At 35.1% G+C, this 60314-nt stretch overlaps 4 protein-coding genes and 1 long non-coding RNA gene across 8 annotated transcripts; 2 read left to right on the plus strand and 3 right to left on the minus strand.

Annotated features, from left to right (window-relative positions):
- Positions 1-347: 347 nt before the first annotated feature.
- LOC138317793 (solute carrier family 25 member 35-like) lies at positions 348-9736 on the minus strand. Of its 4 annotated transcripts, none has more exons than XM_069259698.1 (4): positions 9591-9736; positions 6068-6608; positions 3730-3948; positions 348-1235 (listed from the first exon to the last, which is right to left on the minus strand). In XM_069259698.1, the coding sequence occupies exons 2-4, from the start codon at positions 6452-6454 to the stop codon at positions 918-920; spliced, it is 924 nt and encodes a 307-aa protein (XP_069115799.1). In that variant the 5' UTR covers positions 6455-6608; positions 9591-9736; the 3' UTR covers positions 348-917. The 4 variants fall into 4 exon arrangements, with proteins under 4 accessions (XP_069115799.1, XP_069115790.1, XP_069115816.1 ...); XM_069259689.1 differs by having other exon boundaries at positions 9556-9650; XM_069259715.1 differs by lacking the exon at positions 9591-9736 and adding an exon at positions 6748-6944.
- Positions 9737-22563: 12827 nt separating this feature from the next.
- On the minus strand, positions 22564-30639 carry LOC138317813 (putative leucine-rich repeat-containing protein DDB_G0290503). Its single transcript, XM_069259727.1, has 4 exons — positions 30538-30639; positions 27318-27532; positions 26323-26504; positions 22564-24434 (listed from the first exon to the last, which is right to left on the minus strand). Exons 2-4 carry the CDS (start codon positions 27494-27496, stop codon positions 22564-22566), a joined length of 2232 nt encoding a protein of 743 aa, XP_069115828.1. The 5' UTR covers positions 27497-27532; positions 30538-30639.
- An 858-nt stretch (positions 30640-31497) lies between these two features.
- On the plus strand, positions 31498-43026 carry LOC138317821 (centrosomal protein 15-like). Its single transcript, XM_069259739.1, has 4 exons — positions 31498-31652; positions 39073-39196; positions 39626-39700; positions 40712-43026. Exons 1-4 carry the CDS (start codon positions 31546-31548, stop codon positions 40883-40885), a joined length of 480 nt encoding a protein of 159 aa, XP_069115840.1. The 5' UTR covers positions 31498-31545; the 3' UTR covers positions 40886-43026.
- An 8675-nt stretch (positions 43027-51701) lies between these two features.
- On the plus strand, positions 51702-53575 carry LOC138309563 (uncharacterized). Its single transcript, XR_011206299.1, has 2 exons — positions 51702-51996; positions 53201-53575. It is a non-coding gene; the product is annotated as an uncharacterized lncRNA (long non-coding RNA).
- Positions 53576-54557: 982 nt separating this feature from the next.
- On the minus strand, positions 54558-56474 carry LOC138309572 (uncharacterized). The gene is made up of 2 exons (XM_069250802.1): positions 56201-56474; positions 54558-54870 (listed from the first exon to the last, which is right to left on the minus strand). The coding sequence occupies exons 1-2, from the start codon at positions 56418-56420 to the stop codon at positions 54779-54781; spliced, it is 312 nt and encodes a 103-aa protein (XP_069106903.1). The 5' UTR covers positions 56421-56474; the 3' UTR covers positions 54558-54778.
- Positions 56475-60314: the final 3840 nt, after the last annotated feature.

Consider the following 60314-nt stretch of genomic DNA (forward strand, 5'->3'; position numbering starts at 1 on the left):
GTATTGTCTCTCTGTCATCAATGTGACCTCGTATTGTCTCTCACTGACAGTCATCAATATGACCTTGTATTTTCTCTCACTGACAGTCATCAATGTGACCTTGTATTGTCTCTCTCAGTCATCAATGTGACCTTGTATTGTCTCTCTCTTTCATCAATGTGACCTCGTATTGTCTCACTCTCACAATGTGACCAGTGATCAATGTGACCTTGTATTGTCTCTTACTGACAGTCATCAATGTGACCTTGTATTGTCTCTCTCTCCTTTCCAATCTGGCATGTCCCTTAAATGAACCCTGGCAAATTGGACATTGTTTCTTTTATTGAAATTACATGTGCATGGTTCACTGCATTAGTCTGAACAATTTAATAAGTGTAATTTCTGGGCATTTAGCTTAAAGTATTCTATCTATGCATGATCATGATCAATGTCGATTAATTTTCAGACATATATCAAAATAAAACTTCCAAAAATACATACTGATTGATGGGAGATATTAATTTTATCTTTAAAATCATATCAAAACAAGAAACAGAAAAAATCAATTTCTGAAAGTATTGGAATGTTGAAGAAATAGTGAAATTGGCTAACAAAATATGTGGAGAAAGAGCTGTCTGGCTTTCTCTTATCAACACTAGCACTAGTAAAACTAGTATCTCATAATCGTGTACTCATGCACAATACTTGTACAGTAATATATATATACAATTTTACATAGTAAAAATATTCATTTAAAATAATCAACAAATATTGTTGTCAAATATCAAAGATTTTAAAGTTTCTTAATGATTAAATTCAGTATACTGTATTTTCAAAACAATTATTCACTGATCACAAAAATATAAATTATAAATCTGAATTTATTATATGAACTGAATATCAATACTTTAATTCATACACTGTTACCTCCCCTTACATCACACTCTCCTTGATTTAAATTTCCCATAGAATTCTCTAAGTTGATCCCAGAACAATAGACTAAGCATTGTGTGGGGCACCAGACGAAGAAAAGATGGTCCCCAGCCCTTGTAGAACCCCCACAGCCCCTCCTCCCTGAAGATCTTAAGGTAACAGTCCATTACTCCTCTGTAAAGCAGACCGTTTCCCTGAGAATCAAGTCCCTGGTTGTAAATTCGAGTAGACACAACGTCAAACGGGGTCATAAACAACGTCACCACTACCCCACTTGTGGTGCTGGCACTTAGTGAAACTAAGGCACTGCCTTCAGCAAACACCTGAAAATATTTATAAAAGTGAGTATAAAGTTCAACCAAACCTAATATTGTTTTGAGCAAATCGAAACATGGAAATCTTTAAATATTTCTGATAGCTCACACACTTTAAGTATTTAAATTACATGACTCTATAATGGAAATTTAAAAAGGTTTACTGTTAAAGCAATTCCTATTACATGTAAACAGAATTATCTTCATAGTTAGGCATAAAACTAGTGTTTAAAATTAGTGAATCCAATTTTACATTCCTAATAAAAAATCAGGCATTAGAAATTTGTGAAATAACTTAAATGTGGGTCATCATAAACACTCCTTACATTTAATTATATTTTAAGTATTCCAGATACCCTTGATATTTAATTTTTATGAGAAAAATTTGTTTCCTTACAAAATGACTAATGAAATCATAGTGAAATTAAAGTAGTTCATCTTTGAAGACAGATCATATAAACCTGTATATTTATGAGGAAACACCAGCAGAAAGGTTGTTTGTATTTCTTATCAAGAACTCAGGTGAAAAAAGTTTTAAAATTTAATAAATCAAATTTGGCCTTTCACAGAACCAGCATTTGCTGCTATCTGCAATGGATGCTGAGTTTCTGCACTGCAGCATTTACTGCCGTCAGCAATGTAAGGGGTATGTATACTTACGGACACCTAGCTGTGCTATCTATAACATTATGATCATTATTACTTCATTTCAACCAACAAGTCAGATAATTAAGGACAGAGATGGGACTTATTCCATACTACATCATACCTGATCATGTTTGTGTGGGACTATTATACATGTATCTATTGGTGATAGAATGATGATAAAAGACGATATCCTACATAAATGTAAACATCATTTCAGCGGGAAGATTACAAAAAGTTAGGTTCCATCACTACTGCAGATACTATATATTCTCTCATACCTACAAGTGTAATACTGGCTGGTCCAGGGCAATACACCTATGTCGCCTGAAGCTGTTTTGCATGGCTACCCATGCAATAAAGACTAGTTACGTCACAGCGTCAACAAAATTACCATTTTTTAGACACAATCTTCTTAAGGATGTACTCCTCTGAGAAGTCAAAATTTTCTTGTATTAAACTTTTTTTCTCATATAGATTTTTGGAAAGAGGAGTTCATACCATGAAAGAAAATGGAAGAAAAAACATATGTTCGTGTGCTCGTTTTTGAGTTATTGTCACTCAAAGATACCAAAATGACAAAATAGTGGATTTTATTGGAATTTCGCCGTTTTGACCACATACACTAGAATTTAAAGCCATAATTTCCTAATGAGGTGTTTGATATGTATGGATGTTTGTAGAATTTATTTTCTAGTAGTCTTCATAAAGATATATCAGTTATGATTAATAAGAGTCATATTTTTTCTCAAAATAACAACATATGCTACCCCTACCCCTTAATTTTGAGCTCCAAAATGCACCATTTTCAGCCATTTTTGTCAAATTTAATACTTTATAGAAAAAGTTCTGGTATTAAACTTTTGTCAATAGTTTGCATATCAATAGGAAAAGGGTTGTTCTTTCTAAATCAGGCAGAAAAATGGGGGGTCCGTGTGCTTACTTTTTTGCCCCATTTAAATATATGTTATTTTTCAATATTTTTGACTAAACAATAAAAGTGCTCAAATTACCATTAAATGTTAAAATAAAGTGACAAAAGTGTATCATTTCACACATTAATGTTCAATATTTTAATTAACATGATCACAGTGAAGATTTACAGCAAAAATTAACTCGTTACAACTGAAAATGCTGACGCGGTGATGATTTAAGTAAAAACAATTTAAGTAAAAAATGGGAAAACGATGGCTCTTCTCAAAGCCAAAAAAGACACAATTTCAAAATGGCCGCCAAAATGGGCCATTTCTAAAAATCGCTGTGTAAAAAAATCTACTAAAAATAGAAATGTAATTTTTTGACAAAATTTGCTACAGACCACATGCTACAGATATTGATAAATCGTATTTGAAAATCTCATAACGTTTATGATCTATGTTGAAAGGAGACTTTAATGGGACTGAAACCACAGAAGAATACATTCCTTAACAATTTCTTCTTGAAATTAAGCGGGATTTACTTTAAAAGTTACAAACAACTGGATCTGCGTTGAAAATATCAAAGGATGTTTTATTTATGGAGATTTGACTTGCAGTCACGGTTTTTTTCCTAATTTATTTCCAAAATGGCAGAAATTAAATATTAAAGTAAAAGTGCAAGAAAAAGTCGAGGTTTGAGAGAAAAATACTCTTTCATACGCAGATATGAAGGATAGGGATATTCTATCCTGAGGATCAGAAAATGTTGTAAAACCCTCTGCAAGCCTCGGATTTTACAACATTTTGTGACCCTCGGTTAGAATATCCCTATCCTTCATATTCACGTATGAAAGAGTCTTTTAGTACAAGTCCTGCACAAATGTCATTGGGTATCATGTTCTATATGAATTAGTCCTATGGTATACAGAAACTTAGCTAACCTTTTTCTTGGCCAATGCTTCTTTGATTTTGGAGAAGGTGGTAAGTTGAACTGCTGATCCAATGGTCACCCTGGTCATAGCGGCAAACGCACCCCTCCAGAGCCCCAGAACTCCGCCCTCGCTATATACACTACGAAAAGCTCCCCTCATACTCTGATGGTCGTGTTGGTATCCCACTGCTATCTGCTGTACAGATTTCGACTGGAGATGTGTTTTCACCTACAAGAGAATTGTATATTATGTGAAGTTATTAATTGTAATGGTGTACATGTCAACAAACCTTAAAACAATGTAAGCAAGTCAAAATCTCACAATTCTAGTCAACAAACATCTCTAATTAAGAATGAGAAGCTTTTGTCTTGGATACTTTTTGCAGTCAAAATGATTTATATTAATTATTGTAACTTCATTCTTATATTTTGATTACCAGTTCCTTAATTTATATCATAAAAGAGAAATAATGTAAATAATACTGTGAACTTCATTAATACACCGCATAATTAATGTTCAGAGATGTCTGGAACACTAAATAAACTTTAAAGTAACTCCCTGCTGAAAGCTCATTTCTCTTAATTAATTGATCATTGACTCTAAATAAGTTATTGTTTTATTTCTAGGGGCTGCTGTGGCTCGATATATGACTGCGAGTTTGAATCCCATGTAGGGCAGTTGGCAAGTACTGATCGCTGGTCGGTGGTTTTTCTTTGGGTACTCCGGCTTCCTCTACCAACAAACCTGGCATGCCCTTAAATGACCCTGACTGTTAATATGATGTTAAACTAACCAAACCAAATCAAACCAATATGGAATCTTTAACTACCATATATGGACTGCCCTTATACTACCATATAAAATGGACTGCCCATATACTTACCATATACAAGAGGCCCAGAGGGCCTGTATCACTCACCTGGTTTGTAATGTCAAGTCATGTTCTGAATACAGGTTCATTGTTTCTTTTCTGAAGGAATTTGAATATTTACCTCTTATTTCCCTATTGGGCCCCGCCCCTCCTGCCCCCCGGGGGGGTCAGAGCCAAAATTTATACAAGTTCTGTTCCCCTTCCCTCAAATTTGGTTACAATCCATGCAGAACTCTATGACTAGTAGCGTTTTAAAGGAAAATGTTGACGGACGGACAGACGACATTCATGCAGAACTCTAGGACAAGTAGCGTTTTATAGGATTTACCTCTATTTCCCCTATTGGGCCCCGCCCCTCCTGCCCCGGGGGGTCAGAGCCAAAATTTATACAAGTTCTTTCCCCCTTCCCCCAAGGATGTTTGTGGCCAAATTTGGTTACAATCCATGCAGAACTCTAGGACAAGTAGCGTTTTATAGGATTTACCTCTATTTCCCCTATTGGGCCCCGTCCCTCCTGCCTCCAGGGGGTCAGAGCCAAAATTTATACAAGTTCTTTCCCCCTTCCCCCAAGGATGTTTGTGGCCAAATTTGGTTACAATCCATGCAGAACTCTAGGACAAGTAGCGTTTTATACGATTTACCTCTATTTCCCCTATTGGGCCCCGCCCCTCCTGCCCCCAGGGGGTCAGAGCCAAAATTTATACAAGTTCTTTCCCCCTTCCCCCAAGGATGTTTGTGGCCAAATTTGGTTACAATCCATGCAGAACTCTAGGACAAGTAGCGATTTATAGAATTTACCTCTATTTCCCCTATTGGGCCCTGCCCCTCCTGCCCTCGGGGGGTCAGAGCCAAAATTTATACAAGTTCTGTTCCCCTTCCCTCAAGGATGTTTCTGGCCAAATTTGGTTACAATCCATGCAGAACTCTAGGACAAGTAGCGTTTTATAGAATTTACCTTTATTTTCCCTATTGGGCCGCGCCCCTCCTGCCCCCGGGGGGTCAGAGCCAAAATTTATACAAGTTCTGTTCCCCTTCCCTCAAGGATGTTTGTGGCCAAATTTGGTTACAATCCATGCAGAACTCTATGACTAGTAGCGATTTAAAGGAAATGTTGACGGACGGATGGACGACGGACGCCGCGCCATGACATAAGCTCACCGGCCCTTCGGGCCAGGTGAGCTAAAAATGGACTGCCCATATACTTACCATATAAAATGGACTGCCCATACTTACCATATAAAATGGACTGCCCATACTTACCATATAAAATGGACTGCCCATACTTACCATATAAAATAGACTGCCCATACTTACCATATAAAATAGACTGCCCATACTTACCATATAAAATGGACTGCCCATACTTACCATATAAAATGGACTGCCCATACTTACCATATAAAATAGACTGCCCATACTTACCATATAAAATAGACTGCCCATACTTACCATATGAAATGGACTGCCCATACTTACCATATAAAATGGACTGCCCACACATGCTCCAACACTGCCTGCCAGTGCTCCAGCAGCGATACTTTTATAAATCACCACATCTCCGTTCCTATCTTTGGTGAGTCCGTAGTTCACGAAGACTTGATATGTACCCAGACGGAATCCATTCATTGTCATCTGATACCACAGCGCTGGCACAAGACCATTTTGAAGCTTGATAAGTCCATCCTTTTTAGCAATGGTGTAAAACGCATGCAAGGCATTACGGTAATGGACTGTATACTTTCCCCGAGCTTTGAGCTCTCCCTGGAGTTGCATGCGCGTTTTAACAACTTCCAAAGGATTCGTGAAGAATCCGGCACAACTGGTACTGAGAGCACCAATAAGAAATTCCTCAATCTGCGCCATTCTGGGTGGTTAGACTTTGGCTAGGATGATATTATTGTTAAATGAAACATGTGTAATGGATGTAAATTCTGACCCCTCTCCTTTCCTATACTCAGCATGTTGTGAAATATCTATATTGTCCTCAAAAGTGTTTTGATTTTACATCTTTGCATGCCTAAAAATAAAATAGAACAAAGTAATGATATAAATTGTTTACAAAAACAAATCTATCTTATTAATCCCATCTAATTTATGCATTGTCATTTCTTTGTTACTGATAACTTACATATGTACTTATCCTCAGATATACGTACATGTACCAATTTGTGAAAAGTCTATGATATTTGTTTCTTCCATCTGCATTTTTTCCAGTCAATATTACATGGGACTCATTCACATATCACATGATACTCAATAATGTTTGTGTGGGACTAATGTTTCTATTGGTGATGGAATGATGTCATCAAAAGATGATATCCTGCGCTAACGTCATTTCAGCAGGAAGATTACAAAATAGATCCATCACCACTGGAGATACTAGCTAGCCCCCCCCCCCCCCCCCCCCCCCCCCCCCCACCCAAACATTATCGCGAATCACATGGTACATTGTACATGAATTTGTCTCATTAAAACTAAATGCATAATAAAACACTACTTATAGTTACAAAAAGAATGTTTATATAATTATATAGACCAGCTGCAGCTATATCGTATATTTAATGCCACACAATATGGCTGATCAATGTTATTGTTTGAACATATGTTCAAAACATTGTGTGTGTGTGTGTGTGTGTGTACAGTATGCTTTGTTTTGTATTCACAAAATATTGTCAATAACGTTACTTTAATGATTTTTATTTCTGTCTCTGGTTGGAGGCAAATCATAAGCTTCTTATTAATTCAGTGCATGTAAAACATGAATAAAACGTGAGGCAACATAAACATATGTGTCATTCTCATGCATAATTTATTCATGTTTGATACTCACTTAAATAGTCATAACTTATAATTTTGTGTTCCATTCAGGTTTTAACCTCTTACTAAAAGTTAATAAAAAGTCTAATTTAAAGTCAAATAAAAATGTATATATATACTGCACATCAAAAACATATATACATAGAGATTGGCAACTCCGCTACTTTTATGATTGGCAGACGTTCCTCTGTATTTGCTTAGGGGTTTTTAGATAAACTTTTGAATAGTTAAAAAGTTGGATGGGGGGGGGGGGGAGTCTTTGATAATGAAGGCAGACCAGTAGAGGTTGTACATTTCTGATACATAATTTGAATTTGACCGTTATGACTTTAAAAGAAGAGTCAAGGTCATTCATTTTAACAAACTTGGTTGCTCTTCATTCCAGCATATGCTACAGGCTCGCCCGAGATACTCTGGTCATAGCTGACACCAGACTTAGACATTATAACAGATAGATGTCTGGTACCAAACAGTGTATGCGAGTTCCACCTTTTGATATAGCACTGCGCTCTGGTCCTACGCCAAAATCTATCTGTCATAATATCTAAGTCTGGTGTCAGCACCAGAATATGTCGGGCTAGCTACAGGCTTAATATCAAGTGATAGTCTTTGACCTTGAAAACAGGTCAAAGTCATTTATTTGAACAAACTTAGTAGCCCTTATCCCATCATATGATACAGGTAATACAATATTGTATCTAGGCCTCTTCCTGACTCAAAAGTAGGCATTTTAAGATTTCAAGCAAATCTCTGACTTCCTATTAGTCTGAGTAAGGTTCAAGGTCATCCATTTGAACAAAGTTGATAGTCCACTTCACCAGTATGCTACATGTACATGTGCAGGCCCAATAGCAGGTCACTAGGCCTTTTATATTTATTTTTGACCAGAAGTTGTTAAAGATTTTATCAGGTCTTTTTCTGTGACTTATAATGATGTCATGGTCAAGGTAATTCATTTGAACACACTTGGTAGTCAATAGGACAACAAATTGATTATTAGAGTCTGGTATCAAATAAATAATAGCGCAGCTCTCTGCGGGGCCAAAGCCGCTTAAACCAAAGCTCTACTAACCATAAAATGTGTGTGAGCATATAGATTCCAAATACATTCCAGTACCCCTAGCTTGCACTTTGAAACCGTGTCCTGCGGGAAAGGTCCCGCATCTCCATGCAGGCAGACATGTTTTAATTCTATTTATCAGCACAACGAGACTTGAAATTTTTTCTACAGACAAAAGTGTCATCAGATACACTTTAAAATCACTTTGAATTTTAATCAATTTTTAATAACTACACAAAGAGAAGAACCGAATGACACAACAAATGTACTGGTAAAAATGATGTAGATATAATCTGTGTGTTTTCAGCACATGGCACCATCAGCTGTGACCTCATGGTGCCAAAGATGACTGCACATATTCCTGCACATTTTTGATTCTAAGTTTTCCACCTTGAGAGAAATAAGATATAAAGGAAATTGAACTATTCTGTAATATGACGACTTTCAATATGTTGATAGACACAAAACATCCATCAATAGTGTTGAAAAACTGCAAATTGATGACCGGTGCTGAAGTTATAATCCTAACTATATATACCTTATTTTACATGTAGCTGTGCTCTTCGGAGGCTTAGTTTGCCTTAAATTCATTTAACACTAGCGGAGATTTAGATAGAACAGCCCTAATTACTTATCCCAATTAAATTATCTATGTCTCTGACACTAGGTCACACATGTACAACGCAATAAACATAATTCTGAATATGACCAGTTACTTCAAATTATCCTCTTCAAACATTGGCCTAATATATATAAATGTTATTCTAGCTGTCTACATGTCCTAAAACGTACATGCCATACTGCTAAAATATCTGTTTATCTTATACATATGTATTTCCACAGTTTGAATACAGAAGTTACATCAAATAGGTATATAATCAGGCGCCTAGGGCTTAAGGCAACAGGTCAAATTGGGGTCATGATCAGCTGATGACAGTCTACAATGTATACACATATTGACCTGTGTTGGTGACAATAGTTGAAACATCCACTGTAGGTCTGTTGTGAAGGAATCAAAATCATCTTTCGTTTAAACCAATGTTTTTCGAAATAATGATTAACCGATTGTATAAAATAAAGTTCATACTTAGTTGATCCAGGTTTGTTTGTTGTTTTGTTTACCTTTTGTCCTTCAGCACGTGTAATGGTGTATTATGAAACCATTCGGAAGATTATGGGTCGAAGTGGATAAAATCCGAGAGGTCACTGAAAGAGGGGAGATAACAACTTACATGTATAATTTATGGTAGGTTGCATGCTACAATTTAACAGCGCTAAAATGTATTTGCAGAGATTAAGATGAATAAATCTCTGATATTAGAAACAGTTTCTGTCACCTGTTAAGGATATATAGACGACATCCTTACTTTTTTATAAGAAATAATTTGTTCAACTAAATCAATATGATTAACTAAAAAACTAAAAAATAAACAAACAGTTATTATTTTTCAAAGTTTTATCTTATCAGAATAGCCTATCAACTGGCATCATTGTAGCCAAAGGAAATTCGAGAAAGAGACATACGATTTGGTACAAACAACTACCATCTCTAGTGTTTTCCTTCATAAATCGGATAGGTTCTAAGTGCTTAATTTGACCGACAAGATTTTTTTTTTCAATCGTTGTTTGAAAATTGTCGTCAAACTAGTCCAACCTATCCCGTCACTTTTTTAACAACTGGACCTTTCATTGGTACACTGTAGCTATTTTGAGTATTTGTTTATTTTTGTTTAATTAACTAGAGTCTTGGTCATTCATATATGTGACGGCGACTGACAAAATGGGCCCAGATGAGGAAAAATCACATTTTCATTTTTTCATATTTTTATTTACTTCATGGTGTGTAGATCATGTTTACAAAATGTTAAAGCCGTAGGATAAAGCATTTAAGAGATATGCGACTTTGAATGAGGCAACATGTAGATTCATTAATGACAAAATTAGCGACGTCAAATCATCACGTCATGAACATTGACGTCATGTCACAAGGCTGCCAATGACGTTGCATAGAAACATACAGGTGCATATGACTATGCTTCGGACTGGTCTTTAACACCTGTAATTTATTTTAAAAAGTTTAGCTCGATCAGTGTTACATGAAACTACACCGGTACATTGTCAGTTCTATCAAAATACAAGATAATCTGTGACACGTACATGTAACAACCGAATTCTACGATGTGACGGGGTGAAACACTGCGTGCTACATGTATGTGTAACAAAATATTTTCGCGTGTGATTTAGTTTCATGGTTTGGAATTTTAAAATGTTTTCGTTGGTAGAGATATTCATGGATCGACAATGACACCGTTAATGAATCAAATATGATATTTAAAAAAAAAAAAAATTTATGGTTCCACAGCAACCCCCAAAAGAACAACTTCATGAGGAAAATTTCATGTAACGATATTGATTTGTATGTTCGTATTTAAAAAGTCAAAGATCTGTGCATTTGATTAAAGTGTACATGTATATGCTTCCAGATTCTTTTAACTAGAATGTTGGCATATGAATAGCATTAATGGAGTGACCGATGAGATATATACCGAAGAAGTCAAATAATATTACATTTACACATGCATGCGTATGCGCTCATGTGCTAAGAATTGACGAAGTCCGAATAGATGATGTAAATAAAATCGTCAAAACTAAATTGAATGTGGATTCAATGATCAAATAAAAAGACTAATGTATGAAACATCCTATTCGGGTTAGATGAGGTTTTCAAAGTACTAGTGAATCGAGCCCGAACCCTCCGATCTCTTTGCGTTCACCCTTAGAAACCACAGTGTACATGTCTAAACAACCGTCGTGTAGGCTGATTACATTGGTAACCAGGAATATATAGTAAGACCGGAATAATGTCGTTCTATCTCATCCACAATACTGCATATAATATATACAATTATACGGATTTATATATATATTGTTATATCTATACATTCAAGATCCATCTTGTTTTTTTATCAGTTGTTCTTAATCTGATTATAGTGTGCTTGTTTGTTTAATGTTTTTTTTTAAACGATATGACGTGGACAGTTCATACATGCACTCGGGATCGAGCAAAGTGGTCACAATATATAGCACTAGGAAATTGTGGTGGGGAAGGAGGTTATTATGTTAAACAAAGGCAATTCAGTTTAATAACTGTTGTGTTTTTTAATCAGATCAACATTTAAAACACTAAAACGATGTATGTCTTTTACCGGTTTTTTTTCTGTTAAATGTGTGTTTTAAGTCAACTATTTAGATTTCTTAAACTGTGAATCAGGAAGTGTTCGTAGTTCTCCGATTCACACATTTTAAATTTTATATCATGTAGATATACTACTGGATTTAGCATACTGACCCATTATGGCACATAAAACAAAAACCTGTGGATGGAGTGATCAAATTTAAGAAACGATTGATCGCATTTACATTTCAGACTCTTTCCTTTCAATATATCTTATAGACAACTCAAGAACTAAACCTATTTTTTAGAGTTCTACTTTATATATATTTCGGATAAAAAACGTTAAGAGTAATTGCAATACACATGATTGAAAAAAGAGACGAAAAAAACGTAACGTAAACGTAAGAAAATACATATCGATGGCCTAAGATGAGGTTACAACACCAAACATATGCCAATCTGATTAAAACCAGCTCTTCAATACGCTTACGCTATGAAGAAGCGTATTGAAGAGCTAGTTTTAATCAGATTGAACATAAGCAAGATTTCCTGCGTAATATATGAAAATTGTGGAGATTCATTTCGCTGTTTTGCCGTCTGGCGCAGTAGTATTCAGCTACCGCGCGGTAATTAGGACGACGGCGGGAAACATAAGACGACCCGCGTTGTGAAAATTAACATATTATTTATTTTCATTATTTTGTTCAGGAGATGATGATGAGTGTAGTATTAACGGTAAGTTAATAACTTTTGCGACTCTACACAATTATCGATCTTGTTTTAGATTCCCATTTTAAAAATTAAAAGCCGTTTCGGAAAGGTAGTGAGTGATGAGTGATTTGACTAGACTGGGTGGGGTTGGTGTGCGGGATCCTCACAAAACTGTACAAAGTATATAAATCATCTTCGTCCCTTGACCACTCCCTGCATCATGTACTGTATAATGTCATCAAAATTAATGCTATGGTCATAATGATCGGTCAGTATCCGGAAATAGGGGGTAATCATTTTCCGATACTGGACAACACCGGTCAAAAATTTGTCCGACATAATTTACATTAAAAGGAGGCCGTGCGGTAATCGTACGACGTCTGTTTCCAAAGAATTTTTTGGGGGGGCCAGTGAGGCAGTGAATATCGACCAAACATATCTAATGCTAAATCGACCGATTATCATATGATGTCCGGGCGATAACTGGCCTATTCACTGGACATCGTAAGAATATCGCCTTAGTTGATTACGGACAACGAAGGACACTTACACCCCAGGCCCGGCCAAATGTCGGGCGATGTGATTGCCGCTCGATTAAACGATATGTGAAGGATATGTGGCCGAATATGAAATTCTACGGGACACCGGGAATATTCTAACTTCGAATTAAAAATCTTCGTTTTCGATTATACGGTTTGTCTGGTTGGACCTAGTTGTTCGTTTATTAATTAAAAACGGACCTGGTGATTTTATATTGTTTTCAGACGAGCCTTGACAAAGCCCTCACAGGCCTGTATGGAAATCTACAGGTCCGTCAGGATTTATACTTGACATAATGACTTTAAAGCCGCATAAACGAAAACGGCCCAGGCAAAAATGGCTAAAATGCATGCCGGGAATACATCTTAAGCCTAATCGGAAGGTGATGTGACCAAAGCATAAGTACTGAACTCTACCGACGTCCACTATAAATACCACATTCCTTGGTATCATCGTCGCATAGTTCTACAAGAAAATAGACATCATTTGCACTGATCAGAAACTTAACTTATTCTCATACAAAATTAAAGATCATCCACTGGTGTTTGGTTCTAGATATTTTTGTTCAATCTCTATCTATTCGAATTACGTATGTATACATGTAATGAGAAAACAATATGTATAAAGCCAAACACCTGCGGTTCATCTACAGAATTCAATTCTCGGCTGATGAAATCTGCTTCATTGTCCTCTTACAATTCAGACGACATATTTCTAACACAATTTTCTTGCCTTTATTTTGTCTTTAAAACAACATCCCGTTGTTTGCATTTTAAGTTTCCGTACTCGTGATATGTTTGCTACATGTATATCAATGTATTCGGTATAATTTCAGTGACTTTTACGACTTTGATTTTCGATATCTTATTTTAAATATGTTACGACGTATTGCAAAATATTATCAATTTGTGAAAGAGCAAAGCCTGTGGAATTTCCAGAATATCCGTGAAGAAACAATATTGCTTGATAAGATTTGAAAATGTTAAAACTGTATTAAATCTATTTACAAATATATTTTGTCCGGATCCCCTGACATGTGGCATATTGGAATTTCAGTCGAAACTGATGGAGATAAATAATAATTTGTTTCACTCTTATCTTTGATTGCTTTGCAATGAATATATTAATTGTTATCTCTACCAACGAAGAGAAAAACAATCTCAATATTTTTTCTAATGCGCTGTTTGCAGCTATATTTATTGTTTAGTTGTATTTTTGTTATGTTTGTTTTTGTATATACTGATCACCTGATACTCACCAGTCTACCCTTCATATTATGTATTGATACTGTACAGGTAGTTAAATTTATTTAAGCATTGATGTCACTATTTTTAATTTTATCGGGGTATGAAAAAAAATTATTTGCAAACTGTGTGAATCCGCGTAGCGGATTCTCACAAAAGTTTGCAAACAATTTTTCTTTTCATAACCCGATAAAATTAAAAAATAGTGACATCAATACTTATAATTAATTTTATACTCTATTTGATAAAATGAAGTATGTTTAAATGTAACATTACAGTGTTTTTTCAAGGGACTCTTTTTCCCGAATCAATACGCAACGTCAATGTCTCTATTGTGACGTCACGATAACGTCGGGGTTTCGCGCCATTCTCGGATTTTTTTTTTCATAGTGGTATGCAAAAAAAATATTGGCCAATCAGAAAGCCAGATTTGGTATGAAAACAAAGAAAAATTAATTATACATTTATAAAATGCGGGCTTTATGAAACGTAGTTTATTGGGAGTTTCCGCAAATAAACGTGGTGACGTCGGCAAAAAATGTGCGTAACTTTATAACGTCATTTATTCCGACGTCATAATCGCCGCATCTGGGCCCATTTTGTCAGTCTTGGTCATTCATATATATGTGAACTTTTAAACTATATATATCGTGAAGTCATTGGAATAAAACTGACCACAGGTTTACGACGCACAAAAAAATATATATATAGATCTACTATCAGTATTTTTAGTATTTTTGCGCGCGTCGTAAACCTGTGAACTGGCTGCCAATATAATTTTACATTTATATATGTATGTACAAGGGGCGACAACGGTTGTAGAGTATGCGTATCCGGACATTAAAATATTCCTTCACCAGCTACCAATCAACCGACTTCGCTAGCCAAGGGTATTAGTCCGATCCTCTTAATACAGAGATGATCGGACTTAATACCCTAGTCTAGCGAAGTTGTCAATTAACGTACAGTCAAACCTCCATGTATCGAAGTTCAAGGGACCGACAGAAAAACTTCGAAACATCGAGACTTCGAATTATTCATGGTTGGAATTAAACCGATGTTTTTTTTTTACCATGACCAACTGTGGATGTTGTGTACATGTCGTCTCATGAATCATAGAGGTTTGACTGTACTTCTTATTTGTGTGTTCAAAACTTAACACATATGCTGGTGTCTCTGCGTTTTAAAACCCTAAATGACACAGAATGGCATAAGTGTTGAGCAAAATAAAATTAAAATCGATTGAAACCAGTTTAATGAAAAGTGGGAAAGGTGTAAATTATTTATTAAACAAGAATGAGCATAGTGCACGTATAGTAGACCATTCGATTGCAAAGTCTGCAACAGGAAATAAAGAGTAACGCTTACGATCATATATCAAGGCAGACAAAGGACACAATTTCCACCGCGGATATTAGGTATATGTATCTACATGTAGTTGTATACTTAAGTACTGAAAACCATTTTAGTTTTGCGGCCACATGGTATGAATTTAAAGGAAATCTTTAACAAGAGGCCAAAAGGGCCTGTATCGCCACCTAGTTTATAATGCAAAGTAAAGTTTTGAATGCATGTTCATTGTTGCTTTTCTAAACAATTTTAAAAACTGCTCCAGAGAGTCAGAGCCAAAACTGATACAAAATCTGTTCCACTTCCCCCAAGGATGTTTCTGGCCAAATTTGGTTACATTCAATACATAACTCTATGACTTATCGTAGCGATTGAAAAAATAAACGATTTACCTCTATTTCCCCTATTGGGCCCGCCCCTCCTGCCCCCGGGGGTTAGAGCCAAAATTTATACAAACTCTGTTCCCCTTCCCCCAAGGATGTTTTTGGCCAAATTTGGTTACATTCAATACATAACTCTATGACTAGTAGCGATTTGAAGGAAATGTTGACGGACGGACAGACGACGACGCCGCGCCATGACATAAGCTCACCGGCCATTCGGGCCAAGTAAGCTGAAAATGATTCAATCGCAATACTATGGCGTGATATTTTTTTTAATTAAATCGCGAAGAACGTATCGCTAAACACCATCGATACGGAAAATTACATGTACATGTACTAGTAAGTGGCCGCAAAAATAAAACGGGTTTTCGTTATAGTCACATAGTGGGGCCTAAATAATATCGTAAAAATATAAAGAATGTCTGATTGTGGCGTGAACTTTGTTTTATTTCAATACTGCATATGGTACAATCACTGTCAATCAGTCGACATACTTATACAGATGTTATATTAATGGCAAATGGGCGTGTGTTTTATTACATGGTTAAAATACACCCATCCCATCACGATTTTGATATATCAAATCACAAATACATTAACACTGCCTTGACAACTAAGTCATATATACAATGTAAGCTATACTAATAATATGTTTTCGCAAATGTCAATATCAAATGTTTGAGATATTCAATTTCTAGCATCACATCTATGCAAAGTGTTGCAAAGCAATTTACACAGCTAAAGATGATACAATAGCTATGTCAAAACGTTTTACATAGGAACAGTGTGTATCTGTATATTACGAAAACAAAACACAGAATTCAGTAATACAAACTAAAACGAAATACAATCATGCTGATTGTAAATTAATTCAAGTCACAAAATACCATACCCTAGTTCACGTATTTGGTATTGATACATCCCTTACACCTAGAACAAAACACTGTAAGCTTTCATGAAATGTATTTTTTCCCCTTAACCATGTAGTGAAATTGTTCTTTGCCAATGGAATTTCAATAACAAAAAACTAATTCATAATTTCATATTTCAGAATGAAGCAGTAGCATCATATCATCATAATGAACTTATTAAAGTCTTAACGATAATGTATATACTCTGTTGTTTAACTACTTAGCATCTGGCAGATCATCCTCGATACTCCAGGGGTTCCGATCACTTTCGATCTCTACACCCCTGGACTATCTCATAGTGAAATTGAAGGCAGTTCAGCAGAAAACATTTGACCAATCACCGACTAGCAAAGATTTCCTTTGAAGACTACAGAGAGAGCGACGTCCAACTTCAAAGACACACAGTCAACCACAGTGTACCGTTATACGGCTCTTTTGATGTACATCAAAGGACTAAATTACCTGTTCTGTTCTTTTGCCTCCAGTTTTGCTATGAGATAGTCCAGGGGTGTAGAGATCGTAAGTGATCGGAACCCCTGGAGTATCGAGGATGCTGGCAGAGCTAACAATAAAACTGTTTACAAGACTTCATATGTTGGTCAACTGTATCTATATTTTACACATAGCATTAATCTTAGTGCCCCCTGTTGTAAAAAAATATATATATTTGTACAATGTACGTAATTGTTTTCCACATTTTGAAAATTTACGATATTGATACTTTACACAAATGTACATTTATACAGTATTTTAAAAGGTTTGTCAATCACTTTTCAAAATTTCAAAATGAAAAATACTACATATCAGTAACATCAACATATGCATTAAAACTAAGTAACATAACTTATATTACAATTATGATACTTTGGGATATTCCTTTATACAACTTTTGTACATGACCTTATTTTGGGCTATTCCTTTACACAAAGATTTTTACGACCCTTGGACGCCAAGATAAAGATTCAAAACTCATCCCTCTGATTCAACATCATGCATGCTAGTGTCGATGATATCCTTACACAGGGAGTTATAAGATGGGATAGGCATTTTTCTGGAATACTACAGTAACACGCGCTTACAACGAATTAATAATTAAAACGTAGTAATTTTTGTTCCTCATCAATATTTCTTTAAGAGGTCTGTATTATGTGTATAACGAACTATGTTTATCACAAAGTGATTTCGTTGGACCCGAGGTTCATTATAACCATGTTTTACTGTACAAACAAAACGCACGACTATTACTATAGGTTTCAAATTGTTGTCTGGCATAATGCAAACAGCAAAATAAATTAATTATAAAATGATTTTTTTAATCAAGAAAAATATGCCCAAAACATTTAAGAAATATTTGCTTAAGTCTAACAAGTTGATTTTCAAAATCAAGTATTATTTACAAAGCTGTAAAAGTTCAATGACGTTCAAATTTTGATCCAGCTTGTAAAACATGTACGCATAAGAAAAATCAGTTTATGTGTTAAAAGTCAGTTCTGTGCACGTGCATGTATAGAAGTTTTAGTTCCAACGAAGAGTCACTTATCCTGGTGAGAAAGACATCCACGTATCATTTTAATTTGGATATGCTTGAAAGACTGCACAAGTTTTATCCATAACTATGCCCACTCATTGATCTTAAGATACATTTGTTACCAAAGCATAATTCGAGTGAAACTAATTCGTCATAGGAATAATGACATTGACAAGTTCTTGTCCCTCACCAACTTGCAGCTGTATTTGATTAAAAAGCTGGGCGGCTTGACCGTTCTCCAGTGTAATGACAGTGCCTTCCTCGAGCACATTCGTTACGTCTTGTTCAATAGGAACCTCCTCAGTCGTATTCAGATCGCCCAACATGGACTCGTCGTGATCGGTGGAAACATGTATTTTGAATTCCTCCAGTTCACCAAATATTCTTTCGCAAATTCCACATTTATACAATGTATGCGACATATCTTGGCTCTCATCTACGATACTTGATGTTTCAGCAATAACATTATCTGTTGTTTCAGCAATAACATTATCAGTAGCAACTTCGCTTTGAGCTGCTTTCTCTACAGGACATCTATGTCTGCTGAGAGATTCCTTGTAAAAGTACCCCTTGCCACATGTTGGGCAGTTATACTGTATGCATCCGGGAAGTCTGTCGTGCCTCTCTACCTCATGTTTCCTATCTATATGCATATGAAACGACTTCTTTGCCTTAAACATGCGCTGGCAAACATCACATTCATATTGGAACTCGGTCTTGATCCCACCAGTTGGGCAGACACTTTTGTGCTCAATCAAATCCTTTTCTTCTCTAAACAGTGCTTCACATCCAGCGCATTTGTACGCTTGGTACTCTGGGTGAATATTGATATGGGCTTTGAATGATGTCTTATATCGAAAGCTCTTGTTGCAAACTTCACAACGGAATGGTTTCTCTCCGGTGTGGACTACTTTATGTCTCTCCATCTCGTGTGGCTGTCTGAAGACTTTGCCGCAATAATTGCACGTACTACTTTTCTTGGGCGGCCTTTTGGATACCTTCAATTCCCCAGAGTGAGCTCTCTTTAAATGCCACTTCATATGCCGCAAGCGTTTACCACAAATGTGGCATACTGATTTACCATCGCCTGCAGAATGATGATACTTTTGGTGGCGTCGCAATCCAGCGAATGTACTGAACTGTAAGCCGCAATCTGGACAACAAAAGAGTTCTGGATGTTCGTGGTATCTCAAATGTCTCAGAAAGTTTGCCCGAGATGTAAACTTCTTTGCACAGTATGGACAAAGCGCAGCTTCAAAACTGTGGTTTTTCATATGCTCAGCCAAAACCGTCCTTGACTTCAAAATCTTGTTGCAGATTTCACACTGAAGTACTTTATGATGTTCATCAAAATGGTTCCTTATATGCTTCTGGAAACTTTTCATGGTGGATAGTGTTATTCCGCAAACTAAGCATTCATGCCTATCACTTGAGTATAAACAGGTATGGACAGACATATGACTCTTCAAAGTGTTCATATTATCAAATGATTTTCCACATATTGTACAGAGACATCCTCCAACCTTGTGCCTATCTAAATGATTCAGAAGATCCGGTCTGTTGCGATATACACTGTTGCAAATAATGCAAGGATGAATCCGCTTGTCGTCGTCAGGTCGAACTTTGTGAACCTTTAAGATGTGCTCATCCAATGCAGCAAATGTGGTATGATCCTGATTACATTCCATACACCGAATGGTCATGATGCCATGGAATAAAGTTTTGTGACTCTCTAAATTTTCCAAAGGAACAAACAGACCACATACCTCACAAGAACGTTTCCCCATCTTAGTCTGTTTTGGATTCAAGTCTCCATTTTCGAAGTCCAAAACATCCTTTTTTCCTTGTTTATTCGGCACATTTTTCTTTTCCTCAGCAGGTTCTTCCCTGGTTTTTTCATCGCCTACATTATTTCCAACAGCAGATATGTCTTTCACTCTATCAATCGCTGCAGCATCCTGTACCAATGTCGTTAAATCATTATTCTTTTCTTCAATTACTTGCACAGATGAGTATTCCGAACTTGTCATAAAACTTCCGATATCAGACATAACTGGTGTCAAATTTTCAGCGGGAACATCTGTTCCAGGAGGAGACATGTCACGGTCTTGATTAGCTGTTTCCTTGGTAATTTTGAATGGTTGGTCATCAACAATTTCCTCCGTATTTAGAATGATGCTCAACAAACTCTGGTTGTGCAGATTATGGATATGTTCCGACAGTTGACTAATGTAATAGAATGCTTCACCACATATACGGCAGCGCCACCTCACGACGTTTTTGTGATGTAATCGGTGGTAAGAGGCTTGCTTATTTGAACTCAACACCAAGGGGCATGATCTGCAAACATATGCTTTCTTCGCGTTTGGGTTGGAACACGTGTAGAGCTGTACTTTCTGCTCGGTCAAACTTAAATTTAAATCATCAGTGTTCAAAGAGTGACTCTTTGCATCATTATCCTGAAGCGATTTAGCTGCATCCCTCCTTGCCTGTTTCCTTAATCGTTTTGCTTTAGAAGGCGCTATCTTAATTTTTTCCTTTTGGTGTTCTTGGTTTGTACCGAAAGTAGAATCTGTATCGAAAAATTGTGGGTCAAAGTCGTCAACATCGATATTACTATCCTCTTGCTGACAATTAAAGGAACACTTTCTGACAACTTTGTCAAATTGTGTCGATGTATTTTCCACTTCTTTCATTCTTCCAAAACTATCGATTAGAAAAGTGAACTTCCCTCGGTCACTTGTATTTAAAACAATGCTTTTACACCCACCACTCTTTTGCAGTACCAAGGTCTTCTGCATTTGAACTGTTAGATTTGAGTGCCAGCCTGTTACGTGACGGCTGGTATCTTCTTTTGTTTTGTAATGTCGGCCGCAATACACACACAGCCAATCGCGGTCTGGAAGCATGGTTTTCTCCAATAGCCCATCCCATTCATCAGTTTTCTTTAAAAAATGTCGGGCCCATGGTCCATGAATGTTGTGCACATGGGCAACATGTTGAATTCCTGTCAGCTTGTTGGACAACTCCTTATGGCATTTGTGACATTGCCATTGTTTCTTGTTCTGTGCATGTGTGTTTGAAGATTCATCATCCTTGTGTTGGTAATTTTCCCAGCTCAGATAGAATATGTTTGTATGCGTTACATTAAGTTCTTCAGTGGAAGTTACAAATGGCAAATCTGTTTCATCATCAATGATTTCTGTATCAGATTCTTCTCTTTCATCATCGAAGAATGAATACGTCTTTTTATCCCATACACTGGTATTCTCTTTCAAACTTGGGGACTTTTCTAAATCCACTTCTCTGATTTTCCCCTTAGAATCAATATGATAGCTCCTGGTAACATCTCCTGGCAAGGACAGCACAATAAGTTTAGGACCGCCAGATTTTGTAAGAAGAACATCAGCAGCCATATCGTTTGATAAATCAGGATGACAGTCTTTTATATGCTGTGTGGCATGTGCTTGATTTGTGTAATCACGCCCACAAAGTACACAGAGAATGTCACGCTCCAGATGAAATTCATCCTCAAGTTTCTTGGTCTTCGAGTCTTGTTCTGGGGCAATCTGCCGAACATGATAACGTGCCCATGGTCCATATATTTCATGAGGAAATCGCATATGTCTCAAAACTGCCTTTTTGGTAGGTAGCCGTTTACCACATTTGATACATTTCCATGGTTTCTGGTCTTTGTTGTATGGGTCAAGTTCTTCTTCGTCTTCTGTGTCAGCCAAATTTTCATTGTCCTCGGAAACATTATCCTCATTTGCCATTTTATAAACCTCGACCTTTGTCGCGAAGAACTTTTTGCTAGATGCTTCCTGCCATTTCTCCTGAACTACATAAGATTTTGCATCTTCTCTGGTAAATCCATGTTTGAGCATCAGATGCCTGAGGACGTCACATTTATGGAAATAGTAAATTGTACATAAACCACATCTCCAAGGTTTATTGTATCCGTGTTTGGATCGACCGCGTTCGGAAATTACGAGTTGTGTTTCATCCTCATTTTGCTCCTGTTTCACTGCCTCAGCCTCATTTTCTGCTACGGGGTCTGTAGAGTTGTCATCCTCTTCTCCAATAGTTGTCTTAATATTACAGTCCACAAGAACTTGAATTATGTTTGCTTTGATGTCACTGTCATTAACAATATGCTGCTTGACAATGTGCCGCCTTGTGGAAGATTTAGAGACATACAATGACTCGCATATTTTGCACTTCCATCTTATCATTTTGGTTTGGAATTTTTGTTATACACACATCATTGCCCTCCGTCTATTTCGTCTCTCCGTATTGCGTTGTTCTGCTGTCTTCTTTGAGGGTTTTCCATTGTTGTCCGATTGCTGATTGTCTACACTAACTAAAGCTATGTTTCTCTTGATACAGGATGGAGCATCTTCTTTACTTTTGCAATGTGTCATACGAACGTGAGTTAGTGCATTGTTTTCTGTACGCATTTTCAATTCACAAATCAAGCATGTATATGAAGTCACTTCTTTGGTTTTCAGGAAACTGAGCAGCTCTTCTTGAACACTTGTGTTCATTCCTTTTGGAGTGATAAGATTTACAATTTTTTTTGAAAATTTTTCTTCAATTTCTTCATCATTACAGAGATTGTGTTCCGTCCTGACATGGTTTCGTATGTCTGTCTCTGAGTACTCCACAGCTTCACATTGTTTACATGACCATATCTCTGGGTTGACAGAATATTGTTTCGTTTTAGCCTTCCTCTTCCTTTCAGCCATTTTCTTGGCTTTGTGAAGAGGTATGACACGTTTTTCTTTTTCCATTTTTTTAGCTGGTAGTTCCTGTAAGTTACATGCATTCAGAAATGTCAGTTTTTTCTGTGAGCCGTTGCTGTTCTTATTTTGGCGTAACGCAGATCTTTTACCGAAGATAGATTTCTCTTTCATTGATGAAGAATATTTTTTTCCTAAGATAGACTTCTCTCTTTCTTTCTTCCTCCCAACAACCACCACCCTTCTATCTATAGCACCCGATCTGATTCTAGTTGTCATTCTTTGTCCTAACATGTGATCCAGAGGATTGGTTACAGTGGAAGACTTTTTCTCTGAGGTATTGTGATGGCCATCCTTATCAGGGACATAATCTTCATCCATGTCGTCCGAAAAGTCTTCATTTTCACTTTCTGAATCATTAGGAACATCTGAGAGGTGATCAATTTCCACATGTTTCTGTCCGAGAACTCTTGGGCTTCCAGCATGATATGAATGATCACTAGTGATGTCTCCAGTGTCAGGGAATCTTGTATTACTTGAATCTTCATTTATCAACGTCTCTCTGCCCTCATTGATATCTTGTCCCATATTATCTCTATTCTCTTCTCGTTTTACAAGCTGTCTATGAAAAAGCAAACTGTTTTCATGAAGCTCAGAAGAAGTTTTGGAAGTTTCAGTTTGGCCTCCCCTTGACAGCTTAGATGGTCTTCCTCTTCCACGTTTAGGTGTTGTAGAAATACTGGTTTTCTCTGCGGTACTAGGTGTTTCTGAAGATGGCCTCTCTATAGACAATTTCCTTGGTCGACCTCTCCCATGTTTTACGCTGTCTGCACTACTCACTTTTATCTCAATTTTAGCTGCTCCCGAAGCTGGTGCTTGAATAAGATACATCCTTGGTCGTCCTCTTCCACGTTTTTCACTTGTTCCACTTATCACCTTCTGAACATGTTTAGATGTTTCAGGAGATGATGGGTCTGGAGAGTATTTCTTTGGTCTACCCCTACCTCTTTTCTCGCTTGTCTTCTCACTCACGTCGCCAGTCTTCCTAGACATTTCATCAGCTGGACTACAAGTGGGATATTTTCTTGGTCGCCCTCTTCCTTGCTTTCCCTTTGTGCCCTCATCAGTCAAATCATTAATACTACTAGATACCCCAGGAGAAGTTGGATTTATTGTGCTTTGTGTCTGACTTGGTGTCAGTTTTCCTAATTTGTCTTGACTCGCTTGTAATTTGCAATCATTGGTAGTCACCTTCTTAACTTTTTCTGGAACTGTATTTTCTGTGTTCAGTAGTTTCCGCTTGGTGTATTCCCGTCCTGACCTTGTCTGCGTCACCGTAATCTGAGTCATTGTTGATGCATTCTTTGTTCCACTCTCAGAACCTGTAAAACAATACATTTCTGTAAGATTGGTGCAAATTGGACTGTACATTTTTATTGTGTCAATGAGTAATTATTAAAGGTGCATAAATGTAACTGAAAAGACTTTTAATTTGTGCAATGTAACTTTAAGATGAGATTGATGATTTTGTAGAATCCCAAAAGTTACTGGCTTATTGTAAATAGAACACTTATCATAAGTTCCTGAACAATTTTGAAATATTTGGGGGAGGGAGCATGACAATATGCCATGAGGCAAAATAGCGCAATTAACTTTGATTCTTAACATAAATCAAAGTAATATGTGCCGTAATTTTCACACTCACAAATCGAGAAGAGCTTTTCATATGTTATTCACCATCAAAAGTTACCACGATTTTGAGAATTACACTACTTAAAATGCCTAGGTTTTGATTTTACAAAGTCAATTATATTTAAGCTTTTGAAATGAGTATGAATGGTTAGATCAGGAGGTCAAGTTAACATTTTCACAGTGTTCTAAGCAATTTAAAGTGACTTATGCAAATATGTTTTCATTCTGTACAGTACAAGTTTATAGTGTTGTAACCAATGTTTATAAGGCATCATATATACATGTTTACCTATGCCTTTGAATGATTTCCAAAGTTTTTTTCAGGTTATTGATATAGATTGATGTTCTGATTTTTTTCATGTGTTATTGAAAATATTTGAATTTGTGTTTCCAAAACATAGCGAGCCTTTTATAAGCATCTATGGAAACCAATTTATTTTCCCCTGCATTAAAATTTTGAATATATTTCACAGGTACAATGAGTCACAACAAAATGTTTTGGTTTCATTAGCTTAATGCCCTATTGACAACCAGGGTCATGTAAAGATGTGCCAGGTTTGTTGGTGGAGGAAAGCTGGAGTACCATGAGAAAAACCACTGTCGATACCTGGCAACTGCCCCACAAGGGATTCCAATTTTATTTGATGAATTAGACCTTGAATGATGGTCAAGGTCATTAATTTGAATGAACTTGGTAGCTCTTCATCCCAGCATGTCACAGGCCCAATATCAGATCTCTAGGCCTCTTGTAATTCATGAGAAGTTGTTTAAAGATTTTAGCCTATTTAACTCCTGTGACCTTGAATGAAAGTCAAGGTCATTTATTTGAACAAACTTGATAGCCCTTCATGCCAGCATGTCACAGGCCGAAAATAAGAACCCTGGGCCTTTTGGTTCTTGAGCAGAAGTCATGTAAAGATTTTAGTCTTCTTGACCGCTGTGATGACCTTGAATGAAGTTCAGTCTCATTCATTTGAACAAACTTTGTAGCCCTATATTCCAGCATGCTACATGTCTAATATGAGAACCCTAGCTTGGGCCCATCAGTTATTAAAAAGAAGTCGTTTGAATGAAAAGTTTACAGACGACATACAGCGCATGACGATGGACTAAGCATGATGACTATAAATAAAAGGCAATATTCATATATATTAGGTAGTCACTTCTAACCCTATCCTTGATAATACAAGGGCTACATACAGTATCCACCCCTGGACTATATCTCATAATAAAACAGCTGGAGGCTACAGATCAAAGACACAGGTAATGTGGTCCTCTGCTGTACATCAAAAGAATGAAATAATGCATGGTACACAGTGGTTGATTGTGTGGCTTTGAAGATAGATGTCATTCTCTCTGTAATTTTCAAAGGAAGTTGCTGCAGGCCTGTGATTGGTCAGGTATTTTTGCCTCCAAGTTTACTATGAGATTGTCCAGGGGTGGATATAACTTCAGTAGTATATGTATAGCAAACCCTTGAAAATTTAGGATGTTGTAAACCTAGCTATATTACTACTGTCAAGTATGTGTAAGGGCTATAGTCATACAAATAACATTGCAATCTAATAGATCATGTACCTTTATCGTTTCCAGTTATGTTAGGAGGGGTACTGGTTTCTCTTTCAGAAATCTGCTCAGTCTCAGCATCAGAGTCCAACTCCTGCTTTGTTGGTGTCTGTTTTGCCAAAAATTGTACAAAATTTTCTGCCTCAGCTGCTTCCTGTTTCTTCCGTACAAGATTGTCCATGGCATGGTAGCATCTACAATATCAAACATGAATTTTCATGATCAAAATATTTTTGAAAAGATGAAAGGCAACTGAATATATATATATTTATGTACCTTTAATTTACCTCACATGAAAGCTGCTACCATACCGCAACTATAACTGATATAATAAGTTATCAAATTAGGTTATCAAATTTACCTTCACCCAACATATATAAGCCAATGATTTTCTTTTGTCAATTTGTACAACTTTGGACTTACATTTATGTGACACATACATGTAAAAAAATCAGCAATGCAATCTGAATAAAATAATATCTTACACAACATGCACTCGTAACTAGTTTTGTAGCTAGAATGTAAGATCTGGTGTAATATTAGATTGTCAGCTTAAGTCCAAGGGTTACCTCCCTTCTATTACTCTGTATAAACTGTAAATGTACGTGTATGCAATGAACTAAATGGTTACTAGATTCAATTTAAGCATCCTTAGGGTGTTAAACTAAATGGAAATTCATATTTTTCCTGAACCCTGAATTCGTTAACTGAATATAATCATTAATTGGCACAACAATATTCTACATTTGGTTAAATAAGCAATTTAATAATTGAAAAATTAAGTCCTAAAAATTAAAAATAAATAAATAGATAAATAAGTATCAGTGGAGTTGACTGTCACAGCATGCCACAAGAAGTAATGGTAAATATTTGTTTTCATTATATCCTTTCAGTGAATGGTTCTAATAATGGTATGCACTAAACCTTCTTGTATTTATTCTATCAATTAAATTTTGTGGGTGTGGTTGTTAAAGAAATTGAAATTAAGACAATTCAGAAATATATACCTTGCACAGATGAAGCCGGATGAAGAATCAAACTCCTGTGCTCTAGCTGGAACATGTTCCTTGAGTATGCTTCTAATAGTAGCAATTCGGATCCAGGACCTAAGAGAGTACCATTTTGTAGAATGTCCATCACAGAGTATACAGGCTTGTGCTGCACTCTCGTCGTCAGCCTCCTCCATTGTTAGGTAGTGGACTCCATTGTTGAGTAATTAATTCTGTAATATTCAATTAAAATCATGAAGTTTTATTTTAAATCAACCTGTCTGGGTGTTGTTTTTTTCTTTTCTTCATTTGTTAATCTGGATAATAAAGCCTGGGCCCGGCACAATAAAACTATTCTCAGTCAGATTTTTTACTCAAGTATATGATTTTACATAGGCTTGAGTAAGCAATCTGTCTAAGAAAGTTTTATGGTGCCAGGCCCCGGTTTCTTTATATTGCTACCTTTTGTCTATAATATTTTTAAATTTGTTGATAATCTAGTGATATCAAACCAATTGTTGATTTACTTATCAATCTGCAAGTTGTTGTTTTTTTTTGGCAAAGCCATTTGAAGGGGAATTTGGTCAACTTTTTATGTTTCAATGGTTGAGTACTTTTTAATCAAAACTTTTACAATCAGTTTTATAGATAAAATATTTTCAAAGAGGAGAAAATGTAGCGCCCTTGAAGACATACAAGACCCTTATACCACCAACATTGATAGTTTTGTTTGGCACTAATATAGGCAGTTTGTGACAGTCGGGGAGAAAATATAGCCACCAAATGGGATTCGAACCAGGGGCATCCGAACAAAGCCTGATGCTCTCCTGATAGAGGTACTTGGTCACCAATAATTGACCAGCGCAAAGTTAACCCAATACATTAGCATCAGCATCAACTGCTCAAAAAAAAAAAAAGTCAAAATTTATCTTAATCAAATTTAATTAAAATCATCTGCTGATGACTTAATTAAATGTTGCCTGATAATCATTAGAAGGATACCAAAACTTCAAAATTAAGGATGCTGATTAGTTTATGCCAATACAGGGGTTTCCAGATTCCAAAAGAGCATGGGTGAAGTATAATTTACCATCAATTTTTTTCACCTTTCAGTGATTGTGACGTCACAAATATCGCATCAATTGACGTTATCATAATTATCTGATGGTGGGACTAATCGAATGTAAATTGTGCTTTACCCAAGTCGTTTTAGAATCTCGAAACCCCTGTATTTAAAGGTCTTCTGATCATGTGTATATGATTGGCCACATCATCACTTGAAAGGATGGGAGAACAATAAGTATCTATATGTAGCAGCTGGTCAAATGGTAGCATATAGTGATACGATAGACATAAACTTCTAGCTTTGCACTTGGGAGAATTTCTCTTTAGCTCAGTTGTAAGAACAGCAATTCAGTAAGTCCGAAGGTGAAGTTGTACGTTATAGCGTGGCTTGTGGCACACTACTCAGTCTCTTGCCCTGTGTCACTGCTGTAGCAGGATTGGACTAAAACGATCATCGGGGATCGGGTAACTCATATGGTAGACTAAAGCATTCAGCATCATTATGTTAACTCGAAGGTCCCGGGTTTAAATCCCTGTCTTACCGCTACTTGATCTCCTTTCCTGGTACAAAATTGATGCTAAACTAAAATATACACACAGTGGTGGTTTAAGGGTATTGTATGTCTTCGAGAGCAAAGACTTTGCAAAAGAAGTGAGGAGTATAGCAGGTTTGGCATGGGTCAATCAGCAGCAGTAGAGCATTCTGCTGGTGTTCAGAGGTTCTTGATTCTAAACTGGTCTGGCCGCTACATTTTCTCCTCTCCTGTTACGCTGCTATCGAAATTACTGCAAACTGAGAATTTAGAAGTGAGATGGATTTGTCACTGCCTCTTTACACTACTAAACATCACGCAAGAGCCTATGAACCCGGAATGAAAACCAATTTCTCAAAAAATGCTTGTCTTATCAAGCCAAAAGAAACACCAATGTAAAGCTTAATAAATTTCCCAATGTCTACGTACTCCTTGTTTTAAGAACGGAAGATTTAGAAGAAATTTTGTAAATTTTCATTGAAAAAAAAATCTCATGAAATGACTGTCCACTTAAGAAAGTAAAGACGGTAAGCCTCGCACCCACAAGCTGAGGTTGCGTCATCAGATATCAATGGAAATCAATCCTCGCCCAACGTCATGGTCAGCTCTGCTAATTTTGCATTTTTTATTTTGCTAAAATAAAATTAATCATTTTAGTATTTTTTGCGAAGCAATTTTTTTTACTGAAGAAAGAAAATATATCTGTAATCTCTTTTATTTAGTTCATTCTAAATACCTGAGCTATCAAATCCATATGATTCGACAAGATGGATTTTAAGTGCACTGAAAAAATAATGGCATGGTTAATGTTATGGCCTTCAGAAATAGGGATGATTATGAAAATATCATGAGCTTTTATTATGATCTTTACAGTTTACTTTTAGCAATTAAAAGCATTGCAATTTTTTCCATACGCGCTATATCATTCATATATTTAGTAATTTTTAAAGGACAAAAAAGTGACTTTGTCGGGGTCTTGGTTCACGTGCGTTCTACTAAAACATTTTTCTTTTGCTAAATAAAGAAAAAAGAAAGGTTTTAGCAACTTTTGCTAAGGTGTTTTCTGATCTAGAGTTACCAGTGGTCAGTACACAAACACATGCAATGTATCATCGTCCAAACACCCCTGGGTAAGACTAATCTTACTCATCTACGTCCTTGTCCAAAGCACACCACGTCTCATGATCAAAAAGTGAATGTCCCACGAAAATGTGGAAATCATATTACAGCAAACATCTCTCTGTAAGTCACAGTCATCTTTATATAGTAGCATGCAGTTTTGGGGGCGAAATGGTTTGCTGGTCTGATGCAATACACAAATGTAAACTAATTTTATGGGACGAGAAGGTTTGGGTCGAAACATCATCACATGCCATCCTAAATAAAAATTCCGAGCATGCATTGTGTGTCCCTTGTTATTGTTTAATCGAACACGAATGGAATGAAAATTATGATTATTCAACAACAAGCATATTGCCTTGTATGTCCGCACATAATAATATCTGGTTTTGAAAGAAAATTTAAACCTCTGAAAAAATAATTTTGATAAGTAATGATCGATTTTGTTCAAATTAAGCATCTAAAACAAAACCAACTGTTGTTAATGTTGATTTGATATCTTATGTTATTGAAATAATTACCATTAGATTTGGATTATAGCATAGAAATCATTCAAAATGCTTTACGAAATCGACCCTGAACTCGTCGTCCATTTTCTTCCAAGTGTAGTTTTAGATCTCGCAAACGTTTGTAAGTTGATGAGCAGTGTCTTCTTATACCAAGCGTTTGAGTGACACAGTACCGGACAAGGAACGAAAATTGTACCACTCTCCCGTAGGCGTTTCACAATGAGTTAGAAACGATTTATTCTTACATTTACCAAATAAATTATCATCTATAAATGAATTTTGTATTTTATGGACAATATCAAATATTTCTATATGCATTACGATAAAAATTATGTCCTAATATCAACGATTTTATTTCTAAAGATTTTCAAGTTGAAAACTTATCTCCCCTTGGAGAACTCTCCTTTTAGCGTCGTCGACAACAAACAGAAAACACCAGTCAGTGGAATGAAACGGCCATCAGATCCAAGATATGATGCGGCGGAAACGTACGATGATAAACTCGCAAAATGGACACGAACCGAACTTCAGCTCAGTCGACTTCACGAGGAGATGTAAATATAGCATTTTTGGGTTCTGCATAAACCTCTGAAAAAATTTTTGATCACTCGATCTGCACCTCACCTTTACGAAATCGACCCTGAACTCGTCGTCCATTTTCTTCCAAGTGTAGTTTTAGATCTCACAAACGTTTGTAAGTTGATGAGCAGTGTCTTCTTATTTCAAGCGTTTAAGTGACACAGTACCGGACAAGGAACGAAAATTGTACCACTCTCCCGTAGGCGTTTCACAATGAGTTAGAAACGATTTATTCTTACATTTACCAAATAAATTATTATCTATAAATGAATTTTGTATTTTATGGACAATATCAAATATTTCTATATGCATTACGGTGAAAATTATGTCCTAATATCAACGATTTTATTTCTAAAGATTTTCAAGTTGAAAACTTATCTCCCCTTGGAGAACTCTCCTTTTAGCGTCGTCGACAACAAACAGAAAACACCAGTCAGTGGAATGAAACGGCCATCAGATCCAAGATATGATGCGGCGGAAACGTACGATGATAAACTCGCAAAATGGACACGAACCGAACTTCAGCTCAGTCGACTTCACGAGGAGATGTAAATATAGCATTTTTGGGTTCTGCAAGAAGTTTTTGATCACTCGATCTGCACCTCACCTTAACATAAGGCTTTGCTTGTGGTTTTACTGTTTCCATTTGAACTCATCTTTGATGATATTGTGTGAAAATGTAGAAAAGACATCCCAACAAAATTACAAAATAAAAATATAACGACAATATGTGAGGTTAAAACCACAGGGGTTTGACGTTCTGTCAATAATAGTAAATATACCTAGCTAGGCCTATACTGTATATAATTGACCGAACGTCGAACTTCTGTGATTGTTACATGTAATTCTTCTAATTCTATTTCTACCGGTTATCGACCTACTTCAGCATGGTGAAGATTATGTCGAGTGGTTGTGGAGCATGAAATATGGGAGTTGGTAATTAATATTTGTGTTTTGAGATTGCGGATTTCGAATGAGCTAGGGTACAGTTTCAGAAGATATAATTTGTGTAGGAAGGTGGTTCCCTTCTTTTATTGTTCTTGGGGAAAAAAGATTCTTTTCTGGAAGTTGTTCTGCATAATGTTGATTCGAATGATAAGTGGTGGTTGTGTCTTGTGGGTCTTTTGATTGGAATGAGGTGCTTTGTTGTAATAGCTAGTAACCTTCTGGTGGATGATCTTAAACATCATGGTCGTTCTCGCGTCTTTACGGCGATCTTCGAGACTTCGCCAGTTTAGTACTTCCAACATACCTCCGAGACTAGATGTGTTATGGAAGCGGTTGGAGACAGCTCAGCACTGAACCATTTTTACCTTATCTATATCTTTCTTTAAATAGGGGTCCCATACTGCGCTAGCATATTCAACCTGAGGGCGGACCAGGGACTTAGGGCAGGGACGATACACTGATGCATCGGTGAATCGCGGTATACACTTCAATACGATACAAGTATCGATCCACAGAAGCAAATTACGATACGGTATCGCAGCTATATTGTTGTGAAAAACAAAGAGCAATCCTATATTGTCACTTCAAAATATATTAACTAATCTTTTTTTTAATAGAATAACTGTAAACAAACACCGAAAGATCGAAATTCTGAAAGTGAAAGTAGTTGTGAGTCTCGTTTCCGGGAATACGAGCACTGTGTTAAGATAGCGTTTTAATGGTCGTTTCGCGATGACTGTAAACATGGTTAGCCAATCAAATATGAGATTACATAATCAGTGCGGCATATGTTAAAAAAGCATGGCTGACACGGACTAGTGAGACGGCAAGCACTGTCGGTGACATAAAGTAACCGCTACCAGGAGTGCTCTATTGTTACTGTCCTGACACTGTGGACACACTTATTTTCCTAAAGAAGAATCTGTAATCTGTGACAATATAGAACTCTCTATGTTAAAATTAATTAGTTGGGTTTTTTTAATCGCACCCATTGAAGTGGTTCATTGCTTTGACAATACCATTTATATAAATAAAGTATCGTGATATGTATCTGATCGTAGGTGAGGTATCGTGATATGTATCGGATCGTGTAATCTCTGTATCGTCCCAGCAAAGAAAAGGCGTATAAAGGACTTATAGGCCTTTTCTTTGATGGAACATGACGATACTTTGAGGTTCAACCTCAGGAGGCCAAGGAATAAATATGTTGTTAATATGGGTGTCCCATTTTAGATCTGAATTAATGGTGACACCCAAGTATTTCACCTCAGTTCTAGTTCTTGACCATGAAGTACATATGGGTTGATGGTGGTTTAATTGGGGTTTTTACTTTTTAGGGACAGTGAGGACTTGGCATTTCCCAGGATGGAAAGCCATTTTCCATTTTCTCTCCTATTGTAGGGCGTTAGAATTGTACATGCTGCCCCTATTGCATGATCGTAAAAGGCGACTAAATTTAAGATCTTATCTTTTCTCTTCTTCCTAACTGACTTGATATTTCCTAATGCCTCCCTTGGCACCGCCTCAGTTCTGACCTTGAGTTGAGCGTTCGCCCCTGTGAGGAAGGCTCTGGGTTTTGTCCCCAGGCTGAGACCCTCCAAAGTCTATAAAAGTGGTAGTTTCTGCTCCTGCTTAGCGCTCAGCATACAGGGAGTGAGACGTTGTCAGTATTATGTGACCCGGTGGGGTGTGCTGCTTGGTGTCTTTGGCGGCATGTTTCAGTGAAATAGCACTATAAAAAGGACAACAGTTCCACTATACAAGTAGACAAGCAAACAATCTCCAATTAGGCCAAATTGCTGAGGTCTCTTTGCAAGTATGTGGCATCCTCTGTGGATGCAACTGCTAAATACATAATGGTATCATCTGCAAAGAGCCTAATGGAGGAAGAGATGCCATCTACAATGTCATTGATATAATAAAGAAAAAGACTCGGACTGAGGACCTAGCTCTGGTTGACCCCGGATCTTACTCGGACAGATTCTTTTACTATTCACAGAGACATTTAGAATTGATTTCACAATTTTCATCAGGGTGATGAAAAAATGCTGTTTCCAAACAGTGTGAATTAATCTGCATAGTGTATTTTCATAAAATTTTGCAAACAAAATTTATTTCTTAACCCGATGAAGTAAAAAAATAGTGACATCAATGCTTATAATTAATTTTCCAAACTACTTAATGAAATAAAACACATATAAATGGACGATTGCATTTAATTTCCAATGGATTATTTTTCAAAATCGATATGCAACATCAATTGTCTCTATTGTGACATCATGATTACAAAATTAAAGTATGTTGGATTTATGCATCAGTCTCGGATTTATCTATCTTTATCTATATATGATACGTTGTAGAACCCGTTTCTATTTTAACACAACGGTAGAGAGAGGATCTTACAGGGCATGTTTAAAAGCCTCCAATGTTGGGGCACATACTACCTTATCCTCTGAGTGGTTCCAGTCAATGACTGTACACACAAAGAAGGAATTCCTGTATTGCTCACAGTTGTGTGTCGGTACCATGAGGCCGGGGTTTTGAATTTCTGGTGACATTTTTTTCAACAATATTTGTGGTGATGTGATTTTCGTAATACTTATATCTCTGATGTTTCTTTTGGGTCGTTGTTTAGTTGTTCATGTCTGATCTGAAGTGATGGTAGTTTCAGATCCTCTAGCATTCTTGTAACGTATAACCTTCCTCCCTGGTCTTGTAGAAGTTGGAAATTAATCTGGCTGCTAGTCTTTGTATTCTTTCAAGTTTGTCAATGTCTTTTTTGATATAAGGGTCCCAAATTATTGCACCGTATTCAAGAATAGAGGGCACCAGTGAAATATACCGGGTATGCTATTTTTTTGCATGTAGTTGGGCAGTGTTTGAGTTTCTGTTTTAGAAAACTTAATGTGGAGCTAGCTTTTTTTGCTATTTTTGTAATATGAGTGTCCCATTTCAAATCGTCCGTAACTGTAAGACCAAGATATGGGTTGTGTTTTACTTGCTCCAGGATATGTCTGTTTAAGGTGTAGAATTTTTACTTTTTTTTTTATCTTTTATTGACGTTTTTGCATTAAACTTCATTCCCCAATTGTTTGCCCAATTGTTCAAAATTGTGTAGCTAGGTCATCCTGTGTTTCTCGGTATAGGAGACAGTCATCTGCAAAGAGTCGTACTTTTTAAACTAACACAATCAGGTAGATCATTGATGTGACAGCTAGCGAAACAATAGCGGTCCGAAATAATACTGTTCCCTGAGAGAATTCTCCTTCAAGGGCTATACTCCCATCTGACGCTGTGTCAGGAAGATTGTGAGAGCCACTAATGTGTAGATTTCCTTTGATACTGTATTGGATCAGCTTGTGTAGGAGTTTTTGGTGGCCGTGGTACAGTGTCAAATGCTTTTGAAAAGTCGAGGATGGCTAGATTGACTTGTTTGTTTTTATCGTATTATTTCATGAGGTCATCCATAGTGACGGCAAGTTGTGTTTCACAAGTAAAATCCAGAACGAAATCCATGATTGAACGATGTCAAGATGTTGTGATGCTCTAGATGGTTAAGCATGTGTTTACAAATAATGTGCTCTAGCAGCTTGCATGGTACCGATGTTAATGATACTGGTCTATAATTCTCTGCTGCATGTCGTTCTCACTTTTTAAAAATGGCCTATATGTTTGCGCACAACCAATCTGTCAGTAGTAGTCCAGTATTTAGGGAGCTTTAAAATATTGCTGATAGTCTGGGAGAAATTTGTACAGCACATTCCTTAAGTATTCTAGCTATTTGTGATGTTGTCGGGTCCAGGTGCTTTTGTTGGATTCACTTTGCGTAATAGCTTGGTAAGGCCGTCTGTTCTAATTGTTATATTTCCAATATGAGATTTTGCTGTTTTGGTTGTTGATGGCATGGTGTGTCCTTGATCTTCTTTAGTGAACACGGATCAAGGTCACACCATTTATTTCTTCAAAATGGTACGATTGTGATAGCTTTAAAAAAAACTTAACAAGCCATTTTTGATTTTTAGCTCACCTGGTCCAAAGGACCGAGGTGAGTTTATGGGATACCGCAGCGTCGGTCGTCCATCGTCCGTCAACAATCGACTTCTTCTCCATAAACGCTGGTCGGATTTCAACAAAGTTTGACTGGTAGTATCCTTATGGGCTAATTACTGAAAATTGTACAAATGATGGGGCTGATCCCCCGGGGGCCTTAGGGGCGGGGACAAAAGCGGTCAATTTGGCTCTTTCCATATAAACGACTTCTTCTCTGAAACCAAGCATGGGATATATAGCACCCATAATGCAATGGTAGCATCCTTATAGGGTGGGGATTCAAAATTGTACAAATGATGGGGCTGACCCCCCGGGGGCCTGAGGGGCGGGGTCAAATGGGGTCAATTTGGCTATTTCCATAAAATGACTTCTTCTCTGAAACTAAGCAAGAGATAGCACTCATAATGCAATGGTAGTATCGTTATAGGGTGGGGATTCAAAATTGTACAAATGATAGGGCTGACCCCCAGGGGGCCTGAGGGGCGGGGTCAAAAGGGGTCAATTTGGCTATTTCCATATAAACGACTTCTTCTCTGAAACCAAGCATGGGATATATAGCACCCATAATGCAATGGTAGCATCCTTATAGGGTGGGGATTCAAAATTGTACAAATGATGGGGCTGACCTCCCGGGGGCCTGAGGGGCGGGGTCAAAAGGGGCCAATTTGGCTATTTCCATATAAACGACTTCTTCTCTGAAACTAAGCATGGTATAGCACCCATAATGCAATGGTAGTATCCTGATAGGGTGGGGATTCAAAATTGTGCAAATGATGGGGCTGACCCCCGGGGACCTGAGGGGCGGGGTCAAATGGGGTCAATTTGGCTATTTCCATAAAATGACTTCTTCTCTGAGACTAAGCAAGAGATAGCACTCATAGTGCAATGGTAGTATCGTTATAGGGTGGGGATTCAAAATTGTACAAATGATGGGGCTGACCCCCAGGGGGCCTGAGGGGCGGGGTCAAAAGGGGCCAATTTGGCTATTTCCATATAAACGACTTCTTCTCTGAAACTAAGCATGGTATAGCACCCATAATGCAATGGTAGTATCCTGATAGGGTGGGGATTCAAAATTGTGCAAATGATAGGGCTGACCCCCCCCCCCCCCCCCGGGGGGCTTGAGGGGCGGGGTCAAAACGGGTCAATTTGGCTATTTCCATATAAATGACTTCTTCGCTGCAACTAAGCATGGTATAGCACCCATAATGCAATGGTAGCATTCTTATAGGGTGGGGATTCCAAATTGTGCAAATGATAGGGCTGACCCCCGGGGGCCTGAGGGGCGGGGTCAAAAGTGGTCAATTTCCATATAAATGACTTTTTCTCTGCAACTTAACATGGGATTACGCTGATAATGCAATGGTTACATCCTTATAGAGTTTGGATTCAAAATTTTGCAAATGGTGGGGCTGACCCCCGGGGGCCTGAAGGGTGGGGTCAAAAGGGGTTAATTTAGCTATTTCCATATAAATGACTTCTTCTCTGCAACTTAGAATGGAAGAGCACTTATAATGCAATGGTAGCATCCTTATAGGGTTGGGATTTGAAATTGTACAAATGATAGGGCTGACCCCCGGGGCCTTAGACGGCAATACATGTAGATGCGAGGTCAAAAAGGTCAATTAGGCTACTACTTTCATATAAATTACTTTGTCTCTGAACCTATGTATTGGATAGCATATTTGTATGGTATCAATAGCATCATTGTATGGTTGTGATTCAAAATTAAACTTTGGAAGTCAATTTTGCTTATTTTTCTAATTGTTTTAATTGTGATAATTACTAACAAAAAACCAGGTGAGCGATACAGGCCCTCTGGGCCTCTTGTTATATAGCCTAGTCTTTCTTTCTCTCTTCACTTTTCTCTCTCGACTCTATTTCAAAAGCACAAAAAAGGAAACATAATGACATTCAAGTCCTAGATTGTTCAATTGTCTGCATGCTGAGGTTTAATCAATAGTTCATGTGTAACTGACTGCTCTCAAGTGTAGTAATATAGAAATTCCTTATGATAAATCTGAATCAAATTGTTTATTCTATTTAAAGTGATTAGTCGGGCAAAGAAAACCGGTCTAAATGCGTTCATTGGCCTTCCAGAAGTTCTCACTTATCAATACGACGCTCAAGTTATGCTTAGTTTCCCAGTTCTTACCATTAAAGTAAAGAAAATTTGAAAGCATTGAAAACGAGGCTGCGTGGAAATGTAACCACGGACATAGTGAGCCGGGAGGACGTTTTAGAATTCTCATACTTTAAATAAAATTTCTTCGTACGCAGACAGATTTTGGCGAGAGATTTTATTTTTCTATTTCACAAGAAATTATACTGGATACATTCACACCAATTTTACTGACTTTAGCCATCCTTGCCCGACTGTTCACTTTAAGCATTATTCTCAATATATTCTCAATATCTTTGATTTCATAACCCCAAAAGGTATTAAGAATAAAGCTTATGATTTAATTCATTTAACTCACTCAGGTATATTAATTAGGCATAAACTTCAGTGATTTTACTTACTTTTACATTGAAACAAATTGAGTTGTGGCGCAGTGATATGTTATCCAATAATTCAGTTTGGCTATAATTAGACTGTATCGATTTTAAAATTCCCCACAAAACCGTTTTGTAAATATGACTTCATAATAGTTGACATACAATTCTTTCAGTTTATGGGAAAATAACCTCAAAGATCTAACCAATAGAAATGAGTGTAACATACAGAATTAAATTATATTTCAATATAAAGATAGATAGAAGTTGAAAACTTTAACACTAAGACATTATATCAAATGTTTTGACTTGTGGTCAATTCACATCAACGTAACGACATATATACGGTAGTGTGTAATAGGAAATTTTGATTGATTTGGCAATTACATGTACTTGCAGATTAAAACACCAATTAAACATGAGTTCTGAAAACTGTTGTAGTCCAACAGTGACTTGTTCTCTTATATTTTGAAGATTAACCCAAAGAGAGGCTCTGATGAACTACAGCTTTTCTTACACCAAAAGTCAGGACAGCCGAACACTTCAAGAAGCAGCAGAACGGGAACGAGCACGTTTACGGAATGAGCAATTTCTGCAGGTATGTAAACTGCATTAACTAAGTATTTTTACATAACTACATAAATTTTCAATATTTCAGATATTGTTAGCACTGCCGTTATATCAGCCCCATAACAAAACTGAAGGCAATTTCAGGTCTACAAAGTTTTCCTTTGAAGATTAAGCAGCAACGTTGTCCAACTTCAAAGTCATACAGTGTATCTTAAATTTATATTTAATTCTTTTGATGTAGACCAAATAACCAAACTATTTATCTCATCTATTGTCGCACACAGAAGCTTCAATTTTACTATAAATTGTATATGACACAGACCAGGGGTGGATATAACAACTGTGATGATATACATAATCCACAAAATAATAAAGCACAACTAAATAATTTTTTAAAGAGAATTTTTTATTTCAATATATGTACAGCAATTTCTTCATGAACACTTTGTTGTTACAGAATATCGCTGACACTGAAGAAATGTTGGGGGCAGAGGCGGCTATTCCCCCTAGCCCAAGACTGACTACACTGCAGGTGAATATTTCGTCTTTGTATATTGCAGAGTTATCTGCCCTTGCGGGTAGGTATTCATGGTAACTTAATATTTTCTGAGTGAAACTCACATCGTTTTCTCTGAAAAGTATGACGACACACATGATGTCACAATCAATACCTATCCACAAGGGCAGATAACTCTATAATGTGCAAATGTAGAATACTAAAGTCTATAGATTTTTTATCTGGAGAAGTATAGAAAAATGGTAACCCAAAACCCTCTTCCCAGGTAGCATACTTGTTAAAACATTACATTCAAAACATTCACTGGTTGTGTAACATAATCTTTATGTTCTCCATACTTTCCAACCTGAAACCCTCCACCTCTGGACCACGAGTTTGAATTCCATGTGGGGCAGTTGCCAGGTACCTTACTTAGGTTGGTGATTTTCTGTGGATACTCTGGCTTTCCTCTATGACATAAAACTGGCACATCATTAAATCCTGTTGATAGGACATTAGAATAATCAAACCAAAATTAACCCCAAGAAACTGTTTCGAAATCTTGATATTCCTATAGATATAATCACAAAAAAAATACGGTTGCTTGATTAGAATCAGTAACTTTATAGAATATATTTCCCCCCTTTTCCCTACCACTAAATTATCCAAATTATTATTGGGAAGTCATGTAAATCTGATTTGCATTATGCATGTTGTGTTATTCAGATATGCAAAGGCCAAAATAAAAATACATTTATGTCTGTTTAGGCTTACCCGACCGACCCTAATTTTTTACCCTCGACCCTAATTTTTTTCCCACTTTGAAAAAATGTTAAAAAGTTGGAATTTTGATCTCAGACTCCGGTACCAGCCATCATTTTAGAGTGAAAAACACAAAAAAATGGGGAAAAAAATCCGACCGACCAACCGACCCTATTTTTTTGCCAATGTAACCCTACACAAATATTTTTTTTTTTTTTTGGCCTAATTTATAATTAGCATGATCAACACATAACTGATAAGTCTCATACATATTCATACTTTCAGACAAACTATTGGGCAATGGTACGCAGCATGGTTCCTCTGTATGAGAAGAGCTTAGAACATCAGAATAGAAAGTCTGACAGTCATCGTAGCAGTTCGTCAACAGTACAACAGCCAAGCTCAAGTTTAAAAGGAAAGTCATCTAAACAAAGCAAGAAAAAGACCAAGAAAGCATAACTTACAAACACAGACTTCTTTTGCTCAGTATGAAATTTATTCCATATTCAAAACATATCTTAATTAATTACCCCGGTACACATACTTTCGTTAATTGGGCCTAAATACTTTAATTTATTTCTTCAATATTTTCAAGACTTCTTATCCTAAATACAAAAAAATATGTTATTATAAATTGATTTGAAACAGAAATATATATTAGAGAGACAACTCCGCCATTTTTATGAGTGGTATGTGTGTAAGGTCTTTTTCTATATTCATCTAAATAATTAGATACAGGAGGGTAACTTTGATGTGTTATAATAGTTCAATAATTTTCTGATGGTGTGATCAAATTTTTGAGACGAAAAATTAAATAAACCAGAGGTCCATATGCCACGAACTCTCTGTCGTCGGCATAGACAAAGAAGGAGTTTCCAATCTATATGTATAATGTTTCTGCTTGAAATTACATTGAGTTGGTAGGTAAATTAGTTTTCCTCTAAACTTTTACACAAATCATTTCAGACATTATTTCGTTAGGCTAAAACTATGGTGACTTGTCATTTTACTTTTGTATATCGAGTTTACACTGCCAATATATTTTGTGTTCTTTTTTACCGTCAATTGAGCTCATTTTTCTCTTGGTAGCAGGATGTTATAATTAGAATATGCCCATCCTTAAAGCTTCTCAAATTGTTGTTCACTGTCATGAGTCATAATAATTAATATACATTTTTACAAAGCAATATAACATGTTACCTCTGAAATTTTCTGAAGATGGCAATTGTTGACAAATTCTTGAAATAATTTATAGATTATTATAAATGGGGGGAAAAGTATTTATTAATTGCAATAGGGTAACCTTCCCATGAATTCATTATTTTTCTACAGTTGTTACTGAAGTTGACAGCTCTGGTGAAATAGTTCATTAATTTATTTTTTTCATTTAACATCCCTATATGTGTACACCTAGAAATTAAATGTATATTGAATACCAAAAAATACATGTTATTCATATTATCCAAATAGACACAGCAGTAGTTCAAATTAAATATATTTTATTTCAAATAAACTATAGACACTGTGAAGCAGCTTGATGCCAAAATCTCTCAGATGACATTTCCATATTAATTGCATTCATGTTCGAAACATTATGTTGAAACTCTTTAATTGGTAAGAGTTATCTCCCTTCCACACTATGATATTCACTACTCACAATCGCGTTATTTTCATCACTATTAAGACAATTTTGTATTTGTTTGAGTACAACGTTGTGATTTGTTATTGTGTATATATTTAGATTTGTGTCATCTAATTTTGTTTCATTTAAAAAAAATGGATAATTGTCATTACTAATCTTTCGAAATTGTGTGTTTTTTTATTATCTTTCCAAATTTGCTCAAGTATGCTTTTTGTGTTTATTTACTTTATTATTATCACTGTATTAAGTACTGTAATGCAATATTTTATATATATATATATGTATACTGTATGTTATATCTTGAAATATTCTGTTTATGTTACATTCAGTAATTCTGCAATGTATGACCATGATGTTGCAATGTTCATAATTGTACGATGTTGTTCTTACATGCTATAAAATAATAATGCAATTTAATTTGTTTTTTTTCTTGCTTAATTAGTCTTTGCAATGTTTAATAAGAGAAATTTGAGGGTTTTTTTTTTAATTTGAATTTTATTCTGTACTTCCCTATTAATAAACTTTTTATTGCAGTATTTTGTAAATAAGTTATTGAGAAAATGTACATTTTTTTATTTATTTATTTTTTTTTGGGGGGGGGGGTTCTCTCAAATTTCTCTTATGAAAACTAATAAAGAAATGCCATAATATAATAAATATACAGAATATCAGATAAATAGGAAAAGTATGCCTTTCGGATTACCACTTACAATGTTCAGCTCTTGGTGCTTTTTATAAAAAAACATCATGACGATTAGTTTACTTCCAAGAATGTTAAAAGAAAAAACAAGAGATACATTTACATTATCATAAAAAAAGGTTTTTTGAACACGAAATTTGTGCACGTATAGTTTGAGAGATAGTGATTGAAACAAAAATGATTACGTACATGTATTGTTTTTACGTTGACAACACAAATGAATGATTTTGTCAAAATTAAAAACGTTACAAATATTGGCAAATATTCTGTGGATGAAATCTACTATAAATAATGGAATTTGATGCGAGTTTAAGCCACTCGGCTGTATTAACGCGATACTGACGAAGACTTTCTTTTCATGGAGAATATTTATCAATAAGCTGTTCCCCTGCAGATTCTTGATTCTCCAATTCTGCATGGTCTGTATATATATATATATATATTTTAATTTTCGAGCTTGCATCTGATAATTGTTGATTTTCTATCTCTGATTTATATTTATTTTTTAGTTTTCGAGTTCCGCATCTGCAAATTAATCATATTTGAGTTTCGCATCGGCAGATTCTGTATTGGGAGTTCCGTTTCTGCAAATTTATTTGCCGAGTTATAAATCTGCACATTCATTTTCAAGTTACACATGTATCTTCACCTTTAACAGTTCCTTACCGTTTGGACTAATTTACTACAAATGTCAGCGAATCGCGATCCTATTAAAAAAGTAGAGGTATAATCGCTACTAAAACAACACCGATTTATTATTTTTCATTTCGAAAAATATCGGTCGGAAATGAAAATTATAAAATAATATCGGTTAATATCCAGATGGGGAGATATAATTAAATCGAATGACAATATTTGAGATATTTAATCCACAAAACAAAGGCCGTGGTGTGAAGCTTTATTACTTACCAATCACCTATTTATATCAATCAAAGGTATATGTGCCATATCTGGACAAACAATTTGAAATGTTTCTTCATTCTTCATTAATTTACTTAATAACAGAAGTTGTTGTAAATTAAGCTGTTAAAATCATACAAAGACATGGGCAAACATGCATATATGCTAAGCTTTTGCAACAACACTATGTACTGTAAAAGGTTCTTGTTTTCATGTATGTTTAGATGAAAACTTGTCGGAAGAAGCCACTTTATAATTACTTATATCAATGAAATCGTAAATCACAACTTTCCTTCTTGGCTTGGCCATGTAGATTAATTTCACGCCACTATAGACATAAATATCACGAACTTTGGCAATACCGCCAACTTTCATTTGGAATTGTTATTTCACTTTGTAAAATGAAAAACTTATGCGTTATAAGCATTGTAATTATCAAATATTGCTGAATAACATATTAAAAGCTCTTGCTGATTTGTAGCACAGGGACCTGGCACGAAAAATTTTTAACCATTAGTATACATATATATATATTATAGTATCATAATATATATATATATATATGTATACTGTTAGTTTTAAAAAAATATCGTGTCAGGTCCCTGTGGTTTGTAGTATGAAAACTACAGCTCATACACTGAAAAAAAAGATATTAATTTGATGTACTTGAACAACAAAAATACAATATCTAAAAAAGAAAAGATGCCACACTTACATAAAAATACGTAAAAGAAAAAATAGAAAATATTGACCAAACAGCGTTAAACATACATGCAGTTGTCTCCCCCGTCCCATGGGGCGATGTTCATTTAAATTGTGCATTCTCCAATAGAAGTCGACCCTCGGATGACCCCTCTGCCCATGTGACCTCTACCAGGCCAGTGCTCCCGTCTGACACATGTTTTGTTTTTAAGACGTAATACTATAAGATGTAAACAAATTAATTAACACTTTGACAAATAAACCATAAATGTCGTAAATGAAATCGTCATATAGAAGTCTTAAAGATGCTCCACTGCTGACAAATGGTATTTTTACACCATCAAAAACAGGAGCAGACGATTTTGTATTTTTCTTCAGTTAAAAAAGTTACTTACTTTACACCATTACCACCATTGAAAAGTTTGAGCTTCTAATTTTACTTCAAGTTAAAAATATGAAAAATAATTAATTGCATCCCGAAAAAATTCCGTGGCACTATATCTTATATAGAATGGAGTAATGATTGCGCATGCACCAAAGACAAAACAAATTATTTTATGTTAGTTTTTGTGTTAATTAGGCATATATATACACGATTAAACACCAATTATTGTTCAAATGATGAATATCGTTTATGCTCTGTCGGCGGTGGAGCATCTTTAAGCACGATAGGCAGTGATTCATTAAAGTTTTATACAGTTATGATTTTCATATTTATCTGATCTACATTGTATATAGCTGTTTTTAAGTAGTTTAGAAGTTAACTAAAAATGACCAGACAAATATATGTAATAAAGCGTGCTGTGCTTCCGAGATACTACAGCGTGGTTATTTCACTAATATACTCGTATATGTATGAAAGTAACTAAAGGCAAAAAAAAAGAAGTCTGTTTAGGGTTGCACGAACGGCCCTATTTTTCTACCCTCCGACCCGAATTTTTTTTCCCAACTTTTCTACGAAAAAAAAATTAAAAGTCGGGATTTCGATCTCAGACTCCGGTTACGGCCATTATATAATTACTTAAGAGTGAAAGACATTATTTTTTTTTAATCCGACCTACCGGCTCTATTTTTTTTGCGGAAATGTGTTATAATGTATAACGGAAAACCGACTCCAATTTCATTAACTGTCTTCATCTTCAAAAACTGATTCCTCAACTTTATTCTCAGCAAAAAAAAACATTTATGAAAGAGTCCTATACATGTTTCTTTCAATTCATATCAAACTTTCCCTTGAACATAGATTAGTTAAGGTATTTTCTATAGTTCAGAAGATTTTTTTAAGAAACTGTGCCCATGTGTTTAATATTGATGTTTGAAAATATCTCTCCTGGGAATTACGTAAAAGTTAAGTTATGCAAATGCGCGAGTCTTATCAATAATATAACTAGTTGCACCAGGGCTAAAACAAACTCCCACGTATAAGGTATGAAAGGTCTATATCCTACAGTTTATTTTGATTCGTAAAAATATACTGTAAAGGGACTTTTCCTCAGAGGGCGATCAAATTCTTAAATCTTGGACCTACCGCGAAAGAAAAGGAATATAATATTACAAAAAATCGTCGCCTGTTACGAGTATGCGAGTATGCATAAGGAATTGTGATTCTTAAAAGCAGAAAATTGAATGTGTTATATGTACATTCATAGAAATAAGTACATGTATATATATAAAGAATAGCTGAGTAAGAATGTACTTTTATTACACATGAAACTATACGATTAGTTTGCCATAGCTGTCGATTGTCCATCACAACACGTTCCCGCTCATTCCAAGTTGTTCATTGCACCACCAACTATTTTTTTGATAAACTTCACTTTCTATTATGATATGAAACTATTTCCCTACACTATAATCAAGCATAAGTATGTAATTGAACATTATTTTAACATGAAGGACAACCATTTTCGTACACATTTCAGTAAATTTAGACACAATCTAGAGACTGCCAACGGCCACCTTAAAACATTTGACTTTATCAAAGGCATTACAAAGTCTGCAATGAAATTGAAGATGAAAGTCAATTTTTCTTCAATTGTCAAATCAATCGAAACAGACTCAAATTTGCCAACCATACTTCCAATTTTCTTAATGGAGATCTATCGAACGTGGGTAAGTCAGCTATCGTACGACTGATAATTTGAAGTTTATACAAGAGTCTTGCCTGTTTATTTATAAAACAGTCCCTTGAACAGAGGAGAGTGGGCCTGCACCCAATATAAACTTTATATTTGGTCATGTTATTGTTTCTATTCTGTTGTTTATATGGCCGTTGAATTACTATGTAATTGTAAAAGAGCAGTAAAGAACAATTGATAGATCAAAACAGTCAGCGGGGATGTTACTATGTAGGAAGTTATGGCATCAGTTGGTGTGTTGGTTATACTTTACACCTTATCAAAATATTTCAATATTCAAATATGGGTGACAATATCGATATATAATCACGAGGATACAATCTATATGATTTAACATTCATAGTTTCCAAATCAATTGTGAAAAAGAGAAATCGATTTCAAAGGGAAAATACAAGTTAAAGATTCTCCCCGCCGACAGAGCAAAAACGATACTCGTCATTTGAAAAATAAATTGTGTTTAATTGGGTATATATATGTATAATTAACACAAAAAATACATGCAAAATAACTTATTTTGCTTCTGGTGTATGCTCAATTAGTACTTCATTCCATATAAAACATAATGCCACGGATTTTTTTCGGGATGCAATTAATCAATTTTAATATATTTATCTTGAAGTAAAATTAGAAAATCAAACCTTTCATTGGTGGTAATGCTCTAAGGTAAGTAACATTTGTAACTAAAGAAAAATACTAATTCGTCTGCTCCTGTTTTTGATAGAGAAAAATTCCTTTTGTTAGCGGTGGAGCATCTTTAAGAAAACATAGTACATGTATTACTAAGCTTTTACTAACAGCAACATGACGATGCCTTAAAGTATGCTACAAAAAGAAAACTTAACTTTCGTCTATTTCTCCAAGCATTAAACTACTAAGTAGGTTCAAACCTTTGTCAAATATTGGCAGTTTTCTAGACGAAATGATGGAGTACAGGTAGTATATACCACTCAAACATGCCTCTAATAGTTGTATCCTAATAGTTATTTTATAATTACTAAAGTATAATAAAGTGAGGTGGTGGTCTTACTAGGACCGTCCTGATTAATTAGAATACAGATCACCACACAGTGTATGATAGTGATCTGTTCAAGCAATAGTCCGCTAAACCTGCTTATATTACAGGCTTTTTCATTTTTTTCAGCTTAACATATAAACTATATATTAGAGAAAAAATGAAAAAAGCCTGATAATATAGGCAGGTTTAGCGGACAATACTAGCAGTTACCTAAGAATCACGCAGTTATAGAAGAAATGTGAATTTGTAAAAACAAAAGTCGGACAATTTAGTATAATGTCCCCTTAGTACATAACTATATATACATACATGTATGTTGGCTAAAACTGGAATAAACCGGCCATAAGTGACCAGTACAACTGACCAACAAAAGACACAATATTACCCACGGCGAATGACCAACACATGGCGTGAGCCCCAGGCTATGTGTCAACCTGACATATATACCTCATTTATGTGGTATAAGTAATAAATTGCAACGGTTATGGATGTATTCAAAGGTACACCCAACTCCGACAGATTCATACACAAATTATGTGATGTTAAGCTCATGACCATGTATAACTTTTTTCAGTACGTTTTTTTTCAACTTGATTTTTTTCCAAGAAACTAACATTACTTGAATGAATGAAAGCTCTTATTTGTGTGATTAATGTTTATAGTATGGTATGAATGAGATGAGTCAAGTGTCAGTGGTGTGGAGAGTGAGAGCCCCCCTCCTCCCTCTCTCCTGTTTGGAGACATTGTTTTATATCTTTGAAGGCTGATGACAAGGCCCAATATAACCTTGGCAGCCCTCATAAATCTTTCCGAGACATTAAATGTTAAATTAAAAAAAATTAAATAAAAGCATAACAAATTTAAGACAACCGATTAAGATTTTTTTCTTGAATGCTAACATACACTATGTATAATATATATATATATTAAGAAAATGCCTTGTGAAAAGGGCTTAGGATGAATCTGGGATTTCTGATGCCATTACAGTATTCCTTTGATTAATTTCGTCTTCCATTCATATACATTCATTAAAATATAAATTGTTCCCTGTCATTACACATATAACATAGATACAAATTATTTTTGAACAACATTTTGTTTCATTCAATATTAAAAAGAAATATTCATGAAAACTATCAATCTTTAATAGACAAGCAGTATTCATAGAAAGCACTTGCCAAGGCAATGCGTAGATGTACAAGGAGTGTTTGAAAGCAAAAAAAAAAAAAAAAAAAAAAAAAAAATGCTAGGAACGAACCAACTATTAATATTGAAAGTAAATATCAATAAAAATACAAGAACTCGTCTATCCACTCTTCCCTTTCTCCTCCCATCCATCCTTCAACCTCCCTCCTTCCCATCCAGTCATCCGTTACAACACCAAAACACATTATGTCATTGTTATAACATTAAATAATGCATGTATAAAACTTCTTCAAGTAGAACGTTATCTTTACTTGCAACCTTTGCGTTGAAAGGTCTAAGGCTTATTGCCATTTATACAGTACACATCCAACGCTGCCAATGATAACAAGTGGCTCATACACGAATGATAAATTGTTGATTTGATTTCATTTCTGGTAGGCGAGTTCGAATCCCATTTTGGGCAGTTGCAAGGTACTGACCGCTGGTCGGTGTTTTTTCCCCGGTACTCCGGTTTTCCTTTATTTCAAACCTTGCACGTCCTCAGATGACCGTGGCTGTTAATAGGACGTAAAACTAAACAAACCAATCCAAAACAAATCTTTTCAACATCATAACTTCTGCAGTAATGTTAAGTAATGCATCATTCATGATCTCGTTCCTATTTTAACAAGGTATTATCACTCATGTCCGAGAATGAGTAATAAAGTCCTAAACATTCCACCAGGTTCTAATATCCTACTCATTACACTCTTTAGTTTTAAGCAAGAAACATATTAATTGGGATAAATGTCTTATTTTGTCTTCTGTTTCCCACTATCGTCCTAATTGGATTGTTCTGCCTCTCTGTCATCAACATGAACGATTTGTTTTATTTTCCGTTATTTTAGGCCCATTACCTTGCTGAAATTGCTTTCAGTTTTCAAAAAGGGGATGTTAATGATTATTTTGTACAATCGAAAATGTGATTAACATACCGTTAATACCAAATTTACATTGTATCATCACAATCTGAACAATTTAATTAAAAAAAGTCAATCGTTAATTTTCATAACGCGGGTCGTCTTATGTTTCCCACCATCGACCTAATTACCGAGCTTTATCTAGTTGACTACCACTGTGCCAGAGGACAAAACAGCGAAATTAACCTTAACTATAAGCCTAGGTTATACAGGAAATCTTTCGTTGGTTTGATTTGTACCTCAAGTTAGGTAATCGATATATATTTCTGATATCATTATTGCTTTTATTAATCTTAAAATGTTTGTTTCGGAAAGGTAGTGAGCATCTAACTTTTATAAAAATCAAGATGACGCCGAGTCATCTAACCGTGGTCGTCTCGCGCAGATGTATCATTTGTCTTACCTATGACGTACAATTGACACCTTGATGTATACAAGTATTACACATATTACGTAACAAACCTTGTCATTCGTCATGTTTGACAACACAGACGTATATTGATGTACTTGATTTAATGTGGGATTAGAATGAAGGCATTCAGAAACAACTTATGACATAGAAATATAATTTTACTTTTTATATGATATAATTTGTAATATATTATATATTATATATGTTATATATTTTTTGATTTTCTTTTTCATCTTCGCCACTTCTACTAGATATCATTACATAATTGCTCTATCGTAATTCTAAGTAACCATTTTAAACAAGAATTTTAAGCGTACACTGGTGACACATCGTCTTGTTTTGAACAAATGGATAATTCTGTACTGTTACTCGTTATTATTTATTTAATTTAGCCGTTCCGTTTAGCGTTAATTTGGTAAATTTCAAGTATGTCGTTTAAGAATTAAAACCAAAAATTCCATACGTTTCCCATCAAGTAAATTTTCTCCAAGTAAACATCGTTTTAATTATTATCTTTCATGCTGTTTTATCTTTTTATTTCACTCTGACCACTGTCAACAAGTATCTGCCTAAAATTTTGCAAAAAAAAAAAAAAAAAAAAAAAACATAAAAATGCAAAAAGTGTTCAATGTATTACAGACATTCTATTGTTTCTCAGTTTAAGATCAGGGAAATGTCGATCATAAAATTTATTACGTTATCCAAAAAAAAAATATTAATTGTGATACTGGTCATATATTCTAATATAAACTTTGAAATATATATACATATATATGCGAAAGTGCTTTGCAGACGGTTAATGTTGTGCTGCGTTCATTACTATGTACTTTATAAAATTTGTACATAGATATATCATGAACAAAACAATTAAGAAAAACAATATCTGATAAATTAGGTAATATTGCTTTACAATTTGATCATGAAATAAACGCTGTTATATGACAAAATTCTTTAACAATATTGTTCGTCTTCGCATATGTCTATGGATATATTTATGAAATGCAACTGAAGGTAAAACTTCGAAAGATAGCTTGATCTCGCAAAACACGGAATTCATCAAGATAAATTTACTCATGCATTCTATAACAATGTTTCATGCATTGAAGAGTAATATTTTGTGTTGTATTTATATTTTTATGCAAACAATTATGTACATAATATATATGCTTTGGCTTTATTTCATAGCACAATTGAAATTTTCTGTAAAATATCTATTTATTTAACACGAATTTCATTTATTGTTGGTAATTTGAATAATACTTTGAACAACTTATTGACACAGTACAAAATAAGGACTCCTTCTTATTCAAATTTTGATGATTCTTTAGAGCGAGCATTATTCGGAGATATTAAAATGTGGTATGAAATCAAGTTTGTATTTTTTTTGTATTTGCGTTTAAATGAAGCACACACAGAATGATGTTATTTATCAAATATATTTTGCTAATTTGCATAACGTTGTACAAAAGAATAGATTATACTCAGATTCATCAATACAATAGAAATAAGGCTATGTGTGCACAAATCACCACTAGTGTTACTGGGCTGATAACCAGAGCACACGTCGTAACCTGTCAAATAAAACATGCTATTCTGTCAGTTCATCTGACCATATTTTTGTTACGTCCGACAGAATTCGGTTGTCAAATCAATGACGGACTGTCTTTATGTCAATCAAGTCGCCATGCACGAGGTCTGGGTACAGACTTGCACTGTTCGACTGTTCCTCGGGCGACACCAATTGTCTTACTCCAAGACCTGTATATAAGGTTGTCTGGCCAGTCTACTGGCATCAGTTCTCATTTGCACATCTTGGGAAGCATTTCGTCCTCTCACAGAAAACCATGAAGACCGTTCTTATTGTTCTTGTTTTGGCTTTGGCCATGATCAGCTGTGCTACAGCACAAGGAGGCATGCAAGGACTCATGATGATGTCCATGTTCGATTCACCTGAATGTAAGTATTGCTTTTTTGTATATATATATATATATAACACAAAAGATCTCTTCCGGGACGCCTGGTCTACACTTCTTATAAGAATTACTATGCGTTATACTATTAAAGCTTGCTATATTTAGAAAAATATGTTTTAGAATAACTCACTATACAACGCACAGATAAAATATATATTTGATCATATTTGTTATATCTATAAACTCTATTTGAGGATTGTTTCCGTTTAATCCAATATCTAAACTTTGTTATTTCTTTACATATGATATATATTTATGCGTTTCTCTTTTGTTTTTGTCATTTATGGTACGCTTTAAGAGTTTTGAATCATTAAGGGAAAATATCCAGAGCACTTAGTTATATGGTATTATATTTAATTATGATATTATACATGAACACCTTCGATTATTGTAAGAGATTGAATATATAAAGCCATATACATTTTAGGCCTATGATAGAGTCATCTACATTTTTTAAGATTACATGTGTGCATGCATCTAGATTAATGTTATGCAAACGTGTTATAATTAAACTTTTTATCAAACTTTCTGCATTTCATTACTTTGTATATAGAATATTTCTTTCTAGATAAATGGCTTGCTTTTGTAGTAGTTAAAAATTCAATAATATCTTAAATATGCTTGAATAGAAATCTAGATATCATTTTGATGTTATTTAACCTTCCATCAGTCGCTTCACAGATGTGTTCCAAACACATATTTGATATGTCATTACTGCGATTCCATTACCTGTCAAAATAATGATCCTATTTTCTTTAAATTTCCGTTTGACGCTGTGAATGATATTGTTCAAAATAAATTATTTTAGCGCTGTTGCAATTGTAATCGTCATCAATAAACTATACATTATGATAGATAATTAATCCGAAATATACCGGCTCAATGCTTACTGTGAACCAACTTTCTTTTGTGGATACAAAATTTCGCGTATTCATTTAAAAATAAGTTTGCGAAAATTTACATTCGTGGCTTTTATAATTGAATTTAAATCCATAACAATTTCAGAGATGTAAATACTGAATCGCACGCGAAAGAAAGTAGTTATATCAAAAAGTGGTAAAACAATTTGATATAAAGAGGTGTTTTATAGTCTAAATTGATATTCAATGTTTGATGAAATAAGATTATTGCTACAACTAACATTATGTAGTCATTGGTTTACAAGAATTATTATTTTTCCGTTACAGTCAGGACTTTGATGATGTGCCAGATGTGTATGAGGAGCTCAAACTTGCTCACCTGTAGCATGATGGGAATGTGTGGAAATTAGTCACGTGATGACACAGTAACCAGGACATCTTGTCTTTCTAGTCGAATAATCTAGAAACTGGAATCCAGCATCTGTCAAATTCTAGCCAGACATTGTCATTACAAACAAACTTTCTATTTATTTATTCGGCCTTACCATCGTCCTAGAATTTATGGAAGATATAATCCAAATGACGCTAGCTACCAAGGACTAATTATATGTTCAGCAGATAAGCAGAAACCAACGGTCCGCGTTGTTTGAATTGTATAATCATCACATGTCATTACTATTTATTAAATCTCATATATTATAACTATTTGTGTTTGTTTTATATATGATATGTTCTTTTAATTGGAATTATGACAATACATTTGGACAATTGTGTTGCAAAATCAAGTATATACTGTTATAAATTAACGCACATATTGTAGAGGTAATATTATTTTAGCGCATTTCGCGCTGGAAGTGCTACACTAAATTCTGATTGTGCAAATAGCATTTTCTGTATATGGTTATAGCCATTTTAGTGATTGCGCAAAATTAGCATTTCTCTAATTTGGAAAATGATCGCTTTTATACTGAAATTTGATATTTTTAAATGTATGATTTTCAAATTCTCAATATATTACAACTCTTTCCGATTATTAGGCCTTGATGAGGAATTTATTTTTTACATATTCGAAACTAGGATAATTTGGCTTCAAAACCTCAACATGGGTCTTTTTTTGTAATACTACATATACCTACAATGTATTTGTATATGGTGTATACAAACGTATGACATCACTAGCATAAGTAATCTATGCTCATTTCTATAACTTATTTTCAGTTTGAATATAATTTTGCACTGCCTAGCCTCACTTGTAACTGATTCCTTGCTAAAAATATATATCGAAAACATGAGGCTAAGTTTAAGCCACTAAACAAATTACAGATTCACCGTTTAGAACAACGTACTAAAATAATGCATGTTCAATTCGCTGTTCTACCGCGCTTGGCGTTGGCAGTAAATCTAACGAAGTTTGAAATGATAGATGATCCGCGTTTTATAAAACAAATCAGTTAATCTGTCAGTGACGTTGTTTAACATGCACACCAACTTACTGTTGCAAAATACTGTGATTGAATGTATGAATGCATAAATTTCGTTCATAACGAAGCTGTGATTAATTACTACAATGGTACATGGTAACGTAAAAAATGCCACAAAATAAATCACAGCGAGCTCCGCAAAAATAAGTTGGTGTACCATATTATAATGATTTGTGACAAAGTCAAATAAATAACACTCCAAATGAAAACAAATGATTTTATTTTGTAAATCGTCTTTATATCTAACAAACAATTCTTGCTCTTCACAACACATTTTTGAGGTTTTTTCTTCTTTTTTTTGGTCTTTTGTTGGGTTTTTTTTCCGGAAAATAATAAAAAAAATTCTATTGGTCCATCATTATGCATTAATAATGTCAGTAATTGGAATGAAAGTTTAATGAATAATGTTGTTTGATAAATAAAATCAGTTATTGAATGTACACATCTCCATCATCACACAATTGAGGAAGGAGGAATACTCCATGCAGGTTCTACACATCATGTAGGGCAGTAACACTGAAACGATAAAATTAAACTGGACATTAGTTATTTATGTACATAAATGGTCGGAACAATAAACAAACTATGACCGTGTGCGATATTGAAAATTAGGGTACTTAGATCATCAACAACATTCACAGTGGTATATCGTCTAACCTTTTAAGATTTCAGAAAATGTTGGGATTTTTTTTTTCGTTCTGCATTTCGATTAAAGCCGCCTTACATTATTTTTTATTTTGAACCTTTGCATTTAAAATGGTAATTACGTTATAGCGTTAACATGATATTCGTATTATCTAACTTAGGAAGAAAGATCAAACTGCAAACTGCATGAGTTCGCGGTGATTTGTTTTCTTTCAAAGTTATATCATATTATATCAAATTATTACAAAAAATTCAGCATCAGCTTTATATATAGTATTCAACACTTCAAATGTTCATTCATTAAACAGACATATTTTGGATTCATACAAATAAAGGTGAATGATATTATTATTATTAAATGTAACCAAATTTTGTCTAATATATACTTCATAATTGAATCAAATTGTCTTCAGGAAAATGCATTTCATCAACTTTTGAAATATACTTGATTGGGATAAAAGTCTGATTTTTTTTCTATATATAATTTCAGTATTCAAACATTAAAAGTATTTAATGTTTTGACGGATGTTTTTAAAGATTAAATCTTTTAATTTTGGTTATATCAACTTTCAATTCTATACATATCCTTAACTAACTATATCCCTTTTTTTAAATTTATTTTTTTATTCATTTTCAAAAGTTTTGTACAAACAAATACAATACAACATATATGAATGATGTATGTTGGAGTTAATTAAGTTAATACAAAAGTAGTCATGTATACTCATAATATACATCAATCAACGGACAACACATTTACACTAACAAACTCACTGATAATTTATAGAGGATAAGTTCTCAAACATTGATATTTTAAGGTAATATACATTAAGTATCAGAGAGATGCAGGACACGCATACATACATACAAGGTACCTCTGTCAAACCCAGGTCAAATATATATTTTACAAGATTTTATTGGTTTTTGTGTATGTTTTTAATGTTTTAAAATTTAAAACTATATCCCATTTGACTATGCGTCCAACTTTCCTTCTCGGCTACTTTATTTCGTAATTTCCATTCCAAAACAAGTTCGCTAAGATTATTCAAGAATTAAAAAAAAAACAATGACTGGAAATTCCTATCGAAGATAAACTATCGCGCATTTCCTTGGAACGCGAAATTCGCGAAAGTAAATCGCTCGCGAAAGAAAACTGGTTTAAACTGCCGTGATCACGAACTTTTTGAAAACAAACACTTACTCTCGTTCTGTCGTAGAACGCCCATCATAAAAAGTCTGTTGCCCATAGTTCTGCCAGCCCCTGATTGTCTCATTGTTGCCGGACCATTTCTGGTTGCCATTCTTGGCACTTTACTACTTGCCGATCTGGGGTCGGATGTTGAACCTGAACCAAGCTGTCTCTGTGCTGACACAATACATACTACGACTAGAAGGACGAGAACAAATCTTAGAATTCCCATCTTTGTTGTTGTTCTTCAGAAGACGAGAGCGGCGTCTGAAGCATTGCTATGTACTCGCCGCCTAAAATACCGGAACGGAAACGTTACAAAAGAGGTGAAGTCCTTCACGCATCACTGAACAGATACACGGATTTATGGTGACGTTTTACTTTCTGACCGCAGCAGTCCAGCATTGACTACATTCATATTATAAATCACCCGAGCTACCAAGGATGGCATTTTATATCAACTTTAATTAATTTGGTTTGGTCATTTGAAGTTGACTGTCTCTTGTAAATAAAGACACCAGCATGATAGACAGTAGCCTTTACATAATGCAATTTATATGAAACTTTACTCTTAAAAGCTTATTACGATATTTCGGAAAGAAAAATGTCGTCTTTGAGATATAATTGGAAAACTGCTTAAAATTCGCGTTTTTTCCTGGAAATAGGACTATTGCACACTGTGTAATCATATTCAATTCAAAGTGGTAATGGGTGGAATTGCAAATGACATTTAAACTGAGTAACAGTCTGCAATGTATTTGTTCAATAATTATAAGTGACTTACTGTGGTTATCATGATGCCTTTACATCACACAGTTTGTTATGGGATTACCCTAAATAATGGAACTAGAATTATGGAGATACTGGTTCCGGGCAGCGTTCTCCTTTAAGAATTGTTTCCACCTGGTCCTTAGGACCGGCTGACCCTAAAAGTTACTGGACCTGACTGAAAGTTACTGGTCCCAGACTCCTTACAAAGTTACAATTCATTTTTGTAGTTAATAGCAAACTAACAGTTTTACTAACAAGAGTATCCACATATCTGTTTTAGTATCGTGCGATTTCAACAAAGTTGGCTGAAAACCAGAATATTACGAAAATTCGGATCTTTAACCTTTCTACAATTCTACTGCTATTGTTGTTTTGTATATCCTATCTGGACCAAAAGGTTGCCGGTCAAAGGACCAGTTACATGGAAAAAAATTGTCTGTCCTACTATAAAGTTGCCGGTCACGGGCAAACGCTGGTGCCGGGACGAATTTGAGAAGAAATTTACTGTAAAACAACTTTTTTTTAAGTGCGATTTACTTTAGCAAGTTTTGCGATACACGTAAATTCGGGAAAGATTATCTGGATGACGGGGGGAGGAGGGAACAAAAGACAACCCGCGTTATGAAATTTAACATTTCATTTCGTTTGATCAAATTGATTACCGGTCAACTAATAATGCTTTCAACAAAATTGCCAGTCTCATTTTGCATTTCCATTTTAATAATTAAAAAGCCGTTTCGGAAAAGTAATGGACCATTGGGGAATCTATATTGAATAATTGCACATCTAGAATATTTGTTTCCCAGGTTTTATCAATTACAATTAACAATTAAAGTATTGTTAGATAATCTGGGTGGCAGATAAATAGAATAGCGCCCGTTAGGGCGCTATGAATATTTATCTGCCACCCAGACTGCATTTATATCTCCAATAAATGCAATCTAACAATCCTTTAATTTTTATATTTACATTTGATTTTCTAGTTCAAAGTAAATCATAATTTAAATGCAAGTGAACATTTGAATTTCCCGCTTCAGCCATTTATCCTGAACAGCCAAGTTCAACGTGATAAAAACAGTCCCTATATTAAATTGAAAAGATAACAAAATTTCAATGTTTTTTAATAGCTATTCAGTTTACTTTCAATTATCCAGACATTTTTAAGATTTTTTTTTCATAACCAAACTGGTTCATTCAACTACATGTCAATTTTCCAGCGCGGACTAATATGGTATTAGTAAACAAGACTCACATCCATTTATGTAGATATTACTTAGTCTAGGCTGCAGTTATTAGCTCATAATGCAGATCACGATTATCATTAGAGTAATGGGAGTCGCTGTGGCAAAATGTAAATATTTACATATATATATATATATCAGTGTGAGACATTTCAAAGAGATTTGTTTTCTTTCCCACAGTATTGTCCATTTTGTGAAAACATGAAATTAGAAAAGGTTGACGGAATGCTTCAGCGACCAATGTTCAAAACTAATGAATGTCTCTTAACCTGACCTTTATATTTATAAACATCGCAAGCGACTGCTACGGACAGAAACTAACCTAAACACCTGACCCTAATAACCAGTTCATCACGTGCTGTCCAGTAGTCTGAGAAATATACTACGACAGGACATCGCATTATTTACACGGGCTAGTGCAGTAGAACTATTCACAACATAATCGTCTTGTTTCTCGATTTATCTAGTGATATGTGGCATCCGAGTTTTCCATCAAGTTAGTTCTGGTCGACTGAAAAGTGATTTACATGATGTATAGTCGTACGAAATAGGTTAAACGGAGCTAAACCTTAAAATAATATTTCTAGTATTTTTACGGCAATTACATAGTATTTTTACGGCAATTACATTTTGTTGAATTTAATTTTGGACGAATGAATGATAGATTGACATTGTAGGTTAAGAAGATACATAAATTATAGGGTGTACTTTTATAAACGGCATACATATTTTTGCACAATCAGTACGTATCAGTACTCCAGTTAACGCAAATGGTATAAGCGCGCTGAAAGTACTAAATGTATCCACGCTGACACCATTATATAAATACGTATATGACAATCATTGGAAACTTATCCATCATTTTGCTAGTTAATTATGCTTTGTGCTATATGAGCATGCTTTAAAAGGAAAGAAATACGTAAACACAATTCCTTACATTGGAACATGCACAACGAGGATAATGTTCATAATACTATTGTATTAATTAGACACATTGTACTAGTACATATGTATTCGGATGAAAGAAAACGAGAAATAAATAAATAAATAAATAAAAACAGATAGCACAAACATTCAAATCGCGATGTAAAGCTTTATCAATAACAATATATTATCCATATATTCCAAATGTACACAGAGACTCTCAAATTCGACAAAATGGTAAAAGTACAGTTAACACTATATGTGCCATAACTTGTAGAAAATATTGATCTGTTGTATTATTTTTTTCAGTAAACCATTAAACAAATTGACGAATATGATGTAAACAAATTAAAACAAAATAATTTTACGGGCAACCATTGCACTGAACATAACAAATATTATACGTTAATAATATCATGATATTTGACAATACTGTTAAAAGTCATACATATGGTATTAAAAACTAAGAATATAACGTTATGTAATTTTCAAAATTTTGCTGACTTTTAATGCTGAATAACAATCAAATTTTTCCTCATGATTAGGCTATATAGAAATGATAGCATGACGGCTATAACTTTGAATACCACCAGGGTTGGTGAATAAAGTTGTGAAAATCAATTAAATGGACAAGCATACCCGATGCCTTATAAACATTAGTTACACTACAGAACTTAATATGCTCTGCAAAATTCCTATTTTAATGCCTTATACATGTTTAGATGGAAACATACCTGCAGAAATCACTTTACAATTACTAATAATACTGTAAAAATGTGAAATGATATTGTAGACGTATGCACTCATTTTGCAGTAGATGCAAATATAATTAATTTTAGCAGTACTGTAAAAATCATTTTTGGCTTTCATCTGTACTTGTAAAATGAAAACCTATGGATTTTAAGTATTGCAATTATCAAAACGTCGGTAATTTTTAAGATGAATAAATTTATCAAAAACTCTTCTTGAATCGTGATTGTGAAAATTACAGAGCGTATAACTTTGAATGTAAAGCCGTAAATTGTTGTTTTGTTGAACAAGCGGCGCAGGTGGAGAGACTAGTGTGAACAAAGCTGTTGAGGATAACGAATTGTACACAATGCCTCGGGAAATGGATCAAAGTTAGACTTGTCAGTCCGTGTTAGGGGTCAGTAAATTATAATCTACTTCTAGGTACACCGCATTCCTCT

Source organism: Argopecten irradians, chromosome 1, assembly GCF_041381155.1.
Source record: "Argopecten irradians isolate NY chromosome 1, Ai_NY, whole genome shotgun sequence".
NCBI lineage: Eukaryota > Metazoa > Mollusca > Bivalvia > Pectinida > Pectinidae > Argopecten > Argopecten irradians.

Coding starts and splice junctions, on each gene's coding strand:
- LOC138317793 (XM_069259698.1), bottom strand. CDS start 6,454: ATGGCGCAGATTGAGGAATTTCTTATTGGTGCTCTCAGTACCAGTTGT. Junction 3,949..6,067: donor TGGGCAGTCCATTTTATATG/GTAAGTATGGGC, acceptor ATTCTCTTGTAG/GTGAAAACACATCTCCAGTC. Junction 1,236..3,729: donor AAGCATTGGCCAAGAAAAAG/GTTAGCTAAGTT, acceptor AAATATTTTCAG/GTGTTTGCTGAAGGCAGTGC.
- LOC138317813 (XM_069259727.1), bottom strand. CDS start 27,496: ATGGAGGAGGCTGACGACGAGAGTGCAGCACAAGCCTGTATACTCTGT. Junction 26,505..27,317: donor TCCGGCTTCATCTGTGCAAG/GTATATATTTCT, acceptor TTGATATTGTAG/ATGCTACCATGCCATGGACA. Junction 24,435..26,322: donor CATAACTGGAAACGATAAAG/GTACATGATCTA, acceptor ATTGTTTTACAG/GTTCTGAGAGTGGAACAAAG.
- LOC138317821 (XM_069259739.1), top strand. CDS start 31,546: ATGAAACGGCCATCAGATCCAAGATATGATGCGGCGGAAACGTACGAT. Junction 31,653..39,072: donor AGTCGACTTCACGAGGAGAT/GTAAATATAGCA, acceptor TATATTTTGAAG/ATTAACCCAAAGAGAGGCTC. Junction 39,197..39,625: donor GGAATGAGCAATTTCTGCAG/GTATGTAAACTG, acceptor TTGTTGTTACAG/AATATCGCTGACACTGAAGA.
- LOC138309572 (XM_069250802.1), bottom strand. CDS start 56,420: ATGGGAATTCTAAGATTTGTTCTCGTCCTTCTAGTCGTAGTATGTATT. Junction 54,871..56,200: donor CGTTCTACGACAGAACGAGA/GTAAGTGTTTGT, acceptor TTATCGTTTCAG/TGTTACTGCCCTACATGATG.